The sequence below is a fragment of the Gymnodraco acuticeps genome, unplaced genomic scaffold (genome assembly GCF_902827175.1).
Source record: "Gymnodraco acuticeps unplaced genomic scaffold, fGymAcu1.1, whole genome shotgun sequence".
NCBI classification, from domain to species: Eukaryota; Metazoa; Chordata; class Actinopteri; order Perciformes; family Bathydraconidae; genus Gymnodraco; species Gymnodraco acuticeps.
The window spans coordinates 1,371,722-1,443,810 of record NW_022990693.1 but is presented as its reverse complement, the minus strand read 5'-3'; the positions used below and the strand labels follow the sequence as shown (position 1 = coordinate 1,443,810).

At 42.8% G+C, this 72,089-nt stretch overlaps 1 protein-coding gene across 1 annotated transcript; it reads right to left on the bottom strand.

Moving 5' to 3' along the window:
• Positions 1-12,089: 12,089 nt before the first annotated feature.
• On the bottom strand, positions 12,090-70,472 carry galnt17 (polypeptide N-acetylgalactosaminyltransferase 17). The gene is given in 12 exon segments (XM_034230576.1): positions 12,090-13,039; positions 15,890-16,051; positions 17,019-17,114; positions 17,738-17,875; positions 18,484-18,669; positions 31,083-31,200; positions 31,747-31,772; positions 31,774-31,945; positions 32,604-32,778; positions 61,577-61,743; positions 63,025-63,208; positions 69,464-70,472. Coding segments are annotated over 12 exon segments (1,788 nt in total). The 5' UTR covers positions 69,711-70,472; the 3' UTR covers positions 12,090-12,922.
• Between the last annotated feature and the right edge of the window lie 1,617 nt (positions 70,473-72,089).

The window sequence follows — 72,089 nt, the reverse complement described above, 5'->3', positions numbered from 1 at the left end:
TTCACCAACACGATTTGCCCCTTTTTTTCGTGTTGCACAGCACGATTTTAAAAGCAATGTATTTCTACTGCCTGCAGCACGTATTTTTCTCCGGTCGGGTCGTGGGAGACCGGAAGCTGTGTGGTTCATAAAAACATGTTCTTACTCAATATCAAGCCACAATTATTGCTTTTATTTTAAATCGTATAATTTCGGACTTTTGTTGCCGTCTGTGAGGAAAATAAATGGGGCTCAGAGCCTCAGAATACGGAAATCTGTATTTTTAAATATTTTTTTCCTTCTAATTCGTTATTCTATTCAAAATAACACACTGTTATCTACTCACAAATAACACACAATTATCCTTGCTTTTATTTATTGGTTTAATTCCATAATCTCTGGCTTTTTTGGCGTCCGTCAGGAACTGAATTTCAAAATAAAAATAACCAGAAACAGACGTAGGCCTATAAGGGACATTTCGAGCATCATTGCGATTGTCAACATTTCTGAGTTTAGGATGGCCGAAGACACTACACTACCCATAATCTCCCAGCTATCGTTTATGACTACAGTCCCCGTAAGGTTATGCAGAGCGTCAAACAGCTGTGTGAAATGGAACGAAACCACGCCAGACTATCCAAAACTGGAATCGAACGCCCCCACAGAACTACACATGCTGGCTATTGTGTTTCGCAAAATGTTCTATGGGACGTCTCTACTGAACATTTTCGTTTTTCCCACAATTAGAAGTTGCCAGTATTAAACACATTGGTGTTATCAAATGTAATACATATCATTAATAAATGGGTGAAAATCGCTTGACATGCAGAATGACGTCATTTTGCATGCTAAGTAGCCATGTGCTTTCTGTGGCTTAATCTTTATCAGTAAACTGATTTAACCGGTAAAAGTTCCTTCAAAATAAGAGTCCCGATCTTATTACTATCAAAATAAAAGTGCAAAACGAAAACTTTACCATAGGAAAATATTGGCATACAAATATAATCACTTCTCTAAAAGTGAACTAATTTTAAATATAGTTGGACATATTAAAGGTAATTTACAATATTAATATTAGTAATAAGCTTTATATTTGTATAGCACCTATTACAAGAATTGTAGCCAAACTCGCTTCACAGTAGTTCAATAGACAGATTAGTATAACATGACAGGATAAAAGCAATGTAGAGGAGCAGCTATACATTTCAACACATATATTCACGAAGATTAATACATGAAGACTTGTGACTCGGACTTGACTTGGACTCGAACACAGGTAATGATGACTCGGACTCGACTCGGACACTCCTTGGGTGACTTGGACTCGGACTCGAAGACAGGTAATGATGACTCGGACTCGACTTGGACACTCCTTGGGTGACTCGGACTTGGACTCGGACTCGAACACAGGTAATGATGACTCGGACTCGACTCGGACACTCCTTGGGTGACTTGGACTCGGACTCGAACACAGGTAATGATGACTCGGACTCGACTCGGACACTCCTTGGGTGACTCGGACTTGGACTCGGACTCGAACACAGGTAATGATGACTCGGACTCGACTTGGACACTCCTTGGGTGACTCGGACTTGGACTCGGACTCGAACACAGGTAATGATGACTCGGACTCGACTCGGACACTCCTTGGGTGACTCGGACTTGGACTCGGACTCGAACACAGGTAATGATGACTCGGACTCGACTCGGACACTCCTTGGGTGACTCGGACTTGGACTCGACTATGACTCTCCCTTGGTGACTCGGACTCGAAGAGTGGTGACCCGAGAGTGACTTGGACTCGTGAATTGGTGACTTGACTACAACACTGGTGTGGAGTATGTATGGTGTATATCTATGGCATATAATGTTGTGTGCTACTGTTGGTGTTTTCAGCTAGCTGACTACATAATGTTGTAACTGTCAGCTAGGCTACCTTTCTAATTTCTTTGCAACAGACGTTTTCCACTTTGGTAGGCATCATGACGCAGTTTTCACAAGTGCACCTAAATAACAACAGTTGTAGGTACAGTTTGGTTAGTTAGCGTATAACATTATACGGCTGTACCGACGCCATTGTAAGACTGATGTTCCTCAGAGCCGAAAAAAGCACTGTTAGACATGGGCGGAGCCTCTCTGGGGGTTGACTAATCAGAACAGAGTGGCCGAGCTGACCAATCGGAGCACACTGGGCTCACAGGGAGGGGGGGCAGGAGCTCCAACAAGCCGTTTAGGACAGAGAGTGAATACACATACTTTACAGAGATATGCTGTATGAGAAACCAATGTGAGTTTGGAAAATTGCACAATATAAATCTATTTTAGTATACCTCAACAATGGAATTATGATCAGTAGAAATGGCCATGACATGGGACCTTTAAAGGAGACCTATCATGCTATATTTAAATGATATAGTGTATGACCATACCTATATAAGGTATATTTATACATTTTATTTTTCAAAATACCAAACAGATCATTTTTTAGCCATGCCTCGTTTCGATCATTTTCGCTCTATTCCAAGCCTGTCTTTGAAAATTCTGAGCAGCAGCTGACCACGCCCCCCTGCAGAAGAGCGGGGCATGAGCCGGCGAGAGTCACGTTACCATGCTTGCTGTGATTACGAGTGTGGAATAAACATGTCATCTCAGAGCAATGCATGTGTTCAAGCATATTATCAATTTGATCCAGAAACTGACCCTGAAGCAGCGGAGGTTTTGGTGGAGGTGCAAACATCTTGGTTGCAGCAGGACGTTTCTGAATGGTTAGTTGACAAGCTGTTGTCCCTATTTATTTTACTCTGTTACGATGCGTGCTACTTATTCCGTTCATATTTTGGCTAATTAGCAAGAATGCAATGTGTACAGTTTATAACTTAGAGTTTGTAACGCAAAAACAGCGATACATATATATATTCATTGCCTTTATAAATAGTTTACAGTCAGGGGCGGCGGGTGCTGTAGGCTAGGGAAGGCTAAGCCTTCCCAAATATTTGTGTAACTGCATCCTGGTAAAAATAAAAATATAATGTATAATGTGTGTGTCTTTGACATTAGCGCTGCTATGCAGCCACCAGTAAACTGTACGAAGCCAGTTCAACAGACCCTGGATATGTTTGAGTTATCTTAACTAACCCTAACAAACGAGATTTCGCTAAGTGGTCCACGAAGCTGGTTATCAACTCGGTAAATCAAGCCAGGGTTTCTCTCTCCAGCTGAGAACGCGTTCACGTGAAAGGGGCGGGGTTAGCTACATTTGACCAATCACAAACAGGGACAAGTGTACTGACAGCGCAGCGTCATACTTCATTAATGAAAAGTAAACTAATATTAGACAAATATTAACTTTAAACATCCATGACTTAAACACATAATCCAGGATACGAGCCACATAGTTGCACCTGCAAAGAGAATACAGAACAACTCATTAAAAAATAAACTACAGAGTGTTTGAAAACAGTTTTATGATACTGCCCCATCTAAGACACGAGTGGATCTGACTTTAATTACATTTGAGTTGAGTGTTTCGTCAACTTAATGTGTTGCTTAAAATAATACGTCTGCATACAGTATATGTGACAATGTAGGCCTAAGTGTTGCACGGCCAGATACAGCTCGAGAAGCTGACTCAGATAAGGAAATATTGTGATATTATATGATCGATGATCTGATTGATGATGTGATATCAGTGTGATATGAATGATAAGTGCGACACGTCGGCGTCTTCTCTGCGTATACGGCAGTTTAAACTGTATTTCCTTTTTCCTGTAACATGACTTGATAGATTTAAACTCCGCACACTGAGCTCTGATCGGTCAGCAGGCGGTGCTTTCACTGAGTTGATCTCTTTTCCTTTCACACACACATACAGGTTTTGGGCCGAGGGCGACACCGTACTTCCGGTATCAACCATTTCACACGAGGTGCATACAGAATATCATAGTCGATTGCCTTAATCAATATAGTCAACTCTAAAATACCACATATATGCATTGGCATGATAATATTATTGTGACAAGTGGGGTATTCACCTGGTGTTTCCAGAAGATAGACGTAGATGCAGCCAAAATCGACCGAAGGCCACTTTTGAGGGTCGTAATTCCATACGTTGTACATCCAACAACCCACACAGCTCTAGTTTACGCTGGTAACGACCTAGAGCACACCCCTCAAGTCCAGAGATGTAATCCGAAGACATGCAGCGATTTCTTCGGTCGTTAATTCAGAAAAAAAACCTAGTGCGCTCTGCCTGGCTACATAAGCTAGCTGTTTATATTAGCATTGCCAGGATTTTTGCACCTCCAGAAAAATGCATTGTGGGTAGCTGTGACGTCACTGTGTGTGAAAGATATTAAAAAAAAGGTTATTTAGCCTTCCCAAACCTGAGACTCACGCGCGGCCGATGTTTACAGTCCTTTTCTTCCAACATCGTGCAACAACCGTTGGAAAGTTCAATAACTTAGGGTGATAAAAAGTATAACTCCAACAACACCTCAGTTGTCAGCAATGTGTGTAGTTTCATGTGTTTTTAAAAGCTCAGTTATTGACTTCTTTCTACAGGTGTACATGTGCAAATTGCGCCACGATGCCTTCTGAACGGAGAATGTGCTGCATGGAGATACCACAGGTAACATTTTTGATAGCTTCACTAAGTTGTCTGTTTTGAGAATACATTTTTCACATGTCATTCAATATATGTTTATCACACTAGGTGTCAAGACGGATGCAGGAACTTGAGGACTCTGTAACTTGTATGGTGGACCATCCTGGATTGGAGCCTGTGTGTCTGAATGTGTTCTCCCTGCAGAATGCATTGAATATTTACAGAGCTGAACATGGTGGACTACAGTTGAGGCAAATAGAGCAGTGAGTGGTTTGTTTGTTTTGACTGAAATTGTAAAACGAATGCCAATATTGTTCATGGAAATAAATACTGGTGTATATGGCTTTATGCAATCTTTCATTCTGTCATTGTACATGTACTATTATATATATATATATTATTACACAGCAATGGCATAACACACCCATGTGTACGACAACAAAAGTCCACACACAACCTTTTGAAATCAGAATATTTCTTTACCCATCCAAACATGAATAATCACGACACATTTGATATCAACTCGGAACTTTATTGTCAAAATCAACGGTTCTTTGAACCCATAAAAAAAAACTAAATGTAATTTTATTTTGTATAAATGACACTAAATATATTTTTTAATGATTTCAGGCGTCACAGGTATCTAGCCTACAGAAGCTTTGTGAGCTGGTGCTGGGGCTTCCTTGGACGCAGGATCAGAGTGGTGATTCCGGCCTGCGTTGTCCTCAGGATTCGCAGGGAGTTTCCTCATCCGCGAAATGTCTATGGTGGGTTCAGACAGCAGCCAAATTGAACACAGGTCCTCTGGGATGGGTATCTTCAGAAGCTCCTGTGTGAATGGTGCAGGGTCCACAAAGACTTGATCGAAGATGAGGTCCATCAAGTTGGCCACGTAGCCTGTGCAATGTTAAAAAAAGCACAACAAAAAATGTGGTTTAGATTAGTATATGCATGTAAAAAACTGAAAGTTCTTTCTAATTTGTTTATTTTATATTTGTAAATAGTTGTATAAACAAATAAAGAACATTTAAAAAAAAACGTGCTTCTAACCTATACTCAGGGTTGCCAACTCTCACGCATCTGGCGTGTGACACACGCTTTCACTCTCAATCTCACGCTCTCACGCTGCCCAAACTATTCTCACGCCAAAAACAAGATGAACCGGCGATCGTTTTTGGTTGGTTATTTGTTGAGTTGACAGCTGCTCAAGCTGTCGATCCGCTCCCTCCCCGCCCCCACCACTCTTAACAACGTTAACAGACAGCAGAGCGGTGGGAGCCGGCTGGTCAATCCGACCCGTATTGCGCATGCGCAGATCTAAGATCCAGTAGAAATGATAAAAAGTAAAAGTCTGCTGCTTATTGTTCTACTAGGCCAAAATAGAGTCAAAGAGTATATGAGAGTGAGACAGTCTGTAGATTTGTTTGTGTGTGTGTGTTTCATGTATAGGCCTCTCACGATAATTAATTTAGTTGGATACATTTTCCCGGAAATTATTGCGATAAACGATAATATTGTCGGTACCGTTGTATGACCATTTTAGACCACTTACATAATGATAATATATAATAATAATAATTCAAGTACATCCTTTCAAACTGCTAGTCACATCCTCATGTAAATGGAAATGTATCGAGTTCATTTTTATTTATCGTACGATAAGTCAATGAATTGCTTATCGCGACAGGCACACAATAAAACAGTGGAAACAAACATGTGTTTGACTTTCAATAGTGAATGAAACGTTGTGCCCTTTATAGTCTGTGTCCAATATTGTGTATTTGTATATATTGTATATATCCTATATATATATATGCTAAGGTCCCGCTGCTGACACGATAGCAGTCATTTAGTGCACATATGTGTAATTAAACCCATGATATCAAAATCTCACTCCAGCCAGGTACCCAAAGTTGGCAACCCTGCTGTACTTCGATGTGAACCAAGAATCCTCGAGGATAGCTGTGTACGAACAGTACGGTACTTGGGTGGGTCAGTCTGACATGCAGAATCTATCATCACAGGTAATCTGCTGGTAGCATGTGAGGTGCTGGCCTGTAAAGAAGAAAACATAGTTAGAACAAAATCATCTCAACTTAGTATTCAGGATGAGAAAATACTATTTGGATAAATATAGTCTGAAATCCCAAAAGATGGGGGCTAAAACTCTCTAGCTTTTCCAATCTGAGTTAGTTTTGAACCGTAACGTGCATGCTGTGTTTCTGACTCAATACAGATGATGTGTTGGAGAGGGGCTGAGCTCAGTAGACTGACTGTAATGAGTGCTAGCCACTAATTAGCCTGTTGCTAGAGGTAAGGCCTCGTCAACAACAACAGACCAACGGGGCTTTAGCTCCGTTTGACTCGTGGTGTGTGTCCCCCCTCACATACATACACACAGTGTTGTATCCTAACACACCCCCATTTATATTCATGTGCGCAAACAAGTAAACACACAAAAGCTTTTACATATAACGCTGCAAAAAACGGCATGTCTCATTAGCGTAGCGTAGCTTACAGATCGATGATATCTGATCGTTCTTACAGACTACAATCACAAAAGCTTTTACATATAACGCTGGAAAAAACGGCATGTCTCATTAGCGTAGCGTAGCTTAGCTTACAGATCTGATCGTTCTTACAGACTACAATCACAAAAGCTTTTACATATAACGCTGGAAAAAACGGCACTTACCTACAGAAGATTACGTTTGTTATTATAACTTACTCAATATGATTTTAGAGGATACAAAATACTAATAAATAGGTGAATAAATACTTGTGTTATCGGCTAGGGCGTGGCTTTACAGCCTTCACACAGATCGCCATTATGGCAGTATGTCTGAACATGTTAGCAAATGCCTGATAATTAAAATAAAAGACAAAGCAAAGACTGCGGAGCGTACAAAATAAAATAAAATGTTATTACTATTTGGGTTTGAGGCGACATTGATACGGCGAAGCTACATGCTAGAGATAGCTTTATCAGGAAAAACACCGCTAAATAAAAACGTACAGCTTCAAAATTGGATGTGTCCTCACTGGCTTGATCCCGGGTTTAGCATTAGTTTGGAGGCATATCCGTGTTGGACTTGAGACAAGTTCATAAACATGTCCGTGGTAAAATGTTTGGAACACACAAACAGAACGGACGGGTGGCGCAGTGGTCTGTGCATCCGATCATCAGATCAAGGGGGAGTGCTCGGGAACTCCAGTTCGAAACCCGCTCCTGCCGCCACTGCGTCAGGCCGTTGTGTCCTTGGGCAAGACACTTCACCCGGATTTGCTCCTGTGGGTATTGTCCACAGTACATGTATAATACTAATGTGTACTTGTAAAAGCGCCTCAATGACCTCGAGGCGTGAAGATGGACGGTGTGGCGCAGTGCGCTGTGCAATGATCATCAGATCAAGGGGTGAAACCCGCCGCTGCTGCGTCTGTAAAGCCGGTATGTCCTTGGGCAAGACACTTCACCTGAACTTGCTCCTGTGGGTATTGTCCACAGTATCTGACCATTGCATGTACATTGTATGTGTAATGTGTGTATATGTAAAGCGCTTTGAGTCATTGAAAAAGCGCTATAATAAATGTAAGGAATTATTATTAATTATTAGAAATCTGCCGGGGCACTCTCTTCTGGCACATGTCCCTTGAAAATGAAGTCTAGACACAGATTATTTTCTTTTTCCACTGATGGCATTGCATGCAGTCCCCTGTCCCGAGTGGCCCATGGTAGTGGTGGGGTTATGGTATGGGCAGGCGTATGTTATGGACGATGAACACAGGCCACTCGATTCACAACATTACCCTAACCCTAACCCTACCCCTACCACTCACACCAGATACTGACTGGTTTTCGGACCCCCCCAGACCCCCCCAATAAAGCAAAACTGCACGTTTCAGAGTGGCCTTTTATTGTGGCCAGCCTAAGGCACACCTGTGCAATAATCATGCTGTCTAATCAGCATCTTGATATGCCACACCTGTGAGGTGGGATGGATTATCTCGGCAAAGGAGAAGTGCTCACTATCACAGATCTTTTCAGATTTGTGAACAATATTTGAGAGAAATGGTTATTTTGTGTATATAGAAAATGTTTTAGATCTTTGAGTTCATCTCATGAAAAATGGTGTTGCATTTATATTTTTGTTCAATGTAGCACCATCACTGCGACAATGAAAGTGGTGAATGACATTACGAGTATTTTAGATAATAAGCAGAGTTGTGCAGCTCTATTTATTGACCTTTCCAAAGCGTTTGACACCGTTGATCATCACATTTTGAAGCAGAGGCTACTCAGTATTGGCATATCCAGCCATGCAGTGGGGTGGTTTGTGAACTACTTCTCTGAAAGGTCCCAATGTGTTCATTTTTGATGGGCTGTCTTCTGAGTGATTAAACATTGGTAATGGTGTTCCTCAAGGTTCTGTTTTAGGTCCACTTTTATTCTCCATATATATTACAGTTTAGGTGAAGATGTGAATGAAGCTACTTTACATTTTTATGCGGATGATACCGTTATGTACTGTGCAGGTCCCTCCATTCAGGAGGCTGGTGTTAAATTACAGGCTGTTTTTAACATTATTCAGACTCAGCTCGCTGAACTTAAGCTTCTTTTAAATGTTGATAAAACCAAGGTAATGCTCTTTTCTAAAGCTAAAAAGACTACAGACGCTGTTTTGGATATTGTTACTATGCAAGGACAAGTACTCAAAGTGGTTACCAGTTATAAATACCTTGGTATCTGGCTTGATGATTGTCTTACTTTTAAACTTCAGGTTATTAATCTGCTTAAAAAGCTGAGGGTTAGGCTAGGTTTCTTTTTCAGAAACAAGTCCTGTTTCTCGTTTGAAGCCAGGAAAAGGCTCTGTGACCTTTTTACCTGTGCTGGACTATGGTGATTTGATCTATATGAATGCACCTGCCCATTGCCTGGAAAAGTTAGATGCCGCCTATCACAGTGCCCTGAGATTTGTTACTAACTGTAAAGCACTTACTCATCACTGTACCCTATATGCCAAGGCAGGTCTGCCTTCACTAACTGTACGGAGGCTCAGTCATTGGTACATGTTCATTTACAAAGCCATGTTGGGTAAACTACCTTTTTATATCTGCTCTCTGATCTCTCGACGAATTGAAAGTACTTATTGCCTGAGATCTCATGATGTTGTTTTATTAAATGTGCCAAGTGCTAGGACTGTCTTAGGGAAGAAAGCTTTTAGTTGTGCAGCTCCACTAAATTGGAACAGTCTGCAAACATGTTTAAAACTGAGCACTTTGGTTCCCCTGCATCATTTTAAAACTCAGCTGGGTGACATGCTGTTTGATACTCATGGTACCTGTCTCTGTAAATAGAGTTTGTAAACTGTACCCTGTACATTATGTTGTATGTCATCCTTATTGTTGTTCTGTTGTTTTTATGTTACATGTGTAACTAATGCCCTGCAGGTCACCCTTGAAAATAGATCTTTTGATCTCAAGGGGCTTTCACCTGGTTAAATAAAGGCTACAAACAAACATTGCAAATGAATGGTGAAAAAAACGTAGGGATCTTACAATTTCAGAGGCGTTTTTGAAGAAATACTACGTCCTACGTTGTGGACCAACGTAGTTATTACACGTTTAGATGTGAGACACAAGACTCAATACTTACATATATGTTCACTTGTAGTATTATAATATTTGCAATGCAGGTTCTTCTGGGGGTCTTCTGTCCATGCTCAGCTACCGCAGCTGTACAATCGTCGGAGGACTGGGCTGTCACTCAAAAACTGAGTAGCCAATGGAAAGTCCCGCCCACCTGAGATGTTTGTGTCAGACATAGTTTACATGATTACACAAATGATTTGTTTGCAATTTATAGTTTCATTTTGAAATTAAATTTATTTAGCTTTTCTTCTCTTAAACTCTTAGTTTTGCTTGATTCTGAGAAAGTGTTGCTTTATCTTAATGACACAAAACTAATTCCATATTATTTGGATTTGGTGTCACAGATACTTCTACTCCACTACATTTTGGAGGAAAATATTGTACTTTTCGATGTATAGAACACTAGTAGTAACACACTAGTTTTTACAGACTATGCTTATATGATGCAGTATTACTAATATACAAAGTATTAAAAAAAGCATCTACAATTGGCTCCACTTGGAAAAACTACATGTTCAAAATGCTTTGTATTTATTGGTGATAAAAAAAAAAAATTAGTACTTTATAATGATGTAATACTTTGAAAAGAGCCATTCTGCACATTGATTATATACTTTTGATACTTGAAGTACATTTAACTGATAAAACTTCTGTTCTTCTATTTGAGTTACAAATAGAAGAACATATTTTAAATGATTTCACCTCCAAATGACAGTCTTGTAACCAAATGAAAGTGGCCATATTATGCTCATGTTCAGGTTCATATTTGTACATTACATTACTGTCACTTAGACACTTTTATCCAAAGCAGTTACTTCACACTTCTTTGAGTTGTTTAAATACTGTGAGAAGCCCCCACAGGAGCAATTTGGGGGGTCTTGCCCAGTGACACAACATGATGACTGCAGTGGAGATTGAACCAGTGCTCCTCTGATCCGAAGAACTCACTAGCCCACTGAGCCAAAGCCTCCCTTTGTATTCTGTCCCTCTACTGTGACATGTCTCCATGCAGTGGCGTAACTATCGCCGGTGCAGCCGGTGCAACGCATTGACCGGTTCACGCAGTCTTCACAGTAACCAAGCAACCTAAATTAATTTGTAATTTGCCTGTCCAATGACCTTGCTCCCTTTCATGTCATGTGATACATACCTTGTGTGACGAGCAAACCGTGTAATCCACCTGTACTGTACTGTAGCTAGCAGCAGCAAGTTTGGCAGCATTATACAAAATGTAATAGCTTGCATTTATAATGTACAGCAAACCAAAGCACAAGAGTGGCGCTCAAAAGAGAAAGGACAAGAGAGAGTGTATGTCCGTGCGTATGTGAGCGCATCAGCATGTGCTTATGTTTGGGGCGACGGGGGGGGGGGCCCAAAACAATATTTGCTTTAATGTTCAAAAAGCTCTTTATTTTGCTCATACTGCCTGTGCTGCAGCACCTCTTTTCACCCTCTGTCTGAAACCAGAGCCCAGTCTGCTCTGATTGGTTAACACATACAATGTGTTGGAGGACTAGCCAATAGTAGTGCAAGTGTTAAATAGTGATGTCACTATGTTATGGAAGTAAACAAAGGAGTCCAATCGAGGCGTTTGAGCCAGGGGGGGGGGGGGGAGTGTGTGGGAGAGAAACTCCCTCAGGAGGGAACAGACCATTTACATGCACAAAAACCTATAGAACACACTACAGGAAAGGGAGAACCCCAAAAAGCAGAATAGGTTATCTTAAAGTCACCTCCAAAACAAGGCTTAGAACAGTTTATTTTATTTTAACTGAATAATATTGTATCATTATCAGAAACTCTTTTTTTCTTTTTTATTAAAGCATTCTATTCTGGGGAACAGTAACCATGCAAAAACTGGAATTCAGTAGTTTATTGGAAGATAATTGTCCTGCAGTCCTCCTGTCTGCAGCCTGTTTTCAGCCCTCTTCCCGTGTCCAGTACGTACAATCATGCTACAAGATGTACTGCATTTGGTGCTATCCAATCGAAAAATGACAATAAAAAAAGACATCCACAACATATTAAACCATGATCCAGCCCAGTAGCCCTCGACAATGTGTTTTTTTTATGATTCACAATAACTGCAAAACAACAAGGCTCTGATAGAACAAGTATTATTAATACTTAATGCCTTTTTCTTCAAAGTATAGATATTTACAGGCTCAATACTCCCTTCAGAAGATTATAAAAACCACTATGGGGCATTTATGTTCAAAATGTAATGCAGCGTCCCTCATTTCAAGGTAACTTGAGATTAAAACCACTAACGAAGCCCATTACAAACTACGATGGATTCTGATCATTTCTGAAAATGTAATTTCAGGGGTTTTATTCTTTTACATATCTCCAAGATGTTACATGATACAGAATGGAACAATGCACAAATATTTTGAAGACGCAGAAAACCTTATTTTTCCTCCACATAAGACAAAACGTGGCACAGGAATTATGGCAACGTCACATCAGAAGTCGGTCAGGTGGAGAGATACAGTCCTCATTCTGAACTTGCATTATTTGTAATGTCCGCTTTGTAAAGAAACGTATTTTTTCACAAGCCTTGCATCAATGAGAGGTCTCCTCTGTCACTTCTTGAGATGCCTGCTGTGCCTTGGCAGAGGCAGATCTCAGGGGCCGATCTCAGGGGCCTCTTAACGGCCCCTGGGGTCAGGGGTCCCGGGGGATTGGCCCCTACTGCTTCATGGTGTTCTTGATGAGCCACCTCTGTCCGGAGCAGGGCCCCAGCACCAGGCGGCTGCTGGCCACCTCCAGACAGCGCCCTGACGCTCGGTTTATGATGGTGTCATTCTGTGGTGGAGGAGAAGGAGGACATTCATCAGTGTACCATGTGACTGAGAAAGAAAGTGACCCCATCCATGCCTCATTTTATTTCCTCAGCTAATGTATCAAATTACATTTTTTGAATAGTTTGAAATTAATATTATGTCATGTTTTATACGACATACTATTGTGAGATAAAACATAATATACTATGACTATTTAAATGAAATGTGTATGTGTATACTATGCTATTATTTTTGTGATTACATTTCTTATCTGCATTATATTTTTTATTGCACTAACATTTCTGAATGACATTTACCGAATACGATCACACTTTATCAAAGCATTACATTTTAAAGGCATACCCTACGATACAACTTATATTTATTCCTACCTACCATGTACAGTATACAAACTTTCTAATGAATTAAAGTCATGCTATTGTTTTTTTATATTGTACTGTATTTTATGTTTTATTTTGTATTTGACATTCACTTTGTTCCTTTGGATTGTCTAGGTTGTAATTTTATTCCGTTGTTTTCTTCTTTTTTCCCACACTGTCCTTCATGTTTGTATAAACTGTAAAGGCCAAGACAAATGTACTTCATGATATTAGGCGATTTAAAAAAAGACATTTGATTTATAATATAACATAATAATCTCCTGCCACCAATCTTGATCTAGTCATACGTCTGAGAGGACCGCTCTATATTTATGAACGCTCTAGTATGCTTTTAGGTCGTTCTGTTGTACATTGAGAACAAATGCAGTTTACCCAGACTGACTGTGTAAAAAGCAGTAAGAGACAAAGATCCTTTGAGCAACAGTTCAAAAAGAAAGGAAGAAGACAGCAGTCATTGGTAAAATACTATGCAGGTAAATGTAGCTTAGAATCAAATGTGTAGATTTAAATAAGAACAGCTTCCTGTTTTAGTGTGAGGTGCACACTAATGTCTCTTACAAGCTGAATCAACGGTAACATGTGGCTTTAGCGAATCTATTCACAGTAGAAACAGAAAGGTAGTCTAGGGTTAGCACTTCTGGAATATCAACTAAATATACTAAGGAGAGTTAAAACTTCAAAGAAAAAGCAGCTTCCCTAAATAGCCTAATTTCACAGTTATGGTTCAAAAACTATCGATACATTTTCTTGACAAAAACAGTATTCAATGTAATTCACATATTTCTTAATTTTACAGTTTTTTTTTAAGGAAAACAAATGAACATGAGAGCTGATTTATTACCAACTGTCAACAACATGACCACAATAACATTTCATCTTATTCCATCCATCCATCTTCTCCAGCAGAGAGCCCCAAACTTTCCTTTCCCTGGCCACATCAACCAGCTCTGACTGGGGGATCCCAAGGCGCTCCCAGGCCAGCGAAGAGATATAATCCCTCCACCTGGTCCTAGGTCTACCCCTTGGTCTCTTCCCAGCTGGACGTGCCTGGAACACCTCCCTAGGGAGGCGCCCAGGTGGCATCCTAACTAGGTGCCCGAACCACCTCAACTGGCTCCTTTCGACGCGAAGGAGGAGCGGCTCAACTCCGAGTCCCTCCCGGATGACCGAACTTCTCACCTTATCCCTAAGGGAGACACCAGCCACCCTGCGGAGAAAACCCATCTCGGCCGCTTGTATCCGCGATCTCGTTCTTTCGGTCATGACCCATCCTTCATGACCATAGGTGAGGGTAGGAACGAAAATGGCCCGGTAGACAGAGAGCTTTGCCTTCTGGCTCAGCTCCCTTTTCGTCACAACGGTGCGGTAAAGCGACTGCAGTACCGCTCCCGCTGCTCCGATTCTCCGGCCCATCTCACGCTCCATTGTTCCCTCACTCGAGAACAAGACCCCGAGATACTTGAACTCCTTCACTTGGGGTAAGGACTCATTCCCTACTTAGAGTGGACAGTCCATCGGTTTCCTGCTGAGAACCATGGCCTCAGATTTGGAGGTGCTGATCCTCATCCCAGCCGCTTCACAATCTGTTGCAAACCGATCCAGTGAGTGCTGAAGGTCGCAGACCGATGAAGCCATTAGAACCACATCATCTGCAAAAAGCAGTGGTGCAATCCTTAGTCCACCGAACTGCAGACCCCCTCCCCCATGACTACGCCTTGAAATCCGATCCATTACAAACAGGATTGGTGACAAAGCGCAGCCCTGGCGGAGGCCAACCCTCACCGGAAATGGGTCCGACTTACTGCAGAGGACCCGGACACAGCTCTCGCTTAGGGAGTACAGAGATTGGATGGCCCTGAGTAGAGACCCCCTCACCCCATACTCCCGCAGCACCTCCCACAGTAACTCCCTGGGAACTCGGTCATACGCCTTCTCCAAGTCTACAAAACACATGTAGACCGGATAAGCGTACTCCCTAGGCCCCCTCCAGGATCCTTGCGAGAGTAAAAAGCTGATCCGTCGTTCCACGACCAGGACGGAATCCGCATTGTTCCTCCTCAATCTGAGGTTCGACAATCGGCCTGACCCTCCTTTCGAGTACCTTAGAGTAAACTTTCCCGGGGAGGCTGAGTAGTGTGATGCCTCTGTAATTGGCACACACCCTCTGATCCCCCTTTTTAAAAAGGGGGGACCACCACCCCAGTCTGCCACTCCTTCGGTACTGTTTCCGACTTCCACGCAACGTTGATGAGACGAGTCAACCATGACAGTCCCTCAACACCCAGAGCCTTCAGCATTTCTGGGCGGATCTCATCCACCCCCAGGGCTTTGCCACTGTGGAGTTTCATCTTATTTCATACATCAAAAACAGCTGTGTATTTTCTCTACAGTGCAACTTTTTGAGCACAAATCACTGAAATGTAACTTTTTGGAGAACAATCTGTTGTTTCATTATTTCCTCTCCCCCTCACCTGAGAGAAGTGCCAGGTCTTCTGCCTGACGTTGGTCACCTTGTCACAGTTGAGCAGCTGAGGCAGACTGCTGGTCTGGTCATCCACCACGCAGCGGGTCTCGTCCCCCGTGCTGCCCAGGGGCCCCAGGAACAGCTGGCCCTCCCTGGTGAACCGCCCTATCTGAGGGGACACACAATTATGGTAAAGTAAAAATAAAATATAAAAAATGTAAAAGGACACAACAAGTTAAAGTAAAATGTCCAATAAAAGATACAATTATATTTACAGAATTTATTTTTATGTTAAATTAAAAAAATTCAAGTAAGAATATGCAAAACTAAATAAACATAATTAAAGAAACAAGTTAAAGCAAGATGCACAATAAAAGATTAAGCGCATTGAAATTGAATACAAATATGAAATGTAAAGTAAAAATGTGCTAATAAGGATAAAACAAATAAACATAAATGTATATAGACTAGCATGTTAGAGTAAAACGTCAAAGATGAATCAAATATCATTTAAATATGTATATAAGCGTAAGTACTGTAAAAGTAAAAATGTGCAATCAAATACATTTTTTTAAAATGATATAAACGTATGTTGGAGTTGCACACTTTTAAGGGATTTTGGGTGTTTATCGGCTCTGTTCCTCCCCTCTCTCCCACTGCCGCACATGGGGTCTAATCGCCAAACACCATTACATTTATCTGTGCATTCTTGGTAATACATGTATTTTGGTAAATCAAAACATGTCCCTCCTGATTGAACTGTTACATTTGACATGTAACCTCATTATACTCTAGGGACCACTTTTTTCAGATGGAAAACTTGAAATTGGCTACTTAAGTGCGTCTTCAGGGTGATTGCTCTGCACTCGTTTACCACTGTGAGCTAAAAAGAGATGCCCCGCAGGCTGAAGCACTGACATTGGCTGACTTCAGCACAAAAAGTGCAACATGGGAACATTTTCTTCCTGACGGCAGAACTCTCTCCTAAGAGGATTCCATTGCAGCCTGTGTGACAGACACAGCTGTAAATCATGTCACTGTGTGGAAGACACTAATGAGTGGTGTAGATTTTGAAGAGGAAGCAGAGGAATAGTGAGAGGCACTCTGAGGCAATTAGGTCGAGGGTCCGGTGTTACCTGAGGCCCCGTGCCGTGGCAGGGGTGCAGGGTGGCCGTGTGGTTCTCCTTTATACCCTGATCCATACACAGGTGGCTGGCATTGGAGTTACGAATCTAAAATAAAAAGCATCTTTGAAAATCATGCTCAATAGAGTAATGGGCGAACAAGTCTTAACAACCGATAATGAGTCTGCATTTTACCACTTCCAACATGTGTAATTATCATAAACTAAATAAGTTGGTTTGCTACAGAGCTAATGTTCTGCAATATTCCCAAATCATTGCTTTTTGTTGAGGGTGCCCTTGTGATGCTAACTTCCTGTTTGGAGTACATCAATTTGTCATTACTGCAATTATTTGTTTAAATTCCTAATCAAAGTCAAAAGTCAACTTTATTATCAATCTTGTGTGTGAGGTACAGTATTAAGGTAACGTCAGTCAGAATTGTTTGTAGCCTTTATTTAACCAGGTGAAAGCCCCTTGAGATCAAAAGATCTATTTTTCAAGAGATCATCAGTAAGATAAAAACACCTGAATCCAAATGCAGATTAAACATTTAAAAACATTGTACAATGCTTTATAGTTTTAAAATGGCACAGCTCAGACAGCATGTAGGGACATAATCTATGAGGTGTTCTTTTAAATAGCCCTTAGGATGTATTTGTCTCATCTATCACTGACTCATCTGTTCTCGGTTGTTTCATCCAAGCTTCTCCTTCCTGTTTGTGCTGACTCACCTCTCCGTAGAACACTGTGTTGTTGTACCTCCTCATCTCTGGGTAAACATTGTCCAGGTACCACTCGAAGCTCTTACACTGCAGCCTCTTCCTGAGAGCCACCCTCTGAGAGATGTCTCCGTAATCAATACCGTGGTTCTGCAAGAGCACAGCAGTCATTATGGGATGTCTCTGCTTTACAGAGGACTTTTTCAGTTTACCACATGAACAGTTGTAATAATGATCCAGAACATTTAATAGAAATGTTGCTGTTGTCTACTGATTACTAGCACAATATTTTGATAAATCCGATTTCATTAGATTAGATAACAGATACTTAAATTGATCCCGGATTAAGATTTGTTCTTGTAACAGCAACATAAAAAATACATCATTACAAATGTAAAAGACAGTAAATATATGCTTATTAAGAATATAAAGATATATCTATAGAGCACACAATATAAAGGCACAATGTACAAATATAAACAATAAGTTGATCGTAAATTAACTAAGAAAATATGATATATCCATACATTATAAAGTGTGCGGTAGTTTAATTTATTGAAATGGGGTACATTTTGAGTACTACATCTACAAATTGTTCAGGATGATTAGAGGTTTAAAAAAAGTATTCAACCAATTCCCAGTTTATAACAAGTTGTAGCGAAGTCCTGCTTATGTTAAAATAAAAGATGAGCACAGTTAGCATTATCAGCCACCATGATTAGCTTCATCCACAGGCCCAGCAGCCCAGCAGCCCTCACCTCCATGGGGATGTTCCAGGCCAGGTACACGTTGGACTTGTACTCGTCCAACCAGACCTCGGCCACTCGCAGAGCGTTCCGCCGTGTGTGCAGAGCGATGTTACTGAGGTAGGGTTTCTTCATCCGGGCGATGTGAGCCACCCTGGAGCAAGGCAGCACCTCCATACTGCCTCCACACAGCCACACCTGCAGGGAGGGGGTGTTAGAGAACAGGGAAGTCAACTTAAAGCTAGCAGTTATATATGTTTGGCCACAAGGGGGCATACCATTTCAAAACAGGCTGACCTGATGAACTACTACAGTACATCTACAGTATATTACATGGACAGTGTTTACTTATAGAGGTTGGTAGGGTAGTCAATCTGTAGGGACTTGGCTTGGCAACTGAAGGGTCGCCGGTTCAAGTCCTGATCCGACTAAAATGCAGAGCCTTCTTGCTCTGACACCTCTCCACTAATGCATGTGTAAAGGTCCAGTTTGTTCATTTCCGTAATGCAATGTAAATAAAACCAGCGTAAAACATTACTTTATTTCTTCATATATTAGGACTGCCACTTATACCTGAACATAGCCATGTGGATATATTTATCCAGAATGATCTCCACTCATATCTGTGTGTATATCAATTCAGCTACTTGGTGTTTTACTGTTTCTTTTTTGTTGTTTATATTCTTAGTTTTACTAACATATTTACTTATATGTTCTTGTTATCCCTGCATGAACTCCTATCTGTAATGGCCTATGTTTCACTCTGAATCTGTTACTGCTATGACAATGAAATGTCCCCAAATGGATAAATAAAGACTAATTTTTCTTACACTGTTGGCGGGGCCCAGGATTTAAGATTTTCATTGCCAACAACTACTGTTGTAAATTCCCCTTGTTTTCCTTGATCTGCGTTATATCGTTCGTGTTTTAGTCAGGCACATTTAGGGACAGCTAAAGTAACGCAGCTACGGGTCCTCGAGCTGTTTACACCATAGATATATATATATATTTATATATATCTATGGTTAAACTTTACACCATAGGGTTTACACTTTACACATGTGCGTTCATCATGACAGGACATTATTGCGGTCGCATCATTACATGCATAATTACCATCGTCAAAGAGAGAATGCGTTCGTGAAGAATGTGAGCATATATGCAGATCTTTAGTGTTGGTAATGTTATAAGATTGTATGCATAGTGTCCTGCTGAGTCAGTTTGTTAATGAGTCTATTGATGTCCCGTTTTTAGCTGCTATGTTATTCATAAATGGAGCTAATGCTAGCTAGTTAGCTAAATTAAGCTATTCAGTGATAGTGTGTGGATGAGATACTAGCTTAGCCTTTATTAGCCATATGTGTGTGTTTGCAACGTGTCTAATGTGTTTAGCAACAATTAGTATCACTGTTGCTTATTATTAATAACCAGAGTCTGGTTAGTTATTGTAATGTGAACCTTATTTCTATTTCTGTGTATTTTGCAGAAACCATTTATTCATCAATCTCTACTCTACATTAATTCATCAATCTCTACTCTACATTCATTCATCTCTACTCTACATTCATTAATCTCTACTCTACATTCATTCATCTCTACTCTACATTCATTCATCTCTACTCTACATTCATTCATCTCTACTCTACATTCATCAATCTCTACTCTACATTCATTCATCAATCTCTACTCTCCATTCATTCATTCACTACTGCTACCAGGGCCGTATCCACTATTGAGGTCACCGAGGTCCGGACCTCGGTAATTTTTTCCGAGCTGTGTCTATAACAAAACTTGTGAAATAACGGCACTAAACGGGGTTCTTTGTAGTACTTCCATTTACTGCCGATGGGCGCGCTGCATAACTACGTAGCCTCGATTAAAGCAAACAGAAGAAGAAGACATGTATCAACAAACCTCCACAGCCCGGACTTGTACCGGAGCAGCGGAGGAGTGATGAAGTATCTAGAGATCTGAGTCCAGCGGCTGCTTGTGTTTCTGTTCATCAGGACATCATATGACCAGCAGATCCTGTGTGAATGCTCTACGTTAGTCAGTGGACGTCCGACAACATGCACACTAACTTATATTGCAGCTATAGGCTATACTTTGGTTTACATTGCGTGAATAAACTAGCTAGAGAGCTACAGTTAATACATTTATCCAATGTCAGAAGGATTACCTTTTAACAAACGTTGTAATGCTTTTCTTTCATTTCAATTTGAGTAAAACATTGAAGATACAACATTGTATTCTTTTTACACTGACTCAGATATAATGAAAAGACTACGTCAGTCGAAGCTCAGCGTTGGTAAGGAAGAGACAGGACAGGCAGAGAGAGAGAGAGAGAGAGAGAGAGAGAGAGATAAAGTGATGGAAGTCAGGGAGGAACTGCAGGTACAGTCACACAAAATAATGTAGGCTTAATAATAACCCCATCTATCCATCTATCTATTTATCTATGACAATAGTCTTCATTTACAATAGGCATTCTTTTAAAACAACATATATCTATTGCAGTTATGATGTCGTAATAACACACAATTGTATAAAACACAATTTGCTTACATCTTTGTTCTCTTTAGAGAATCAAACAAAACAGATTTAAATTTAAAAAATAATGCAAACAAACAAGTGAAATGAACTAAATGGCTGAATTGCTTTTAATTCACTGGCAGGAGCGACAAGTGAGGAGGAGCAAAAAGTGAACAACGAGGGAGAGATTGAACAAAGAGAAAGAGTAGAAGAGAGAGAGAGTAAAGAACAGGAAGAAGACAGAGAGACTAAAGGAGATGGAAGAGAGGCTGCAGGTTATGGAAAGGAGAGAGACATGGAAAATGAATGTTGACAATGTGTTGTGATCATTTTAGCCTCTTCTGCATGTCCAGATCATTAATAGTAACAATCAACTGATTCTTATGTATTACATTTTCAAAAATAATGTATGCTGCAGCCCACTGACATGGTTTGAAATCAATATATTATCCGATTTGTGACCCCCCTCAGGACTTAAAAAGCACCTAACTAGATCATGAAAATCACAAAATCTCAGGGGGGGTATACCCCCGAACCCCCCTAGCATGTTTGGACCTCAGTATTTAGGAAATCCTGGATACGGCCCTGACTGCTACAGCTGTTGTAAGAACCAAGCTAATATAAAGTCCAACGACTGTACTTCCTGTCTCCGTGTCAACTCTCTAACCGGAGTGCTGTTTTGGATGAAGCGGCTCCAGCACAAACATCACAACACATACGATTCCCCAATAACTACTGTTGAGATCTTCATATGAAGTGAATACTTAAAACGAAAGTTAATTGAGATCATGGTATGAAGTGAATACTTAAAAAACGAAAGTTAATTATAAATCATACATGATCAATCATATTCTTGTATAAACCCATAATGAGAATGCTTCTTGACGGTTTTTGAATATGTATCTATGCTTACAATTTTTTCTGTTGCTATTTGAGAACTTTGCGTTTTGAAAAGAGGGTGTTGTGAGTTTTCATAGTATGTTTAATACTTAAAAACGAAAGTTAGTTATAATCAAATATAATCAATTATATTCTTGTATAACCCACAATGAAAATGCTTCATATTTTAGGTTTTTCTATAGTTACAGTATAAACAAAACAAAGTGGGTTGTTTGGGTTGAGTTTTCTTCCTCTCCTCTGGCAGCAGTCCACATGGGAAGGGGGGGGGGGCTTCACACTAAGGAGACACATTAAGAGGCCAAAGAGAGTTCATGTCCTTTTTACCTCATATGAAAGGGTGTCTTATCCCATAACAGCTGTGGAACATGTTGGGACATGTTCAGCCTTGTACATTATGCGCATGCGCGGTTTTCAACTGAATTGGGTGTAAGAGGAGGAGTTTGTTTTTTTGGGTTTAGGATCCAGTTTTTTTAGCATAAAGAGACTGGTTTTTTGAGAGAGCGCGAGAGAGGGGGGGTGACCCCTGGTAGACTCTCTCCGGGTAGGCTGTGTGCTTCAGAGCTGGGTTAATAGCTCTCGGTAAGGTCTTTCTAGACGGGGTAAATATCTCTCGAATTTATTGGTTGTTGGCTGAGTGGAATGATTTGATGAGAGAAAGTGTGTGAACCTTTATAAATACCGCGACCTGTGGGGAAAAATCTGGTCCCCCGAATTTTGCGGACAGGAATGGGTTTTTGAGTGTTAATCCGCCGTCTGTGTCGGAAAAAGTGTATGAACCTTTATAAATCCCGCGACCTGTGGGGAAAATCTGGCCCCCCGAATTTTGCGGACAGGAATGGGTTTTTGAGTGTTAATCCGCCGTCTGTGTCGGAAAAAGTGTATGAAACTGATGTGAATAAATGGGTGAATGAAAAGTTGAATGCGCTTTTTATTGTCACCGGTCTTTTTACGAGGAAATACCTCTAAATTCTATCGGGAGAATTTTAAAATGTCACAACTGAAATGGGCAGTTGAAATTAAAACATTTTGGTAATAAATGTAAGACTGTGAATTAAAGTTTCATTTGAACATGATCACAGCACGGTTTTTTTTTGTTAGTATGATTATAATGTTGTGAGAGAAGGTAAAAACCCTGTATTAGTTTGGACCTATTTTTCTTCAAATAAACTGAATCCCACCTGTTGGATTGGGATCCTTTAAAAGACACAGTCTGTGCTCTCCTCTCCTGCGTCAAAGGTAAGATTGCACCCTGCCACACACACTTAGGTAGGAGCACACTCCATTTACTGATATCAAAATCCTTCGGGATCGCTTAAACAGATTAAAAAAGAGTTGTCTGAATTGAAACAGCAGTTAATTGAACCTGGTTCTTCGGGGGGTTAGGAAGAGGTGAGATCTTGCTGACTTAGGAGGTCAGAATAATTTACCGGAATAAATTATCAGGACCTCTCATACTCTAAACACTACACTGTAGCTTTTGTGTGAATCTTTAAATCCAAAACCTTATGTGTGTAACACTAACAGCATGCATGGAGCAGAGGTTGCGCTAGACTTTTTCGATGCCCGTCATTTTGACGGACAGGATCGTAAAACTTCCGTCAAATCCAGAATTACCCGTCGGCCTTTACACAACTCTGACGAGGGGGGGGGGGGGGGGGGAGAAGCATGCTCGTGAACTGTCAACGGGGGGGGGGGGGGGGGGGGGAGGGACAGTTCACATGCGCCGTGTTATGCATGGCTGCTGCACCTCGCGGGAGCGTGCACAGCGTAAAGCCAAAACTCACAGACATTTCAATGATTTGTACGGCACAGTTAGGTTTGGAAACGGTATATTTTCCTTTTTGGAGGGCATGCATAACACGGCATAACACCGGAGCCTCGCTGCAGGGAAACTTTGGCGCTGTTCCGAGTTTGTTCTAATCTGTCAAAATGACGGACTGCTTTCAGATTTGTCCGTCATTGTTAAAAAAAAATCCGTCATAGACGGAAAATATTCGGTTAACGCGACCTCTGGCATGGAGCAACATTATCCCCAGATAAAAAAATCGGTGTCACCGTGGCCACCTTCCAGGATGATAGAACTTCCCTCATGATGATAGATTGATTTACTAACATAGTAATTGGTTGTATGAGACCGTCAATATTTGTCTTTATAAAGTTGGTGTCTAATTCATCTGCATCCCTAGCCTTAGAACCTCTTAACCCTAAGATCATATTTTTTACCTCCGCCTCTGTGATTTCCTCCAGGTCAAAAACGGGGTGTATCCACAATCGGGCTAGGTGAGACCTCAGATGGTGGGAAGAGCTTTGTGATGTCCAGAGCACTATTTATGAAATACTCATTGAGAGAGTTGGCCAACACTGCAGGGTCTTTTATCAGGGCATCATTGATTTTTAATTCTAGTACATTATTTTCCTGTTTGGTTTGTTTACCTAATAGTTTATTTAGGATTTGCCACCCTTTCCTTGAGAAGGAAGACATTGCATCGTTAATTTTAGATATAAACAGATGACTGTTTTCACCAATGTCTTCAGAGGAGAGAGTGACCCCCGATCAATCATTTTCACTGCCTCCATAAAACGTTGTGGAGGCAGCGTCGACTTCAAAATATCGTCGACGACATATTTCCGCGTCCACGCGTCGCTACACACACGTGGGTCACCCAAAGCAACAAGCAGTTCGCAATCGCACTTCAAACACAATGGAGACTGAAACGGCTACCACCTCCTCCTCACAGGATTGCGCACGAAGCCCCCAAACGAAAACATCTCGCCCTAGGTCTTCAAAAGCATGGGAATATTTTAAAGTTAGTCCAAAACGCAAAGATATTTATATATTTATATCTCACTGAGACTGCTGCATAGCCTAGCAGAAGCAGCAGCTAGCTGTGCTACCATTAGCCATTAGCAGCTAGCATTTGCTCTCCGATTTTTACATAAAATGGAATTATGGATTATAAATTCAATCATTTTTTTATACATAGACGTTAAAAACCTATGGATTAACCGATTCAGCCGCATTTTTTCTCATTGTATTGCCATTGAACACGTCTTTTGATCAGATTACGGTGGTGAGACGATCTCCCGAGAAGCTCTGTGAAGGTACGTGTTGTGATGACTGTATTTGCTTCCCCTGTCGCGAGTCCGGATCACTCAGTGATGATACTATATACCTACATAATCTGTGGAGTCTCAGCTTTAATCGGATATATTGTATGTGCAGCTACGATAAGTAATAAGGGTACTTTTATCTTGAGTTCTGTGCCAATGTCCGTTAGCATTTTTCGCTCAGGGGTCATTTAGATGCTTCTTATGAGACTTGTGTTTTGTTTTGGTAAACATGGTTTGTATCGTCAGGTAGCTGAGATTATTTCCGTTAATCTGGTATAACACATTAATAGGTTCTTAAATATTAAGATCCCCTGAGACACAGTATCGTGAAAAAATTATTTTTTTACATTACGTTTTTTATGAATTGAACAACAGAAAAATAATCGTTAGATTAGTCGACTAATCGATCAAATAATCGCCCGATTAATCGTTTTCAAAATAATCGTTTTCCCCCAGCACTAGTGGTCATGAACCTTTTTTTTGTGAGTTACAGAATATCATATAATGATCACTTAAACCACATGCTATAACCCCTTTACTGGAGATCCTGGACTTGTCAGAGGTCAGAATGAGATCAATGGTAGTTTGTGTTGTTTCACATACCCGGGTGGGTTGGGTGATTAGCTGGCTGAAGCCGTGCAGATCATAAATCCTACTGAAGGACTTGAAGACGGACGTGTCTTTACGTTGCATATCCGTGTTCCAGTCTCCAATAATAATTGTCTCTACATCCCCCACATCAGCCAAACACCCATCTAATGTATCATAAAAGTCACTCTGTTCCGGTGGTCTATAGATTGTCCCGACTATTACAGATTTAGCATTGTCAAAAAGAATTTCAACCCACACAGATTCAATATTTTCATGATGCAGGTCAGTACGGTTTTTGAAATTTTCCATGATGCAGGTCAGTACGGTTTTTGAAATTCGTTCGCTCCGTTGTAGCTTTAGCCGTTGATATGCTAGTAGGGTGGCTAACAACATGGCGGATATTTGTTCCCTCGGATCTCGGTTCTCTTCCTCTCGTCACTGCCTCATGCGTGTCTGTCTGCCGAGGCGTCCCCGGGAGAATGTCGAAGTCTCCGTTAATTCCTCGGTCTCCGCTGTCTCCACGGTCTCTGTTGTCGTCGTGTAGTTGTTGCTGCAGCGGAAGAGATGCTAGTTGTGATGCTAGTTGTGATGCTAGCTCCTCGAGCCTGCAGGACTGGCTTCTTGTCTGCACCGGGCCCGGATTCAGATGGATGTCTCCCGCTAACAATAAGACCAAGACGATCAGACTTCTTCGGTCTAGTTTGCCTGACGGGGGTATGTACTTTCGCGTCGGGTTTGCAGTTAATAATGCATGAATGCTTGCACTTCCAAAAGCGAGGTGTTTCCTTTCCCAGCCGTTGAGAAGGTAAAAGTCATTGTGGTTCATTTTATCCCCGCTTTCATTACTCTCCTTCTCTAAGTGATGTTGCCTCATTGATGAGTTGAGGTAGGAGTCCATAATCCATATTGTCAGGAGGATGAAATATGTAAAAAATCGTGAGCTCTCGAAAATGCGACCACTCATAGCGAAACCGGATGTCGACCAGTAGTGTAGACTAGAGTGCTGACGGAGAGCACCGGAACGCCGCTCCAGCTCTTCAAATATTGCAGTACCCATAAGGAGCCGTACACACCGTAGTGTTTGCGTGGCTGTGTCTTTAGTTGTAAGCACAGCGGCGATCTGTTGTTATTAGCATCTGGTTAGCTAGCTATGCTAACGAATTTAAAGAGCTTTTCTACAACCAGGTGGAAGAGAGCTCTCTCCTGAGAGGCTCAAATAACCTCAGCTCAGTGAGGTTAAGGCACACATTAATATGATCATTATAGTTATTAATGAGACATTAGAGACTAAATGAAAAACAGGTGTAAAATACTATATGACAGTAACAAAAAAGTTGTTAAAAATAACAAGAATAGAGTTTAAATGTGATTTGTAAAATATCCAAAAAGAAGAATCTGGTTACAGTTCTGTTTCATATGGGTGTTGAGAGATGTATCCATAGATCTCTTAATTTTGCTCTCTAAGTGCACCAGATTGATGCATTTAACTTCAATATTTAAAAAAAAAAATCTTCCCGGGGGAGCATGCCCTCGGACCCCCCTAGAGGAGGTTAGCCCCCCCCCCACTTAAATCATGTTCACATGGATAGGATACTAAATACATTTGCACACATCTTGTGTCCATATATTTCTGTCACAACCGAGTCATGGTGAGATATCTGGATTAAGAGGTTGCTTTTTATTTGCACAGCATGAAAGAAAGGTGAAATTAATGGGCTGTGATTTTAGTTTTTTTAAGCAGAGGTTGAGTTCAATCATTTGTACGACCCTCGGAGGATGTTGTAAAAATTGAAAGGAAAAAGGTTCCCCACCCCTGCTGTAAATAATAATAAAAACCCTTGATTTATAACTTAACATTTCTGTCTCCTATTGATCTGAGTATATTATAAAGAATAGCCAGTTAATTGAAGCATTATAGCACAGGCTTTTGTCAGATGGTATATTACGCTGTTTTTTTTCTGCTTCGAATAATTCTCTCTTTTTTCACCATACGTGTGTTTGCATCACTGTTCCTAAACACATCCTGACATAGATACAAGAGTGGATGGTGACGACTGTTTTAGCCAAGATTCCGATATTCCCAAACAGTCAATATTGGACTCAAGGCGGCGATGTTCTAGCTGTTCATGTTTATTGCAGATGCTGCGGAAATGTAAATGTCCACTGAATAGTCCCTTCGGCTTGCACCATCGGCGCGGTCCCGCAGTCCTCCGATGGTGTGGATGTTGGTCCAGATGCTAGGCCAGCAGCCGCCGGCGCGAGCCCACAGAGATCCTTCGGCCAAGCTAGCTGTTTTGCTAGCCGGCCTTGTGTGCAGCCAGCCGGTGATGCATGGTTCTCCGCTGCTGTGCTTTTAGCCCTCGGTGCGGGCCCCCAGTCCTCCGATGGTGTGGATATTGGTCCTGCTGCTAGGCCAGCAGCCGTCAGCGCAAGACCACAGATACCTCATTCACACCAACGCAACTCCGGTTCAAGCTCCGTGCTAGAGCTTTTCAGGTTCAGAACGGTTCTTCGGTTTAGCTCCGGCTCTTTTCACACTGCCCAGAGTCCGACTGGTGCTGCGTCATTGCGTCATCGTTTGCGTCATGACGTAACCGTTTGCATGCCTGCTTCATGAAGCCAAACCGCGCGGAAACCCCTCACAGCTGACACCGACAACAACAACAATGGCCGATTGTGTTCCAGCTTCCTCTGTACCTCTTCGGAAGACCAGATTCCCAGTAGGTAGCTGGTCTCTTCAGTGGACCACTGCTGCTTGTTACGTTTCTCCATCGTTGTGTACAAACTGGATAAAACGCCGGCTTTTTGTTGTTGTTCAGGAGTTGATCCCGCCCCTGCCCCCGCCTCGACGTAAGCGTGACGTATGTGGTGCTTTTGCTCTGGCCGGATAATTTTTTGGTGCTCGAAATGAACCGGATTCCGGAGCTAAGAGGCTGCTCCGCTGCGGTGTGAACAGGAAAACCCGGTGCTTTTCAAGCTCCAGCTCCGAACCGGCCCTGAAACACCGTTGGTGTGTATGAGGTATGAGACCCGCCGGCAGAGCTAGCTGTTCAGCTAGCCGGCCTCTTCTGAAGCCAGTCCGGTGGTGTCCGGTGATGCGAGAATCTCCGCTGCTAGGCCGCTAGCCCTCGGCGTGGACCCGTAGTCCTCCCACGGTGTGGGTGGAGGTCCTGCTGCTAGGTCGGCAGCTGTCAGGTCGATGGAAACGACGCCGGGACCCGGACACGGGTGGATATCTCCCGAGAGCAAGAGACACAGCAGAGCCAATAGCCCAATATTCTCCTCTTTTCGTTTTAGACCCTTTTTTTTGTTTGAGAGAGCCTGCCAGGAGTGCCAGATGAATGAACTGTAGATAATATGCCGACCATGGCCGAAGTGCTTGATATTCAACGATGTTGCTGGTGCAGATAATGATGTATCCTCAACATGTTGATTTTCCATGGGGGCAAGATGAGTGCTGTAGCTACACAGAGGTTTGAGATTTAGGACAATCATACAGAGATAGATTGCTGCCACTGCACCAGAACTGCCTGCCGCCATCTTGGGAAAATGATGACATGCTACCACTGGCTCAGATAATGAAAAGCAACAAAACAAGTTACCAAAGCTTCGCAGATGACACACAAATGTACATAACCATTTCACCAGGAGACTATGCTCCAATTCAAGCACTCAAATCAATGACTGGATGTGTCAGAACTTTCTCCGATCAAACAAAGATAAAACTGAGGTAATTGTTGTTGGAGCCAAGGAGGAACGAATAAAAGTTAGCGCTGAGCTTCAGAAGGCAATGTTCAAAAAAACAGATAAAGCCAGAAATCTAGGTGTAGTCATGGACTCTGACCTGAGTTTCAGCAGTCGCATTAAAACAGTTACTAAATCAGCCTACTATCACCTAAAGAACATATCTAGGTTTAAAAGAATAATGTCACAGCAGGATTGGAAAAACTTGTCCATGCTTTTATCTTCAGTAGACTGGACTACTGTAGTGGTGTCTTTAAAGGTCTCACTAAAACACTAAAAAATATATTAGAAAGCTGGTTACCACTTTACAATAAGGCTACCTATATAAAGGGTTTATGAATAGTTTGTAATTCATTTATTAATTAGGTTGTGAACACTTCATTAATAAATCATTAATAAGCTTTTATAAGACATGAGATAAACAGGGCAACTGTGACCGGTTGCTTGCCAAATAGTGAGCCCACATATATCTGTACTGCTGAGCCTTATATTGGCTATTTAGCTTACTTCGTCTTCTTCATCAGCCAGCATCCTTGGTATCTGTTGCTCACTGAGTTGATTCTCGCTAAGTAGCCAATATAAGGCTTAGTCATCTTGCCAAATAGTGAGCCTGTGTTGATGTATGAAAACTATGTTAGAACTGGTTTATAAATGGTTCTTAATGATTAATAAAGTGTTTACCACCTAATTAATAACCTAATTATAAACCCTTTATGAATCCATTATAAGGGTGGTCGTATTGTAAAGTGGTACCGAAAGCTGCAGCTGATTCAGATCACCGCTGCTCGAGTCCTCACTAACACTAAGAAAGTGGATCACATCACTCCAGTTCTGAGGTCTTTACACTGGCTTCCTGTCTGGAACAAACTACCAGAAACATGCAGGTCCGGTGCAACTCTTACTACTTTTGAATCCAGGCTGAAGGCTTTTCTTTTTGTCGCTGCTTTTAATTGAACTATTCACATCTTACACATCACTGTAACTTTTATTCATGTATTTTTTATTTTCTTTGCTTGATAATGACCGTTTTTAAATGCCATTTTACAATGTGTTTCCGCTGCACTATTTCTTAATGCTCTTAATGTCTTTCATTTTTGTAAAGCACTTTAAATTGCCTTGTGTTGAAAGGTGCTATAAACTAGCCTTGCCTTTGTTGTTCATGTTCTGAACTGTGGTGCTGCCTATCTTGGCCAGGACTCTCATGCAAAAGAGTATTCTCAAATCTAAATGAGACTTCTCCTGGTTAAATAAAAATAAAGAAATTATGAAATTGTTGGATGAACCCCCCGATGTGTACATGTATTTTGATGGTTTTAAATATTGGAGGGATTATCATGCATGTCTTTGCACTGCCTATCTCTAAAAATGTACAACAACTGTCCAACCTTCCCTCTATGTCAGTGGTTCTCAAATGGGGGTACGCGGACCCCTAGGGGTACGTTGGAGTACTGCAGGGGGTACGTGAGATTTATTTTATGTTAATGAAAAAAGCGCTGTACTGTACCTCTTTATGGGCTTTCAAAGGGGGTACATTATTGAAAAAAGTTTGAGAACCACTGCTCTATGTGACCCATTTATCTGCATTGCCCTACTGGGGGGTGCACACGGGCCGGGTCCTCCAGGACTCCTAATGGACCTCATTCATCAGCGGGGCCACGCGACAGGCCGCTGCTCCACTCTAAGCCACAGGGTACAGAGAGCTGGAACAAGAGGAAACTGGGCAACACACTCACCCTGATGCCCAGCTCGATGTTCTCTCCTCCGTAGACGTCCATGCCGGAGTCGAGTAGGCCCAGCTCGCCAAAGTAGTTGCGATTGGCCACGAAGGAGCAGCCAATCATGGCAGGAGTCCTGCCATGAGGAAAACAAGTGAACATTAACACCTCATTTATGAGATGTGGTTTTGTGAATGTAATTCTGAACCTTTGATAGGAAAAAAGAAAAAACATAAAATAACATTTGAGGCTGGCAACAAACAAAGATCTATTAACAGTTAAAGTTATTCTGAATCCAACACTGAACAAATACCTGGGTAAAATATGACATTATAAAAATACTATTCACAGCTTATTTTCTTCACTTATCCCAAGGGAATGATAGGATGATAATGTCCGGACACATGAACTGCATCAAATCATCAGATTCTTCCAAACACTATGGATTTTTTTTATGATAATCATAATGAATTAGTTTTTGGTTATAATTCTGGGAAAAAAACATGGATCACTGCATAGACGGAACTGCACAAACTAATGTAAACTCTGTCTAACTCAAATTAAAGAATTTAAGAAAAAAAAGAAAATCATAAAAAGAGTAAATAAAAAGATTTCTCTCCGGTTTGTTGTTGTTTGTGAAGGCTTTATCCACTTTATGTTTACATGAATGTGTTCTGCCTACCTGATGGGAGCCGATGTGTCCCCCTCAGTCCCACCACTGTTTGGGGGGGTTGATGTACATGCACCACAGCTCCCAATTGTAGCCGTGGCCCGAGTTCTCATAGCGCTCCAACTCGAACGTGTCGTGCTTGATGTTGTCGATGGACGGCAGGATAATCCTCGTGTGGTCCTCTTTGATTCTGGCCAGAACCGGCTCGGCCCTGAGGACGGAGTACACACATCATACAAACACACTAAAAGACAGACAGCGCTGAGCCTCTCCTCAGATCTCCCCTCTCTCACCCACTTCAGTTAGAAGCTCCCTCAAGTTTACTTTATTAGTAATTCCATTTGATTCGGCTCAGTGCAGCTCCGGAGGGCATGTGTCGGTTTATGCCCAGTGAACTGGGTTGTGTATATACTTGAAAGTGCACACTGAGTTGTAAAACAAGGAGGCCTAGAAACAACTATCAGCGCGAGGTTGCAAAAATGTTGTCTAGCCTTCACGTCTGTTTAATTTGTTTAAATGATTCCTTATAATGTACTTTTATGATAAGGCTTCTGGGCAATTTCCTCTTTTATCGCTAGCATTATGTTTTTTATTTGATGGGATATAAGTCCTACGGTCTCTTTTAAACCTGATGCCCTCCCTTCTCTGCTTATCTTAAAACCTCTCAGGTGTGAAATTGCTTTTTGTGTGTTGGCTTCATGCTGCTCCTGCTAAACCTTGTCGTCTCCTTCACGATTCTGTTAAACCCGTTGTCTGTTTTATATGTTTAGTGTATGACTGTTATCCTGATTTGTAATGCAATAGGTTGTACACTATTGGGTTAGCTTCATTTTCCCTGAAAAGGAAGAAGGGGATGCCAGATTACTCACCAGGACGGGGTGAACTCCACATGTGCGTCGAAGAACCCGGTCACCTCTCCGGTGGCCACCTTCCAGCCCTCCAGCCGGGCCCGGATCAGCCCCTCCCTCTTCTGGTTCCTGACAATCTTCACCAGGCCGGGGTAGCGCTTGTTGACGTATTCCTCCAGCGGAGCCTTCAGCTGCTCTGCAGTCCAGAGAGAACATCAGGACACCAGGTGAGGGTGAGACAACCGTCCTTAGGGGGACACTCTCAGGGGAAACATGTTCATGCTCTGGAGATTTTGAGTTATTTAGCTTCCAAATGTCCTCTTTTAGACAAGTCAAAGAACTCAAATAAATAAATATTTACTTTTTTTGTATTGCTTTTTTTTTTTTATGTGCAACATATTTTTATTTCACCATCGGCTGTTAGTGTCTTACAAACTGTTTAGAATGGTACAGTACAAAAATATGTTTCTTTTTATCTTCATAGATCTTCACTTACACCAGTGCTTCTCAAAGTGTGGTCCGCGGACCACTGGTGGTCCGTGAGCGCCCCCTAGTGGTCCGCGAGTATATTGGTAACATTTCACATTTGAAATAAATAAATACATTTAAGTTTTCCGCACTCTCGCGGGAATATCTCCGCAATGGAGCGAGGTTAAGTTTCACTTTCGATTGCATGATATAGCCCAGCGCAACACCTTCATCACACATGTTGCCACTTGTTTGTACCATTTTCAGGCGATTTGTAATCTGTTCTAGAAAAACGATGTGTTTTTTGATATTTGTGGAGTTAGGTGGTCCGCGAGTGTTTTTTTATTGGTTAAGTGGTCCTTGGAATGAAAAAGTTTAAGAAACACTGACTTACACCAACCTCACCAGTATTATTTATTTTTACTTATGGGATGATTGATTTAAATCACAAAGACCTGGCTTTATCTACTGTTCAGATATTTGGTTTGAAAATAATTGCCTTAATGTCACTGAGGGAATTACATGGTAAGATCTATTAGTCAATAACAAGGGATGTCTCCCCTTAGGTCTTACTGTTTATCAGATTTGTCATGAACAGCAGAATGAAGCTCTTATACTTCCAGTTCTGCACCACAGTGCAGTATTTCATCATCCTAACCTCTGACCTTTATGACAATGTAGCAAATTCTAAATTACAGCTCATACCATATGAATATAACAACTTGCTCAAGTGGGCAATGTCATTTGTCCCCCCCCTGGAAATCATTTGACATAGTAATTGTTTATTCCAACAGTCAGTAGCATGTCATTACAGCTCCCTCTCAACCCTTGTCCTAAAAACAACTACAGCCATGTAGGATGATAAATAATATGCAGATGTAGTCTGATATCATTGCAAAACGTGTACGTCGGAGCCACCGCCACAGATGCCATAACACCTTGATCACAATTATTAAAAAAGGCCACATTGTAGAAGGACACAGGCAGAAAAATCTACAGTGGCTGACAGGGCCCAAACACTTCCAATAGGAGAAACGCACTGCAGCTCCAGAAATGTTTCATATATAAAAGCACAAATGGGCCAAAACATATGCCAAAGACGAAACATCTTCACCATCTCAACACATGGGCAGCGTTTAAAAACATTCACCAACCTGACGAAAAATATGCAGCGTCTTCTAACAGTGCTGCAAAGTTTTAGTGAGAGAACAAACCGCTGCCAACACAAAACACTGCAAATAATAAATGCTGCAAGAAGCTCAAACAACGGTAACCAGGGGACATCAAAAGGTGACGCACACAGCTGGGACAGGCGCACTTGCTGATGATAAAGTTCATAATCTGTCACTGTCGGTTTCATAACAGTAAGTGTTTTGTCAGTATATTTGAAATGACTAGGTTGGCCACCTTAGCTAGCCTACAGCTGATCTGCAATTATACCGTAAGGAGTCATGCGATCACATTGTTAAAATAATATAACACTATTTTTAGTTAACACTGCGCATGTTTGGTCAAGTTGGTGAATGTTTTCTAAATGTTGCATGTGTTGTCAAGTTGGTGAATGTTTTCTAAATGTTGCATGTGTTGTCAAGTTGGTGAATGTTTTCTAAATGTTGCATGTGTTGTCAAGTTGGTGAATGTTTTCTAAATGTTGCATGTGTTGTCAAGTTGGTGAAGATGAATCTTGTCTTTTGGCACACACACTGTTTTTAAATTTGCATTGTTTTTGAAGCTGCAGCGCATTTCTCCTAATGGAAGTGTTTTAGGCCGCTGTCCCGCTAACCCCTGGGCCACCTATGCAAATCACTACAAAATTACTTGAATCCAGCAATCCGGAAAAACAAAACAGCTTCAGTCTCCTGAGACCCTACTCTTGTGACAAAAAGACAGTGCAGGCATAGGGGTTCTTCCAATTGAAAAACATTATTTTGAAAATAGTTATTCTTGCCTAAAAAAAACTGAACATCTGTACATCCACACCAATCAAAACACCATTTCAGGAACTTCTGTGAGACTGGGTTGCATCCTGAAGCTCAACACAGACATACAACCCAACTCAAAAGGTCCACTACAAACACTCAGTGATGACATGAATCTGCTCTGCTCCCTGTTTGAGCTTCAACAGACTCCAAATCAATCCAAACAGAGTCTGTGGCTTCCTGCGAGCTGAAGCCTGCTCTACCTTTGATCTCTCCATCAACACACTGCTTCTTCCTCTGCTCCACCGACACACACTTAAAAATTCCTTTACACAAAAACACATTTCTCATTCTCTTTGTGGTTCCCATCTCTTTCTGTCTGCCTCTTTTTATTTCTTTCACACTAATTTCCCATGCTGTGTATTCTTTCTCACACACACAGAAAAACCCATTATTCATCCACTCTCTGGTGGGTGTGTAGAATGCACAAGAGCGGGTGACTTGCTGACAGTGAAAGTGTGTTGTCAGGTTTGGGGAAAATAGGACCCAAGTGCAGTTAAAAATACAAAAAAAGGTTTGGTAACAAAAAGCGAGCTTTATTAAACAAAAAATCCGAAGACAGGGGAAAACAAGAAACTACTTAACAAAAACAAAAGCGGGGAGCACGACAAGAACAAACGTAGAGACGGGAACAGGCAGGTGACATGGACAAGCATAGACGAGCATTGACGAGGCAGGTATCATAGACATTACGAGACGACGAACAGACATGGAGAAGAGGGGAAGACAAGACTAAGGCCCAATCCCAAACCGCCCCCTACACCCTACCCCTACGTGTTCGCGAGGAGGGTCCGCCACATTAAGTGCTGTTCCAAACCAACGAGTGTGGAGCGGTGTGGAGGGGGAGTGGGCTATCAAGCCCTCAAACAGCGAGTCTGCAGCGGTGCTGACTTGAGACCGGTCTCTACCTGACCGGAGTCACGCTGTGTGTGTCCGTCGGGAAACACGCTGTTTACAAGTAGTTCCAGCAAACATCCACTGATAAACTGCGGTGTTAACAACCTCATGATAACCTCATATGTTTTTAACTTAGGATCATACCTGTGTTTAGTCTAGAAAAAGGTAAATGTGTGCATTTTATTATAAAGTTGTGTATATTTACAGACTGTTGCAAAAACTAAGAAGCTTATAAACATCAGGTTTAAAACTAAAAGAGATTTGAAACACAATGAAAGTTCTATTTCATCCCTACTGACCGCCAGAGGCGGTGCTTTCAGCACTGGATATGTCCATCGCGCGCATGCGCAGCTCGAGTACCAATACCAACAAAGTCACCTGTGACCTGTGTGGAAATGGGGGACCCTGATGTAAACAAGACGAAAGTCTTTCTCTGGTCTGCATCCCCTTAACAATTGTATGTTTTGAGCTGTACTGTACTGTACCCAATATACAAGCTGTTAATAAACTTTTCAATCAATTCAATCAATCAATCAATGACACCGGCTATATCAGCCGGTGTCGTCAGAGGATCTGTTCCTTTCATCTTCTCGCTGCGCGAGGGTACCTACCATGGCTACATTTTTGTAGCCTACAGCGTTCAGGTTTGAACGTTTTGATCTGAGGGATTTCTCTGCAAGCAGCTGGCCGCGTGCAGCTTCGTGACTGACAGTCGGAGCTACGGGTCGTTAACGCGTCCTCCAGGAGCTGTGGCCGGCTGTGCAGAGCCTCGACAGACAGGTTGGTGTCAGCTTGTTGCTGGTGATGGCTGTGTCCCCGCACCCTCTCCCAGCCAAGTTGTCCTGATTGCTGTCTTATTTTTTGTTTGGCTTAGACTTTCTGGTGACGACAGTGTTCCCGCTTCCTCTCCCATAAAGTTGCCCTTATGCTCTTTTGAAAGTTCTGCTTGTGGCGTTGTGCCCGAGCTATCATTAGCATTTGAGTCCCAGCTTTGGCTGTGTCCCTCATTCAATTTAACCCGTTTTTAGTTTAGATGCAGAGAGTAAGGTAAGTACTTTCTATTTCTTAGAAGCTATTATCTGGTCTTAACATTTGTGTTCTGACTTGGTCGCTTGATTGTTAGCAGCAGCCGCTTGGCTAACACCTTGCTGTTAAGCTTAACTATTAACTCAGCCGGTGAGGGCAGTGCTCCCGCTTCCGGTAACATAGGGTTTGATTGCAGTAGCGCTAGATCGTTGTATTACTGCTCCTAGTACTAGACTCCTAGCACTAGGATGATATGCAGAGAACATCGTCACTGCGGGTGCTGTGTGCTCCGCATGTGCGGTTACTACTGTAACCATGGCCTACGGTTCTATGCGGGCTGTTCTCTTTCTTAGAAGCTAATTATCTGGTCTTAACATTGTGTTCTGACTTGGTTGCTTGATTGTTAGCAGCAGCCGCTTGGCTAACACCTTGCATGTACTGTTAAGCTTCATTATTTAATTCAGCGGTAAACGCATGGTATGGTTGCAGTAGCGCTATATCGTTGTATTTACTGCTCCTAGTACTAGACTCCTAGTACTAGACTCCTATTACTAGGACGATATGCAGAGAACAATCTTCACTGTGTGATGTGTGCTCTGCATGTGTGGCCATTAAGGAGGATTTCATCCTCCCAATATTATATTATCTAGTGGGCAGCCGTTTGGCTGACACTTTTAGGCACCGGCCACAGTTACTACTGTAACTAAGGTTCCAAGCCGTAAGTACTGGCCATAATTACTACTGTAACTACGGTTACAAGCCGTGTAAGTACTGGCGATAGTCAATACCGTAACTACGGCTCTATGCTGTGTAAGTACTGGCCATAGTTACTACTGTAACTACGGTTTTAAGCCGTAAGTACTAGCCATAGTTACTACTGTAACTACGGTTCCAAGCCGTGCAAGTACTGGCCATAGTCAATACCGTAAACGGCTCTATGCTGTGTAAGTACTGGTCATAGTTACTACTGTAACTACGGTTCCAAGCCATGTAAGTACTGGCCATAGTTACTACTGTAACTACGGTTTTAAGCCGTAAGTACTAGCCATAGTTACTACTGTAACTACGGTTCCAAGCCGTGCAAGTACTGGCCATAGTCAATACCGTAAACGGCTCTATGCTGTGTAATTACTGGTCATAGTTACTACTGTAACTACGGTTCCAAGCCATGTAAGTACTGGCCATAGTTACTACTGTAACTACGGTTTTAAGCCGTAAGTACTAGCCATAGTTACTACTGTAACTACGGTTCCAAGCCGTGCAAGTACTGGCCATTGTCAATACCGTAAACGGCTCTATGCTGTGTAAGTACTGGCCATGGTTACTACTGTAACTACGGTTCCAAGCCGTGCAAGTACTGGCCAGAGTTACTACTGTAACTACGGCTCTATGCTGTGTAAGTTCTGGCCATAGTTACGACTGTAACTACGGTTCTAAGCCGTGTAAGTACTGGCCATAGTTACTACTGTAACTACGGTTATATGCCGTGTGAGCACTGGCCATGGTTACTGCTGTAACTACGGCTCTGTGCTGTTCTCTTCTTTCGAAGCTAGTTATCTGGTCTTAAACATGTGTGTTATTTGACTTGATATCGCTTGATCGTTAGCAGCAGCTGCTCGGCTAACGTCTTGCGTGTACTGTTAAGCTTCTTTATTTTACCCAGCTAGGTGAAGGCAGTGCTCTCGCTCCCGCTCCCTCTACCGGTAATGCGGATGTAGCTACATCCCTTTTTCTGTTCGGTGAGTAGTAGCACCGCTCTACTCTTCCCGTTCAGCAGGTAGCTGGTGAAGGCTGTGTTCCCGCACCCGCTCCCGGTTACGCTGCATCTGGCAGTCGTCTCTAACTCAACCAGTGAAGGCAGTGTTCTCGCCCCCGCTCCTGGTAGACGCTGAACTGCCTCGCTTTTCCGTTAAGCAGGTAGTCGGTGAAGGCTGGGTTCCCGCACCCGCTCCCGGTTACACTGCATCTGGCATTCGTCTCTAACTCAACCAGTGAAGGCAGTGTTCTCGCCCCCGCTCCTGGTAGACGCTGAACTGCCCTCGTTTTTCCGTTAAGCAGGTAGCTGGTGAAGGCTGTGTTTCCCGCAAACCGCTCCCGGTTACGCTGCATCTGGCATTCGTCTCTAACTCAACCAGTGAAGGCAGTGTTCTCGCCCCCCGCTCCTAGTAGACGCCAAACTGCCTCGTTTTTTCCGTTAAGCAGGTAGTCGGTGAAGGCTGTGTTCCCGCACCCGCTCCCGGTTACGCTGCGTCTGGCAGTCGTCTCTAACTCAACCAGTGAAGGCAGTTCCCGCCCCCGCTCCTGGTAGACGCCAAACTGCCTCGTTTTTCCGTTAAGCAGGTAGCCGGTGAAGGCAGTGTTCCCGCACCCGCTCCCGGTTACGCTGCATCTGGCATTCGTCTCTAACTCAACCAGTGAAGGCAGTGTTCTCGCCCCCGCTCCTGGTAGACGCAGAACTGCCTTGTTTCTCCGTTAAGCAGGTAGCTGGTGAAGGTTGTGTTCCCGCACCCGCTCCCGGTTACGCTGCATCTGGCATTCGTCTCTAACTCAGCCAGTGAAGGCAGTGTTCTCGCCCCCACTCCTGGTAGGCGCTGAACTGCCTTGTCTTTCCGTTAAGCAGGTAGCTGGTGAAGGCTGTGTTCCCGCACCCGCTCCCGGTTACGCTGCATCTGGCATTCGTCTCTAACTCAACCAGTGAAGGTTCAGTTAAGCAGGTAGCTGGTGAAGGTTGTTTTCCCGCCCCCGCTCCTGGTAGACGCTGAACTGCCGTGTTTATTAATCCAGCCAGGTGAAGGCAGTGCTCTCGCTCCCGCTCCCTCTGCCGGTAACGTGGGTGTAATTACATCCCTCTTTCTGTTCGGCGAGTAGCAGCAACGCTCTACTCTTTCCATTAAGCAGGTAGCTGGTGAAGGCTGTGTACCCGCTCCCGGCTACGCTGCATCTGGCTACCTATGGAATGGCTCATTCATGTAGCGCCTGTATGGCTTCTTTTGAGCCCGAGGACGGCCACGACCGCTGCCCCTCCTGCCTCGGCCGCCTCTGGCGGTCAGTGGGGACGAAATGTGAGCATCTGAGGGAGGTTCTCACGGTAAACGCCTGCACGAGCTGTAGCTGCATGCCTCGGGCGCTCAGAGTGGCTAGAATCACTGAGGCGGAACGTCTGGCAGCAGCCAACAGACACCTCTCCTTGTCACATCCTTCTCCAGATCAATTCGGCCGTTCCCGGCGACTTGAGGGAGCGATGGCTATGTGTGCTCCCCCCAATAGAAGGACTAGAAACAAGCTGTCCTCTAAAGTGGATCGGCTAGCTGCCGATAGGGGCATGATGAAGTCGCCTCTTGGCCCTTCAGCCTGGGCCCGGTGTAGGGGCTGCTAGCGGGCCTGTCCCCCCCCCCCTTCGGTTGACGCCCCTCCTTCGGCTGACGCACCTCCTTCGGTTGATGCACCTCTGTATGAGGAGGCCTTGTCGCTGGTACAGACTCGTCGCCAGGTTTCGCTGGCCCAGTCACCACTAACGGAGGCATGTAGGAGAGTCATCCGTAGTGTACCAGTCGAGCCAGGAGAGCTGGTTAGGTCAGCTGCCCTGGAGGCACTGGAGCGTGCCGCCCAAGCTAGGCAGACCAGGCAGCAGCTCTCGGGTCTTCGCAGGGGGCCGCTCTAGCAGCCGCACTCAGCCGCCGGATTACAGGGGTGGTCTGCAGAGGTCTTAGCGGCGCGACCCAATGACTTTTGTGCCCCAGGTCGCCCGCCTTCCAGACGGCCTCGTGCCCCAGTGCCCCCCCGGTCATCGGCTGCTTTCCCAGCAGCAGCTCAGTTACTGGGCGGTCTGTACTTCCGTCCCTTGGGTGGTTTTCACCTTAACCCAGGGGTACGGACCGCAGCTCCGGCCCCTAGCCTTCGGCTGGGTCTAATTGACAGTTGTCAGCGATCCGGCAGGGGCCCTAGCTCTGGCCCAAGATTTGTCCGTCCTTCTGTCCAAGGACGCAATCAAGCCAGTAAGACCCTCTGCTTAGCCCAGGGGGTTCTACTCGGCGTACTTTCTCGTGAGCAAGAAAGTCGGTGGATTTCGCCCGATCTTGGACCTCAGAGGAATCAACAGATTCCCGAAGGTGCTGCCATTCTATATGCTGACCACTGCATATGCACAGGTGGAGTGGTTCTCAACCGTGGACTTGAGGGATGCCTACTTCCACGTGGGCCGGGCAAGATGGTGCCTTATATTCAGTTCCTCCGGCCCTTGGGCAGACTGGCAGCTGCCTCGGCCGCTGGGCCCTTAGGCCCGCTGTCGTTGCGCCCCATGCAGATGTGGCTGAACAGCCTCCATTTGGACGCCAAGTGGCACAGGCACAGGGAAGTCAGGGTGTCGCAGCATTGCCTCCACTCTCTGTCACGCTGGAGGGGCAGGGCCTATCTCCTAGTGGGCGTGCCCATGGGCGCCATCCCATCCCGCCAGGAGACCATCACCATAGGTGCATGTCTCTCAGGGTGGGGTGCAGTGCGGCAGGGCAGGACCGTTCAGGGTCAGCGGTCTGCCCAGGAGAGTGCGCGCCAGGTCAACGTGCTAGAGCTTCGGACTGTGCAGCTTGCACTCACGCACTTCCTACCCCAACTGGGGGGCAAGAATGTGCGTGTTCCTTGGGGACAGCATGTACGTTGTTGCTTAGACAACAGTCCCTTCTAGATAGTGGACGTTCTCACTCCACTCTGAATTTATGTGGCTGCGATTTCTGCCCTACATGTTCGGGTCGACGGCGCCACGGCGGGGTGCCACAGGTCGGTGTCCCTCTTTATGAGAGGGGCTTTACGGCAGCGTCCCCCTAGCACCCCGAGGGCTCCGGCTTGGGACCTGCCTCTGCTGCCGGATGCCCTATCATCTCCTCCCTTCGAGCCCCTGGCCCAGGTGGGGCTTAGGTGGCTGCCCACGAAGGCAGCATTTCTGCTTGCCATAGCCTCAGGGAAGCGAGTCGGGGAGTTGCATGTCCTCTCCATAAACAGTACATGCCCGAGGTGGGACTCTCAGGCGTTGCCCTTTGGGCAAATGTGGCATTCCGGCCCGGGGTCCTTCCACAAACCCACTTCAATCAGCCTGCCCAGCTGGCACGCTTTGACATTCAAGAGTACGGCACGTCGAAGTTGCTGTGCCCTGGGGGTGCCCAAAGGGCGTATATCAAGGCTACTGCCTGTATACGGTAGTAGGAGCAACTCTTGATTTTGCCCTGGCGGCACTGAAGGAGGTTATGCCCTCTAACCAGTGGCTGCCCCACTGGGTTGTCGATACCATCTCACAGGCTTACGGGGCCAGTGGCCGCCCCCTGCCATCAGGCTGAGATGCCACTCTACAAGGAGCGTCTCAACATCTTGGGCTGCCCTGAGGGTGTTGCCCCTGGAGACCATCTACGCCGCGGCGTCGTGGGTGTCTTCTGGCACATTCTCCAGTTGTCATCAGGTCAATGTCGCCACTCCCCATTCTTTGGGCGTGGTCCTTTTGCCGAGCTCCGCTGTTTCCAGTGGTGAGCAAGGGCTTGGATTCTTCATGACATTGTTGGTATAAGTCATCCAGTGCTGAAAGCACCGCCTCTGGCGGTCAGTAGGGACGAAATAGAACGATAGTTACGGCTGTAACTACGGTTCTATGAGTCCCGGATGACCGCCAGAGTTCCCTGTCACTCAGAATTCTTGTGTGCTCGCGAGAAGATTCTGGGAACAGATCCTCTGACGACACCGGCTGATATAGCCGGTGTCACGTGGGTCACAGGTGACTTTGTTGGTATTGGTTCTCGAGCTGCGCATGCGCGCGATGGACATATCCAGTGCTGAAAGCACCGCCTCTGGCGGTCATCCGGGACTCATAGAACCGTAGTTACAGCCGTAACTATCAATGTTTGGAGTTTTATTTGAGTTATTCATTTAAACTTTTTGTCTAAGAGATGCTGATTTGAAACCGTTGTTACATACAGTTACGGCATTTCCTGTTTCTGCCGGAGAGAGGGGAGGCCGTCCCAAAGCTTGCTGCTGTATTTACTCCCTCCATCTGACAGGAGGGAGCCTCATGTGTCACTCCACGGAGTTCACTCCGTCACGGAGGAGGAGTGTGTAGGGGTAGGGTGTAGGGCGTGGTTTGGGATTGGGCCTAAATACACAGAAGGGTAATCACAGGACAAGACACAGCTGGGCAGGGGAGGCAGAAACACAAGGGCAACAGGTGAACACAATCAGACACACCAGGGAAACTAAAGACAGGAAGGCAAACACAGGAAGTAGGATCAGACAAGACACAAGGAGGAACACATTTCAAAAATAAAAGGTGGAAAATGAAAACATAAATCCAAAACCATGACATGTGTGTGTCTCTCCCCTCTGACGGAGCGCTGGCTCTCAGCCAGGCAGCATTTCAAGTGAAGGAGAAGAGTGGTGGTGTGGGGTTCAACATCAAACACACTGTTTTTATTATTCTGGACAGACCCCATCGTAAGAACTAAACCAACAATAAATCGATGCTACAAGTAGCCTGTGTTCTTATTCCTTTGAGTCACACACCTCCATTGTTGACCCAAACCTATTCAAACCAATCAATGAGCCCCATGGATATATAAAGATAACTGGAATCAACATTGGCCAGATGTATTCCTATCAGCGACGTGCAGTCAAGGGAGGCAGAGCCTCACCTGTCATACTCCAATGTAATGGAAAAACAACTAAAGAAAAACTAAATAGTAATAATAATAAAATGTCTCCACTGATCTGTTTTGTAAATGTGATTTACAATACATACATACATGGATAAAAGTTACAGTGCAGTTTAAGATATGAATAGTTCAATTAAAAGCAGCGGCAAAAAGAAAAGTCTTCAGCCTGGATTTAAAAGTAGTCAGAGTTGCAGCGGACCTGCAGGTTTCTGGGAGTTTGTTCCAGATATTTGGAGCATAATAACTGAATGCTGCTTTACCGTGTTTAGTTCTGACTCTGGGGACAGAAAGCTGACCAGTCCCTGAAGACCTGAGAGATCTGGATGGTTCATAATTTAGCAGGAGGTCAGTAATGTATTTTGGGCCTAAACCATTCAGTGCTTTATAAACCAGTAGCAATATTTTTAAATCTATTCTTTGACACACAGGAAGCCAGTGTAAAGACTTCAGAACAGGAGTGATGTGATCCACTTTCTTAGTGTTAGTGAGGACTCGAGCAGCGGCGTTCTGAATCAGCTGCAGCTTTCTAATAGATTTTTTAGTGAGACCTGTGAAGACACCATTGCAGTAGTCGAGTCTACTGAAGATAAAGGCATGGACAAGTTTTTCCAAATCCTGCTGTGACATTAGTCTTTTAATCCTAGATATATTCTTTAGGTGATAGTAGGCTGATTTAGTAACTGTTTTAATGTGACTGTTGATACTCAGGTCAGAGTCCATGACTACACCTAGATTTCTGGCTTTATCTGTTGTTTTGAACATTGCAGACTGAAGCTCAGCGCTAACTTTTATACGTTCTGCCTTGGCTCCAAAAACCATTACCTCAGTTTTATCTTTGTTTAATTGGAGAAAGTTCTGACACATCCAGTCATTGATTTGTTCAATGCACTTACTCAGTGTTTGAATTGGAGCATAGTATCCTGGTGAAATTGTTGTGTAAATTTGTGTGTCATCTGCATAGCTATGGTAACTTATTTTGTTGTTTTTCATTATCTGAGCCAGTGGTAGCATGTAGATGTTAAAGAGAAGAGGCCCCAAGATGGAGCCTTGAGGAACCCCACATGTCATATTTGTCAACTCAGATGTGTATTTACCTATAGAAACAAAGTTGTTTCTGTCCTTTAAGTAGGATTCAAACCAATTTAGAACTATTTCCGAAAGTCCCACCCAGTTTTCCAGTCGGTCTAGTAATATGCTGTGGTCAACAGTGTCAAACGCAGCACTGAGATCTAATAATACTAACACTGAAGTTCTGCCACTGTCTGTGTTTAAGTGGATGTCATTAAAGACCTTTACAAGAGCAGTCTCAATGCTGTGGTTTGGACGAAAGCCTGACTCGAACACATCGAAACAGTTATTTAAATGCAAGAAATTACTCAACTGTTGAAAAAGAACTTTTTCAATGATTTTACCTGGAAATGGGAGGTTTGATATGGGCCTGTAATTGTTCATTACTGAAGCAACATCAGCAAATTTGCCGAGCTCCGCTACAACTACGGGTAGCGATGAGAAGTGAGGCAGGGACGAGCTCTTCCTCTCGTAAGCCCACAGTAACTGGCTGGAGCGCGGGCACTAATTTAGCGCGGGCACTTATTTTGTGAGCGCGCTCAAGCCAGTTACTGTGGGGTGAGGTGAGGCACAGATGAACTCTGCCTCACCTCAGAATGCGTCACCCCACAGAAACTGGCTGGAAAGCGGGCACTAAGCGCATGCCTGCACCATCTCACTGTATGTCACCAATGTAATGTTTGTAGATCCCTTTATTACATTTATCCTCGCCATCCATAGTCTCTAAATAACTTATTTCACGTATATATGATATTTAGGCTCGCTGGTCTCATCATACAACGGCAATGAAAAAAGCACCAGGGGAGGCAGCCATAACCTCTGCCGCACTGAAGGGGGCGCAAGCGAGCCCACAGGTTCTTGTTGCTACTGTTATTCTACGCAGAGACGGTAGACGCGAACAACAAACTAGACTTTTGAAACTAGAGGAAGATAAGGAGGACTTTTACAAAAAAGTAATAGAGATTGTTGTCCAGAAGGATAGCATGGACTTCATCTTCAAGTCAAGGTAAGACCACTTTTGTAATGCAAATGGAATCTTACTAAGAAAGAACAATCCAATATTTAAATTGTGGGTATCCTTTTGTTGAACGGTCTGTTTAAAATGAATTGAAGCATAAGACTAAAAAAGCTTTTGAAAATAATCGAATATTTCGATTAAGGTCAAAATATAATATTTGTAAATCTGACTCTGAAAGAGTCAGTGCCTCACCAGCCATGAACCTCACCGCACGTCACTGATTCCTATAAACGTTTTTCAGTGGTGCATGAAGGCCTGACTCAAGTTGATAATACCTGGATCATCTGGGGACTTTGAAATTAAAATTTCGAAAGCCCTGTCTTTTATCCCTTTGAACATTGTGCAATTCAATGTTATACATTCTGAAAAACCACTATATTGTAATAGACATGTTACATATTAGCATAACGTGCATATTTGTACTTTTAATATTATATTTATTCTAACATTTATTGGACATTTTGATTTGACTTCTGATGTTTATATAAATATCTTTGTTGTCAATTTCCAATGGGAAAAAGTATTTCTGGGCCCAATGACTAACAGGAAACTGTAGAACTACAAAATGTTCTTCAACCCCCTGCTCACGGCTTGGCCCCACCGCAATGACTGTCATAATCACAACGGTACTGTATGGTATCACTGAGACATCCCACATACTGTGTACCATCCAGATCCTACTGAAAATGGTTATTTAAGCACCAAATGTTTAAAGAAAAATGTGTTTAATTACAACATGTTTTTAGGCTGCTCTTACTATAGTAACCGTTAAAACAAACGTTTGGGCACAACACTGGTTGACAAAAGCATAATGTTTATACTGTAACAGTCATCATGGAAAGCTTTCATGCTTTACAGATTGATTACAAAATAACTAATCAACCAACCCTCTGTATTTAGGTTTCTGGATTTAACTCATGCTAAAAAAGGGACTAAAGCGCAACATTACATAAACTACTAGACAGCTTTCTGACGACGTTAGCTAACTAAACGTGGTTTGAGACCAACTTAAATGAATACACAATGAATCATTTTCCACCCGCTCAACCAACGCAGGAACCCCCCCAATCTTGGAATTTTTATGTTGGTGTTAGAAGCATCCATCCATCCATCTTCTCCCGCTTATCCGTGGTCGGGTCGCGGGGGTAGCAGTTCCAGCAGAGAGCCCCAAACTTTCTTTTCCCTGGCGACATCAACCAGCTCTGACTGGGGGATCCCAAGGCGCTCCCAGGCCAGCGAAGAGATATAATCCCTCCACCTGGTCCTAGGTCTACCCCTTGGTCTCTTCCCAGCTGGACGTGCCTGGAACACCTCCCTAGGGAGGCGCCCAGGTGGCATCCTAACTAGGTGCCCGAACCACCTCAACTGGCTCCTTTCGACGCGAAGGAGGAGCGGCTCAACTCCGAGTCCCTCCCTGATGACCGAACTTCTCACCTTATCCCTAAGGGAGACACCAGCCACCCTGCGGAGAAAACCCATCTCGGCCGCTTGTATCCGCGATCTCGTTCTTTCGGTCATGACCCATCCTTCATGACCATAGGTGAGGGTAGGAACGAAAACGGCCCGGAAGACAGAGAGCTTTGCCTTCTGGCTCAGCTCCCTTTTCGTCACAACGATGCGGTAAAGCGACTGCAGTACCGCTCCCGCTGCTCCGATTCTCCGGCCCATCTCACGCTCCATTGTTCCCTCACTCGAGAACAAGACCCCGAGATACTTGAACTCCTTCACTTGGGGTAAGGACTCATTCCCTACTTGGAGTGGACAGTCCATCGGTTTCCTGCTGAGAACCATGGCCTCAGATTTGGAGGTGCTGATCCTCATCCCAGCCGCTTCACACTCAGTTGCGAACCGATCCAGTGAGTGCTGAAGGTCACAGACCGATGAAGCCATTAGAACCACATCATCTGCAAAAAGCAGTCTGTTCTTAATCTACGTTGCTAGATCACCAGTATCCCAAGTTGAAATACCTGACTCACAGCTGAGACTAGTCCCCAATTTCCCCAAAACAACAGTTCACATTTCTTTCAGGTAATGGTTTATCCTTTTTAAATACAAAATAAAACCATATACAAAAACTAAAGGGCTTGGGTGTGAGTGGAGGAGGCAGCATATGGAAAATAGTCCTGAGTGACAGATTAAGTTAGACATTGTTGGTTTTCTGGAGAGATTTGTTGACAAAAAGAGGAATATAATAAAGTCTAATCCTTTGAAGCTTCCCCAATCTTATCTCTCTTCACATTCCCTTGTTATTTGTATCGTTCCGTCTGATCCCCTTCCTGATATCCCACCTCCTTACTCTCCCTCCCCTCCTTTCTGTCCGTCCTCATTCATCTTAAAGCCTCTCTGTCTCTGAACCTTTTCATGTATTTGTCTCTTCCACTCTCCCTCTCAATAGCCTGCTTTGCTCTTTCAGCCTCTCCTCCCATTCTCTGATGCCTCTTCATCTCATGTTCTCTCTTCTTCCTTTTCCCTCCTTTTCACTTTGCCCATATTCACACTTTCACTCCTTGACCTTTTCCATCTTTTAGTTTCATCCGTATTTCCCAAATGTTTCTTTGCTCTTCGTTTCTGTACCCCCCCTCTCCTTCTCGCTTTGCCTGGCTCTCCTTCCCTTCCCATCGTCTCTCCCCACCTCATCTCACAAAGCCAGGTTTGGCAGGCCCAGCCCAATAAATAAGACAGGGACATCTCGCCTGTGACATCCAATTGTGGTGCTCCGCCACTATCTGTCTGTCTGCCCCGCAGAAATTCGACACGATCAGTCACCTCGACAAATGCCGCTCCTCAAAAACATGACCAGGACTTTTTCCAAGGAGATGCTCATCGCCTTGCAATGACAATTAAGTCATATTATAATTGTAATGCCTTTGTCTCATACAGCAACACAACAGGGAGAAACGAATCAGCATGCTAATGATTAGCAACAATAATGCTACTTTGTTATGAACCACAGGAGCCGTGAGAGCAACCCATCCAGTTTTTACCTCTACGACATGGCCACGCCCCTTATTGGGTGAAAATATCTGCTTTCATGTGAATCGCGGTAAATACAAATTGTACTGTCTTCGCGAGTCAGATAAAAAAAAAGAAGCATTTTCTTTATCTATAAGGAGTCCACACATGATGTCAAGCAGACTACAGCGTCAATATCAGATGAATTAAGACCAATAGGGATCGATGTCCCATCAGGTAGCAGGCTATCACTTAAACTGGGATTTCCTTGGTTTGCCAGCATTATATATTTCAATGTAGCACCCAGTGGCGGCCAGCCCATAGGGGCGCTAGGGGCGCCGCCCCCCCTCTTCCCACATTAAAAAATATATATATATATTTCAAAAATATAGTTTTTATTTGATTTTTAATAAACAAGGTAAATATTATATAATTGGTATCAGTAAAATGTATAATCTATAATAAAATCTCGTTTAAAATTGTGTTACGATGTCTAAAGTTCAGTGATGCAAACAAATGTATGGTGAAAAAAGAGAGAACTATTCGAAGCAGAAAAAAAAAACAGCGTAATATACCATCTGACAAAGGCCTGTGCTATAATGCTTCAATTAACTGGCTATTCTTTATAATATACTCAGATCAATAGGAGACAGAGATGTTAAGTTATAAATCAAGGGTTTTTATTATTATTTACAGCAGGGGTGGGGAACCTTTTTCCTTTCAATTTTTACAACATCCTCCGAGGGCCGTACAAATGATTGAACTCAACCTCTGCTTAAAAAAAATAAAATCACAGCCCATTAATTTCGCCTTTCTTTCATTCTGTGCAAATAAAAAGCAACCTCTTAATCCAGATATCTCACCATGACTCGCACATGCATGCACATGCACGGTTGTGACAGAAATATATGGACACAAGATGTGTGCAAATGTATTTAGTATCCTATCCATGTGAACATGATTTAAGTGGGGGGGACCTAACCCCGGGAAGATTTTTTTTTTTAAATATTGAAGTTAAAAGCATCAATCTGGTGCACTTTGAGAGCAACATGAAGAGATCTATGGATACATCTCTCAACACCCATATGAAACAGAACTGTAAGCAGATTCTTCTTTTTGGATATTTTACAAATCACTCACCTTTTAAACTCTATTCTTGTTATTTTTAACAACTTTTTTGTTACTGTCATATAGTATTTAATACCTGTTTTTCATTTAGTCTCTAATATCTCATTAATAACTATAATGATAATATCAAGGTGTGCCTTAACCTCACTGAGCTGAGGTTATTTTGGCCTCTCAGGAGAGAGCTCTCTTCCACCTGGTTGTAGAAAAGCTCTTTAAATTAGTTAGCATAGCTAGCTAACCAGATGCTAATAACAACAGATCGCCACTGTGCTTACAACTAAAGACACAGCCACGCAAACACTGCGGTGTGTACGGCTCCTTATGGGTACTGCAATATTTGAAGAGCTGGAGCGGCGTTCCGGTGCTCTCCGTCAGCACTCTAGTCTACACTATGAGGTGTGATTTGTGCCAAAGAACGAACTAACTGAGCAGACAATCGTGTCGATCGCCGCCTACCCTGACGTGAACTATGCCGCGAGAGAAGTAATGTGACACTCTCGTCGCCACCCCTCTCGTCTGAGAAGCTGAAGTTACTTTACTTTAGTAGTTATCACCAAATAACCCAGTAATGTGACAGCTACATTGCTGTTCAAGCAAGACTATATTTCAATATAGTTTTGGTATTAAAATAATGTTACATCCCTTGTATGCCCTGAACGCAAAAACATCCACAAACAACAATATATATGTTTAATTATCAAAATGATAACAAAGGCTGAAAAAACAGGAGAAGCCTGTCTTCCCTTGGTCTCCAGGAGAAAACGCCACTCTATATCACCAAGTTTTCATAGTTTTGTGTGTAAAATAGATCGCTGCAGTGAACACGACTTTATGTATTTGTTTATGGTTTATTTGATATGGAGGGATGCAGTATATAGAAGTTCAGAGAAGAAGCAACCCCTATATATTGTTTATTTTATTTCATTTCATTTCGGCCCCATGGCAGAGGCACATATAGAGTTAATGTGCGGAGATTATAATGTCCCATTTACTAAAATATGTATTGTTTTATGTTTAGTTGACAAAATAGTCACTGAGCTACATTTTCCTGCACTCAAGCATACATCTGAAGACAAGAGTGGTGTCCCCCTTTGGCCACAAGGGGGAGTATATTGTATATATATTTTGTAAAGATGTTGCAACTATACAGAGCTTTGGCAATACTATATGTAACTGAGGTCATGCTAATAAAGCTATTGAATTGAATTGAGTATACCTTTAAGTGAGCTGTCACTTACATATTACTCTACTGCTGAGAAAGGCTGTACAAAGACGTGAAACGATGTGCTGCAATGTCTGTGTATTTTTGAAGAATGCCAAGTAAAGGAAGAAAGTAATAACTCGCACTGAGTCTTAAAACATTACTTTATTTCATTATTTTCCCCTTTCATTTGAGAAACACTATCCAATGATGTATAATGTTTGTGTTACACACACACCATTGCCGTCAGTTTCAGTCGGTCCAGTCCACACGAATGTAAACAGCAGCGCGCTGGTCTCGTGAGAAACGGAGAGTGGAACAACCAATCACATCTTCATTATTCTCCTGAAATTCAAAGGTGCCCATTCGCTAGTCTGACAGGTGCGTGGTTCTCACTGCGCCTCATACCGGTGTCGGTACCATATCTGCTCGGGGTACCATATCTGCTCGGGTGTATTTCTGTCGCATCCGTCATCCGTTATATCCGTCATATTGTACGGCAAAAGAGGGCCATCATACATGGTCAAATTCCGAACATTTAAACATAGTCTACACTTCATTCTTTACTTTGTCCGTTATTATATGTAGAAGATTATACTTTTTCTCCGTCATGTTGTTTTCATAGCAACAACTTCAAACAGGCATAGCCTACACTTCATTCTTTACTTTGTCCGTTATTATATGTAGAATATATTACTTTTTTCTCCGTCATGTTGTTTCCATAGCAACAACTTCAAACAGGAAGTTAACCTAAATTACATTTAAGACACTGCAACGAAAGTAACAAAAACAATGTAAAATCCGTTTCCGTTTCACAGAACACAAATTGGGTTATTTACATAATTATGTTTACACTGTCGATTGTTATTTTTTAACATTCAAACATAAAAAATAACAACTAACCGCTAGCCGCAAAGCTAGCATCACAGCCACTGCTCCGGTTTCGGAGACTTTGCACACGTTTTTCACACGCTAGGAGTATGGGAGTACTTCCATTCGCTTCGTCTTGATCGGTAGATGTGATTTGATGTGTCGTGTGTCCCCCAACTCGTCTCCAAAGTTCAGTTCCTGAATTTTCATGCCCAAAACCAAGCACTAGGCCCTGGGTAAATTAAGAGGCTGATCTCGGGCACTTTTGTCCACTTTCCCTGGTGATAGAAACTCAAGCCAGGCATCCCTGGAATCGTCTCAGAGAGTAGATGATCAGTGGGGCCTTGTTTTTACTGAATGATGTGTTTTTTATGGGGAATTCAAATATGAGCTTATTTTTGGGATTTTCTGAGACTTTGCACACAAACATTTTCACACGCTAGGAGTATGGGAGTACTTCCATTCACTTCGTCTTGATCTGTAGATGTGATTTGATGTGTCGTGTGTCTCCCAACTCCTCTACAAAGTTCAGATACTATATACAAATACTAAAAGGTAAATAAAATATTAAACATAATGACAAAATACCAACCTGAAAGATATGTATTCGATCTACACATTTCGTAATTATCTAGTGGCCTTATAAAAGTGTTGGCTAAAGTAAAGCAGAATATATATATTTTTTAATTGGAAACATTATTTATGTGAACAAGTACATAAATGTAAAAAAGGTCCAAATGCGGGAATAAGTATAAACAGTGAATGTGTAAATAAATACATGCAAAAATATGAAAAAATAAATAAATAGGGAAAGTAAATGAGATATAGCCTACTGACAAACAAATAGCTACAGATCAAGAAATACAAATTAGTACATAAATGTGTCATACTTAAATTAGTATTAATCTCTATTGTATTTCACTGTTCCTATTATTATTATTATTATTATTTATTTCTTTTAAATCTATTTCCCGTGTCAGTTTTGGGACCCCACCATAGGACCCCACACATAACAAGCTGTCCCGAGGTCCTCCGACTGCAGTTCCGCAGACGGCCGGTGTGTGGCAGCAGAGCGCTGGGAGCAGAGGGAGGTGAGTTGCGGTGAGTTGCCGTACAATATGACGGATATGACGGATGACGGATGCGACGGAAATACACCCGAGCAGATATGGTACCCCGAGCAGATATGGTACCCCGAGCAGATATGGTACCGACACCGGTGCAAAAGAAGTATAAAAAAAAGATGGACTTTTATTAATCCCTCGTGGGGAAATTGTTTCTCTGCATTTGACCCATCCTAGTGTTAGGAGCAGTGTGCTGCCATTTTCAACGGCGCCCGGGCAGCAGTGTGGGGAACGGTGCCTTGCTCAGGGACACCTCGGTGACCTTCCAGTTGCCAAGCCAAGTCCCTATCGACTTCGCCACCACCGCCCAACTTTGAACAACTTCAATATATTGAAGTTGCATTAATAGATTTGGCCTGCAGTCACCGCATCTGGGCTGAATTAAACACGTATTATTTTAGTCCTGTGTGTTTATTAGAGGCCATGTCAGACATGAGACACACAGACACAGACCATAGACTGTATAAAGACACAGACACACCCACACACACCTTGAGGGAGGGAGGGACAGCTCTGACAGCTTTGATCGCAGTGCAGCGATCAGCTGTTCCCGAGCGAGAGAGAGAGAGAGAGAGCTGCTAGACACAACTCTTATTAATCCCCGTACCAGATAGATACTATGCAATGCTAACGGAGACGAGACGTACGTTATCCACACGTACGTTATTCACGCGCATATCCACACGTACGTTATCAACACGCATATCTAAGATAGCGCTTTCTAAGCTACGCCGCCGCCACGTGAGCGCGTACTTTGAGCGCACCTATGATTGGTCGCCGTGATGTCGCCTGTATTCTATGTCAACCCATTCAAAATTGATGGAGGCGTTGGCGCACGTTGACACGTTAGTTCTCCGCTCAGTCAGCTTAGTTATCTGTTCTTTCGCACAAGTCACACCTCGTACTACACTCCTTTCAGACGAGACATATACCACGTGAAGACACGTTACGCTCGTGTTGTGTTCAAGGAACCTGTCCTTGGCCAGGAAAAACAGGCACTCGCTTGTTCAATTATTTTGCGGTCTAGATTTATTCTTCTCTTTTGAAGTGAGAAGTTGTCCGTCAGTCAGACTGACGGTCGGTCGGACTGACTGACCCCCCCCCCCCCCCCCAAACGAAAACTCTTCGGTTCTCCACGAATTACACAAGTCACCCAAATCAGCGTTAAAAAAGCGGGAGGCGCCGAAAAGCGACTAATTTGCATCACTGAAAGTTACTGATAAGTCACATGTTTCCTGCATGGCCTGATGAGAGTGCAGCAGAAGCCAACTGTTGCTATCTTTAAACTATGGCGCCGAAACATAATTTCAGCCAATCAGCGTCATCAAATCTGATGGTCACAGGGCGCCTACGTCAGCGCCCGGTCTGTGAGTTGTTTGGACTCGTATCCAAGGAGACAAAACAGGAAGCTGTCATACACTCTGGAAGCTATCATTAGCAGCTAATGTGAAAACTCAGTTTTTGACATAAAAATGGAATTATGGATTATCAATAATTTTTTTAAAGTGACAGACACATTGGATTAATCTATGGATTAACCTTCAGCCGATATTTTCTCATTTTTGATCAGATTACCAGCAAAAGGTGAGCATATCTCCGTGTTTTGCTACCTAAAGCTACGTTGTGTGATGTCTGTATTTGCTTCCCCTGTCGCGAGTTCTGATCGCTCAGTGATGATACTTATATTTCTAGAATCTGTGGAATCTCAGCTTGTTAGCTAAGCTTGTTTGTGCATATCCGATAAGTATATTGATTGATTTATACCTAGAGTGCGTTAGCATTTTTCCGCTCAGGGCTTATTTAGACGCTTCTTGTGAGACTTGTGTTTTGTTTCGGTAAACATGGTTCATATCATCAGTTAGCTGAGTTTCTTCCCGTTAAAAGAGTAGGACACATGAATAGTTTATTACATTTTAAGAAGCCCTGAGACACAGTTTCGTGAGAAAAAAAACGGGGGGAAAAAGCCCCTTAACAGGTTAAATGGGAATTAAATCATTTTAAGTAATTTTGAGTGTTCCCAAAGCCCCGGTGTTCTGCAGTTTGTGTGGGCCTACTGTACTGTTGCACAGTTTATACTGTAGAAACTATGTCCAGGACAAGGTGTTTGGAAGTTTTGGAAGATTCATAGCTAACCACACTGAAGATTATGGAGGTATTGATCAGTCTTCTCATATATTTAAGCCTCAATTTGTCCTCCCCCCCCCCCCTCTAACATCACCAGAAGTCATCATTTAAGGGGTCTTTTCTCAATATGTTTTACGGGGGAGCATCCCCCCGGACTCCCCTAGTATTGTTTGGTCACCATTTCCACAGCCCCACCTAAAATATTTTCCACAAGCCGCCACTGGTAGCACCTACATATACTACTTTGACTTGTAACATTCCAACAATATACCTCAACGATTGACGTTAGCCTCATTAGCACCATGATTTAGAAGTGTATCCCACAGACACACATGTATTGTCTGGCCGGGTCCCATTTTATATGTTTTTTATCGTCTCTGTGACAGCCTGAAGCAGCAGATCTCTTCTTTCTTTTTTTGCACGTTGACCGTAAAGACGGAATCGAGAGTGGAATCGATCTTATTTAACTCTTGGCAAGAAAAATAAGTATTTCTCCCAAAATGGCAATCTACTCCTTTTAAGCCACCGATTAGATTGTGTTGACGTCTTTGCGCGTTCATTTCCAAAAAAGGCTGAGTGGTTGTGTCTGTTGTGGTAAGGGAAATGGCCTCTTGGAAGAGACCACATGCTGTTAAAGCTGCTTATCTTTCTTACAGTGCAGACACTTTTCTACTTGCTCCTGCCTCTGCTTACTTTTTATGCTGATTTTCCTATTCTTATTCTCTGAAAACTTCGAGCAGCGGCTCCTGGACATTAACTTATCACTGGGACAGTTCATCTTCGTAAATAGACGGAGGGTTTCAGCCATATTTCAACATTTTTACGACGACGTCAGTCTTACAATAGCGTGGCCTAGCAACAGCTAAAGCCTGGTAGTCTACTGCATGCTATTTAGCTAGTTGGTAGCAAAATGCCTCCGTTCTCTACAGATGACTTCCAGAAACTTATACAGAAGATGGCTGTGTTGGAAATGAAAATGCAACGGTTGGAAGTTAACGTGGAAGTGAATGGACTATGTCGTGGGAATGACACGACTTTACCAGTGTTACAAAATAATGGAGAAGGGTATGCTAACTCACAGCTAGTTAACAGCTACAAGGATTCCAAGGAACAGGAGGGCTGTGTACCGGGTAATAAATCTACAAGTGGTAGTCCTCCCTGGAATTCTCTGGGTGCAAAGCCTAAGAGTAAATCATTTCCATGGGATTTGGGAGGACGGATAACAGGCAGAGCCCAGAGCTCCGAAATCTGTGATGCGACCGGCTGGCCTGCATTGTTATCACCCAGGAAGAGCGCCTCTTCAACCCCTATTCATACTAGGAAACAGCAGTGGACAGCTGCTAAAGGGAGAATTACAAACAATCCTCCTAAACCACCAAGTGTGCCAATCCAGAACAGATACGCTCCGCTGACCGAGAACCGGAGATCTGATGACCTGGATAACCTGTCCTCTTCACACAGCAGGGTAAGGACCAATAGCTACTCTAAAAGTAAAAGGCTAGAGGGAAAGCTAACAACTGGGCCTGAAACTCTGATTGTGGGTGACTCTGCTGTAAGAGATGTAAAAGGTCTGTGTAATAAGAACAACACCAAAGTACTCTGTTTTCCCAAGGATGTGGTCTCTGACTTGGCTGAGAAGATCCTGCATATTGGGGCTGAACATCCGACTGTGAAGAATGTGATACTGCACATTGGAACAAATGATGTTGTGAAACAACAGTCAGAAGTGTTGAAAGAAGACTTTAAATGTTTGTTGGAAACTGCCAGCTCTCTAAATGCAGATGTGTTCATCAGTGGCCCTCTACCGCCAGTCAAAAGAGGAGTGGAGAGATTCAGCAGATTGTTTGCACTGAACACCTGGCTTTCAACGGCCTGTACTGACCATTCTGTTCATTTTATTGACAATTTTAACTTTTTATGGGATCGCAGACATCTTTTCAAGGCAAATAGAGTTTGCCTGAACAAGTCAGGAGTGAAATTGTTTATCTCTAACATATTCAACTGCCTGCGTCATCAATCTGTTCCCTCTGCCAAGGACAAGCGGCAAGAGGAATCAAAACAGGAGAAAGACACAACACATCACGCAGAAAACCCTGAAGAATTATCACTGCACCCGCCTGAGGAATGTTCTGATTATGGGAGACCTATGAGACACATGGAGGAGTCCCCACTGCCCGTCCCCCCCCCCCCCCCCCTGTCAACGCCTTTGAGGATACTCCGTTCACCCTTTCACCCTCGCCCACCCTCCTGGAGATCGTTGAACACACAAAGGAGATACAGAGGGTTGGCACCGATTCCTTCCTGGAGTTCAAAGACCAAACGAAGGCGATACGCAGGGCTGGCACCATGTCCTTTAACCCCGCTCCTCAACGACGCCCACCAAAATCACTGCAGAGACGCGCACCATCTCCCCCGTCCTCATAACCGCGCCTACGTCAACCACCTCCCCCCCTGGCAGCATGTCCTCTACCCCCGCACCATCTCGCCCGTCTCCATCACCGTGCCTACGTCGACCACCTCCCCTCCCTTCGAGGGGGCATCTGCAGTCTCCGAAGCCTGATAAGGATGTGTGTGTACAAAACACAACAAACTTTTACTGATATGTGATGGGTCCAGGCTCAAGGGCGTATGGCACTCTCAACTCTTTCCAGGACATGTCGGGGCCCTGCCTGCCAGTAGCTTTGCCGATATCTGTGTTGATAGGTAATAGATTAAGAGCGGTGAATCATAGAAACAGGAAGCGCTCAAACGTTTGTGTGAGTTTATCTAATTTAGCAGTGATTCCATGTCAGCCACAGCTTGTTACAAAAAACATGACTGATAGTGTGTTTAACAAACTTAAACTAGCTTTATTAAATGTCAGGTCTTTGGCAGGAAAAACATTTTTAATCAATGATTTTATCACTGAGCACAATCTCGATTTTATGTTTTTAACAGAAACTTGGATTGAACAAAATAACAGTGCAGCTGTTCTTATCGAATCAACCCCTCCCAACTTTAGTTTTATGAGTCAGGAAAGAATGCATAAGAAAGGGGGTGGAGTTGCTATTCTGTTCAATGATTCCCTTCAATGCAGGAAGACATCGTATGGAAACTTTGATTCTTTTGAATATGTGGCCCTTCAGCTGAAATGCTCCTCTCGAGCTCTGTTCCTAAATATCTATAGACCACCCAAATACTGTGCAAGCTTTTTTGATGACTTTACTGAACTGCTGTCTATAGTGTGTATTGACTTTGACCGTCTAGTCATTGTTGGTGATTTTAACATCCATGTTGACAACCCCCAGGACAGAGGGGCTAAAGAACTGTTTTGTGTTCTTGATAGCTATGGACTGACTCAGCATGTGACAGAGCCCACGCACAATAAGGGGCACACTCTGGACTTAATTATCTCAAAAGGTCTGAATATCTCTAAGGTTGTGGTGACTGATGTTGCACTCTCTGACCATTCCTGTGTTTTCTTTGAGAGCTCTATTTCTGTTCACAAAAATGTTCAAAAAGAGGTAACCACAAAGCGATATTTAACTGAAAATACTAGGGAAATGTTTACTCAGAATTTCTCTTCCACACTTGCCCCTGCCAACATCTCAGTAAATGAGCTAGTAGATCATTTTAATTCAAAAATTAAAAATGTTATAGATGCCATTGCTCCAACTAAGGTAAAGGAAGTGTCTGGCAAGAAAATATCTCCATGGAGAAAGGCCATGACCGTGAAAACAGAAAAAAGAGAATGTCGAAAAGCTGAACGCAGGTGGCGAAAAACAAATCTCCAGGTTCACTTTGAAATCTATAAAGAGAGACTTGGCCTTTATCATTTGGAATTGAAAAACGCACGACAATCGTTCTTCTCTGACATCATTACCAAAAACAAAAACAACGCACGTGTCTTGTTTGCTACCGTCGACAGACTAACTAACCCCCTAGTGTCAGTAGCCTCTGAATTTATATCCACCAGGGCGTGCAATGATTTTGCCTCCTTTTTCACTGACAAAATTCAGAAAATCAGACAAGCAGTCAGTGCCTCTGCATCAGGAACAGCAAATGTGTTGTCCCTATCTCCACTTAACATCAATTCAGACATCATGACACAATTCCATCAGATTAATGATAAAAACGTAGAGGACATTATTCAACTTCTGAAATCCTCCTCTTGCTGCCTTGATATTATTCCAACAGGATTTTTCAAAGATGTTTTGCCTTGCATGGCCTCAGATCTACTTCATATAGTAAACAAATCTCTTCACTCAGGTAATTTTCCACAGGCCCTGAAAACTGCAGTCATTAAACCGCTCTTAAAAAAGAATAATCTAGATGCTTCAGTAATGAACAATTACAGGCCCATATCAAACCTCCCATTTCTAGGTAAAATCATTGAAAAAGTTGTTTTAAACAGTTGAGTAATTTCTTGCATTTAAATAACTGTTTCGATGTGTTCCAGTCAGGCTTTCGTCCAAACCACAGCACTGAGACTGCTCTTGTAAAGGTCTTTAATGACATCCACTTAAACACAGACAGTGGCAGAACTTCAGTGTTAGTATTATTAGATCTCAGTGCTGCGTTTGACACTGTTGACCACAACATATTACTAGACCGACTGGAGAACTGGGTGGTACTTTTGGAAACAGTTCTAAATTGGTTTGAATCCTACTTAAAGGACAGAAACAACTTTGTTTCTATAGGTAAATACACATCTGAGTTGACAAATATGACATGTGGGGTTCCTCAAGGCTCCATCTTGGGGCCTCTTCTCTTTAACATCTACATGCTACCACTGGCTCAGATAATGAAAAACAACAAAATAAGTTACCATAGCTATGCAGATGACACACAAATGTACGTAACAATTTCACCAGGAGACTATGCTCCAATTCAAACACTGAGTAAGTGCATTGAACAAATCAATGACTGGATGTGTCAGAACTTTCTCCAATTAAACAAAGATAAAACTGAGGTAATGGTTTTTGGAGCCAAGTCAGAACGTATAAAAGTTAGCGCTTAGCTTCAGTCTGCAATGTTCAAAACAACAGATAAAGCCAGAAATCTAGGTGTAGTCATGGACTCTGACCTGAGTTTCAACAGTCACATTAAAACTGTTACTAAATCAGCCTACTATCACCTAAAGAATATATCTAGGATTAAAAGACTAATGTCACAGCAGGATTTGGAAAAACTTGTCCATGCTTTTATCTTCAGTAGACTCGACTACTGCAATGGTGTCTTCACAGGTCTCACTAAAAAATCTATTAGAAAGCTGCAGCTAATTCAGAACGCTGCTGCTCTAGTCCTCACTAACACTAAGAAAGTGGATCACATCACTCCTGTTCTGAAGTCTTTACACTGGCTTCCTGTGTGTCAAAGAATAGATTTCAAAATACTGCTGCTGGTTTATAAAGCACTGAATGGTTTAGGCCCAAAATACATTTCTGACCTCCTGCTAAATTATGAACCATCCAGATCTCTCAGGTCTTCAGGGACTGGTCAGCTTTCTGTCCCCAGAGTCAGAACTAAACATGGTAAAGCAGCGTTCAGTTATTATGCTCCAAATATCTGGAACAAACTCCCAGAAACCTGCAGGTCCGCTGCAACTCTGACTACTTTTAAATCCAGGCTGAAGACTTTTCTTTTTGTCGCTGCTTTTAATTGAACTATTCATATCTTAGACTGCACTGTAACTTTGATCCATGTACTTTTTTCTTTTAATGTTTAATTTACTGCACTGTAACTTTTTTCCATGTATTTTTTCTTTTAATGTTTATTTTATTAGCTTTTCTTTTTAATGACTGATTTTAAATGCCATTTTCTTAATCTCTTTCATTTTTTGTAAAGCACTTTGAATTGCCTTGTGTTGAAAAGTGCTATATAAATAAACTTGCCTTGCCTTGCCTTGTTAGCAGGGAGGCTGTGAACAGCATGGGATTATATGCGCACTACAATTTAATAGATCTCAATATTTAAATGTAAAGCTCATTCCCTGAAGATCTGAATCTGTTGCTAAATCTGTGGCTAGACGTCAGATATAAAGGAAAAGCAATGCTAACAAAACTTGGAAACATTTGGGGGGAGCGGGGGATGGGTTTGATTTTACTTCTAATGTTTATTAAAATATCTTTGTTTCATTTGATCTTGTATATTCTAAATGAACTGACTTTATATAAATAGTTCTATTACATTTGTATTTATTTTTTATTTTATCTCTATCTGAAATTAAGCAGCCGTCACAAACCCCAATTTCCCCAAGGATAAATAAAGCATTCTGATTCTGACTGGTGCTGGCCATGTTTGAAACCAAAAGGCATGCTGGGAGCTTTATTTCCCACTCCTGTTGTGTTGAAATCTCCCCGTCTGCCTCTTCTAGCACATACTGTATTTTCCTTACAGATTAAACTAACAGATATAATCAGAACGATTAAAAGCCACACTGCTGGCTCTTGGGATAGAAACATTTCCACTGACCGTCATCGCTGTTGTCATCCACCAGGATGATTTCTTTGAGCAGGTGAGCCGGCGTGTGATTGACAGCTGAGTGCACTGAGCGCAGGATCACCGACAGAGCCTCGTTGATGAAGATGAAAATGAGGGAGATCTGGGGGAGATCTCTTGGGAAGTTGGCCTTTCTGCATCTGCACAAAGACACGCAAACACAGATCACCATCTGTTCAGAAAAACCTTTCCATGCCAGTGAAGCTCGGCACACTCCACTCAGCCTCCAGGGTGAGGAGGGTTGAGCTGCAAGAGTTGGAGAAGAAACAACCTACTTCCATTGGTTTATATTTATCTGTGTAATATATATTATCTTATTTCCAGTGGTGGAATCTGTAAGTAAGGAGATCAACTCAAGTACATTTCTTAAGTACCATTTTCAGATACTTGTACCTTCATTGCAAATTTCAATTTTATGCTGCATATACCTCGACTTCGCTACATTTAGAAAGCAAATATAACTCATAGCTAATTTTTTACATAGACATCAAATGATATGCTGATTTGATGTGGATCAGTATTGTACCCAGTATTTAAGTAACCAATACTTGATTAATATTGACAAATGCACATAGATGTATTTGTTGTTGATAAAGCAAAATAAAAAGAGCACGGTCGTGAACTGTCAACGGGGGTGGGGGAGGGGGGGAGAGCATAACACCGGAGCCTCGCTGCGGGGAAACTTTGGCGCTGTTCCGAGTTTGTTCTAATCTGTCAAAATGACGGACTGCTTTCAGATTTTTCCGTCATTGTTAAAAAAAATCCGTCATAGACGGAAAATATTCAGTTAACGCGACCTCTGATCCCATATCTCAGTAAACATTTAATTCATTGGCGGTCTGGATTTAAAAGCTAATGTTTCCATTTTAGATCTCATCCTACGAAACCTTTCAAGGATTCAAAATAATCTTCACAGAACTCCTGGTGAGGGACACTGGTATCTGACTCAAACCTCAGAACAGTCATGGGTAACCAAACATGCTGAAAGACCGTAGTGCAAGGTGCCACGATGACGATGTGCAGTTGAGCTTAATATGAAGGTTGAGTTTGAACATTGGTGTACTCTAAGCAAGGAGTTGGAAGGGTCTATAAGTCTTATCACTCCACGCCACTGGCCCATTTGGCATCAGAAAACGTTCTAAATGTGTAGTAATGATCACAATCAAGGCAATGTTCGAAGATGAGTATGGCCCAAGCAAGGGCCCCAGAAGTAGAGGAAAGGAAGTGTGGAATGGGCCATCAGCAGCCACACTTGACTTTGCTCTGACACTGCTCTGTAAAAAATGTATGTGTTTATTTATGCATGTGTGTATTTCAGACCTAAAACTGAAATATGTCCTTGACTTCCTCTAATTTATGTTATTGTTGTGAAACAACCTTAAAAGTGTAATTTAACGTGCATCTACTTGACATCTACTCACTTGGCAGGCCGGAAATCCGGTATGTTCCGGTCCAGGGAGATCCTTTCACTCAGGTATGCGTTATAGCCATACTTCTCCCAAAGGTATTTGGCGTCGCTCTCCTCAGCGGGGGCCAGCGTCGCGGGGAGGCCGCCCTTACCTCGACCCCCGAAGCCCTCTATCAGGCCCAGAGACTTGGACAGACCTGGGGGAAGCAAACGAGAGGAGATTACATGTCAGGATCCTTTAGTCGGGCTGAGTCACTCTGTTAGTAATGCTCTCTGTGGCTCACAGCTGATCGCTTCCTCATCACAGCTCAGCCTCACATGAACATACAGGATGTCGACAGTGGCTGTCCAAACACGTGAACATTTGAGCTGAATTCACATTATGACAAGTAGTGGCCCAGATTCACATAGAAAACCTTCCATGTACAGGTACACTGATAAAAACGATTTATTTTGTATCTTCATTTTGATAAGTACATTTAAATCATGGCACCAAGTAAATGTTAACTAAAATAATGTGTTGACCTACAACCTGTGAAAAGCTAGTAAAATGTACCTGGGCAATGTGAGTAAAGGTGGGCGACGCTCACTGACACCAACTCCTCTGACGTCATGTCAGAGGAGTTTGCGCACAGTAAAGACATTTGAAAAAAAGCAGACGGTTCCAGCATGGACCCTCGTCTAATATGAATATGTTTGTACTTTATTAACTCTGTATATCCCCGTTAGCTTGTCAGCTTAATGTGGATATCAAACAAACATTAGCTAACGTCAGTGTTTCAGCTTAGCAATTTAGCAAGTTAGCGTGCTAGCTAATTTAGCCTGCTGTCATGGACGAAGCACACACAACATGTAATACTTTGTGGTTTAGTAGTTGCTTCAAATTAGTTAACAGCTGGCGAAATTCACAGTTTTGAATAAAACATGTGGCACCGAGGCACCGCACTAGTAGTTCAGAAGAGTTTTTTTGTTGGTGGTGTTCGCGTTACATTTTCAAATGCTGCTCGGTAGTAAAGCAGTGTGTCGCCAAACTGAGTTTTCCTTTACTGTGGAAGTCAAGTCAGTTCACTCACATGCATCCGACTGTGTGTGATGCACATGTGTGCTTTTATTTCCTGTGTACACTGAGACAGATAGCGACACCAGATTCCTAAAAAAAGGGTATGCCACGTTCACTGCCATGGACAAAGAAGGGGAGGGGCGATCCAGGAAGACTACTGGGAAGTTGAACTGTTGGTGCCTCCTTCTGTAGCGGGTTAAATTGAAGTTAAAGTGGACCTATCATGCTATATTTTAAACATATATTGTAGGGCCATACCTATACAAGACATGTCTGTGAAGGTTTTTTTTCAAAATACCAAACAGTTCACCCATTGTAGCCATCCCTCATACTCAGTGGAGTTTTTATATATACAAAAGTGGTGGGGCACAACAAACTTAGATGTCTATATATAAGCTTCTGCAGTGAGGTTCATGGCTGGTGAGGCACTGGCACTGACTCTTCAGGTTTACAAATATTATATTTTGACCTAAATCAAAATACAATATTATTTTCAAAAGCTTTTTTAGTCTGATGCTTCGATTAATTTGAAACAGACAGTTCAACAAAAGGATACCCAAAAAATGTAATTTTATCATGTAAATATTGAATTGTTCTCTCAGTAAGATCCCATTTTCAATAAAACTGCGGTCTTACCTTGACTTGAAGATGAAGTCCATTTGCCTATCCTTCTGGACAAAAATCTCTATTACTTTTTTGTAAAAGTCCTCCTTATCTTCTTGTAGTTTAAAAAGTCGAATCATAAATCTAATCGATAGATTTATGATTTGAAAATGATAAAAGTAGGGTAGACATGTGGATATTATCCGGCTGAACAAAACGTGCATTTATCTAACAGGTTTGTTTCCCACAGATCTTATTTTGAGCTATTTTCTAAAATCCTATGGAGAAATCTCATTGCTTTTTTGTGGAGGGAACCCGTGCGCAGCTTACTTCCGGGTTTTAGGATGCGTCACTGCAGCTCTCTCGTCTCCTCTTCACACACCACACTTTTCGCGGCACACGTACTTACTGCCAATCAGCTCTGAATTATGTGAGATGTATGGTGGGGCTGGCAGCTCAGTGCCCCTATGGTCATTAAAAAAAATTGCCACACACATTAAATAGGAAAATACTCTGAGCATGCGCAGTGTAGTTTTTACAGTCACCGTTCACTTAGACAGTGAGAGGGAGGGGCATGATCGGGTTTTGTCCCACATGGCTCTGAACAGCTCAATAGGCACACACTGTAGACACTAATTAGAAGAACATAGACTAAAACAGCAATGTACAGACAAATCAGATGATTAAACATGATCTTAAAATATATTTTATATTTTTTATTATTTCTTTTTTGCATTTTCTTGTAATCATTATTTTTAATACTTTCTGCTGACACTAGGTGGGGCTGTGCCCCTAATGACAAGTCGCCACTGCTCATACCTCATTCACACCAATGGTGTTTCAGGGCCGGTTCGGAGCTGGAGCTTGAAAAGTACTGGGTTTTCCTGTTCACACCGCAGCGGAGCAGCCTCTTAGCTCCGGAAACCAGTTCGTTTCAAGCACCAAAACATTGTCCGGCTAGAGCAAAAGCACCGCATACGCCACGCTTACGTCGAGGCGGGGGCAGGGGGAATCGGAATCGTCGTTGAAGTTGATGATTACGATTGTAAAGCAGTTTTGAATGTAGCATGTAACTGTGACTGTAAAGTTGGTAGTTGGTAAAGTTTCTTCAACACAATCGGCCATTGTTGTTGTTGTCGGTGTGAGCTGTGAGGGGTTTCCGCGCGGTTTGGCTTTATGAAGCAGGCACGCAAACAGTTACGTCATGACGCAAACGATGACGCAATGACGCAGCACCAGTCGGACTCTGGGCGGTGTGAAAAGAGCTGGAGCTAAACCGAAGAAACGGTTCTGAACCTGAAAAGCTCTAGCACGGAGCTTGAACCGGAGTTGCGTTGGTGTGAATGAGGTATCATACTGCTCAAACCCCTCTTTTGAAGCCCTGTTAGAGAAACGCGGATCTTGGGGGCTTAGCTTGAAAAAAAGAAACGAAGAGGAGGCGGAGCTAATGCCTGATCAGAATTCTACCGGAGATAAAGTTAAATTTGGTTGTGATAAAACGCCATCCTGTTTAAACCACGTCAAGGATTATTTCTGAAACAGTATGGAGCTCAAATGCTTTTTCTCTTGCAGGTTTATCACAAGGTGAGTTCCTTTTTTTATTTCCTGCTTTTTAAACACATGTGCTCTCCAGTACAGGTTAGCTCTGAGTGTTAGCGAGGCTTGCTAATGTAGACAAAGACGAGATTACGTCCAAAACACGTCAGGCATTTTTCCTGATAGCAACTTTCTGTGGGTCCGCTGCCGATTTGACGTCAGTTCGGATGGAATCTGTATCCGCTCGTTGTTCACCCGTTTTTAAAAGATGTGGGTACGGAGGAAAAGAGAGAGGGTTTTATTTTCTGACGCTGCGTGAGTTCCCCGACGCACCGGGGACACGTATTTATGTATAAAATACATCACAAAGTGCATTTTGCATGATAGGTCCCCTTTAAGGCATAATCTTTGTTTCCAATTTCTTTCTGTACTTACAGTTATGTGTGTTCGCTACAATAATTGACATGTCTGTTAAACAGCACCACGTTGAAGTTAGACGGAAGCCGTCCTCCCGCCTGATGGAGCTTCTGGAAGAGTCTGCAGCGTAGCTGATTAAAGAGAACCGTAAATGTTCTGCTTGATTTGTGTTAAAATGTTTCTGCTGTTCTGTTTGTACATGAATATCTCTGTTCTCTAAAGGTAAGTACATATTGCCAGTATGTGAAAAACCTCTTCAGTCTCCAGTTTTTAACATTTAGATAAAGTACATTGGAATCAAATTGTACTGTATAATATTTATATATATTTTCAAACTTACTCAATTTCAATGTTTAATATTCTGATTCAAAATGTGTTTTTCAGGAGAATTTATAGTTTGAGCCTGTAGAACCCAATTATTTAATCAGGTTTACTTCCTGTTGGGAACAAAGCAAACATTTAATAAACTGAGCTTCCTTACTTTCATACTTTGACCGTAACAAATAAGAGTTCATATCAATTCCCATATCCACACTGTAGCTACTGTGCAATGTGTAAAATAGGCATATTGCTATTTTTAACTTTTACTAAGGTCAGTAGTTCCCATATTCAGTGTTGAAAACTCATTTTCTTTAAAGATTAAAGAGAAAAACATTTCCATTTCTAGGCTGAATTCTGCTAGCTTCAAACGTGCTACCGTTTCAAATAAGGGATTAATATGATTCTTCCTAGTGTGACTAAGTGTATTTGTGGGTGGAAGTGATTAAAGTGACTATCGTTCAACGTGATAAGTTGTGATCATGCCTGTTGGCAAACATCCTGCTGAAGGCACGGCATCCCGAAAAGCTGCTCTGCTTTCGACCTTGATCTCCCCGCTAAAGGAAGGATGCTCTTCAGGAAAACATTAGCTACAATACTTAAGGATAATAAAAAAAGAGGTTTTGAAAGTTATATGCATATAGGGGATTTTACTTTAGTCAATTGAAAACAAACATCTCTTGGGAAAAAAGGCAAAATATTATCCTTTTCAGAAATGTTATACACCCTCTAATTTTTTTCAATGCAAAAAAGGAAGATAAATCCATTTGCCTCATCCACATTAAACCAAGGTTGACTATTTTAGCAGACAATTTCATCACACATGCTAAAAGAGTCAAAGCAGATATCTGCTTTGTACTGTGAGAAGTTGGACAAATATCATTACTTCTGCAGTATGACATTTTCGGCCCAATTCCAGACCGCCCCCTTCACACTACCCCTCTATTTGCGCATTCGCACGGCAGGTTCGCCACATTAAGTGCTGTTCCAAACCAATGAGTGTGGAAGGGGAGTGGGTTATCAAGCCCTCCAACAGAGAATCTGCATCACCTGACTTCACCTGCTTCACTACCTGACCGACCAACGCTGTGTGTGTCCGTCATGGAACACGCTGTGTACAAACAGTTCCGTGGAAACATTCATTGATAAACTGCACAACAAGAGCCATTTAATACCTTCATACAGAGTTACCTCGTATTTGTTTAAACTTAGGATCATTTACTCATGTCTAGAAAATGATAAAAGTTGTGTATATTTAAACTGACTTTTGCAAAAACTAAGCAGCTTATAAACATCAGATTTTAAAACTAAAATATGTTTACAAAAAATATATGCCATAAAAGATTTGTGGGTTTTATTTGGATATTTTTAATCCAAGAGATGCTGTTTTTACACCCTCCACCTGAAAGAAGGGAGCCTAATTTAGCTGAGAGTGGGTAGGGTGTGGTTTGGAATTGGGCCTTCATGTCAGGGCCCGAGGGGGAGAACTCTTGTAGACCCCTTGAGGAAAAACCAGGTTGACATGTTATTTCAGTGTAACCTTTGTGTTGTCTTCCCGTCAGCTGTGCTGCTTTTGTCCTGGTTTGACTGTTCATATATCACCAAAATGGGTTACCTTCAAAGCCAACCTAATTCCAACTCATTATCCCATGTGTTAATGATCATTTGGGCATTTAGGTTCAATAGACTTTATGTACACAAAATTAAACTTAAAGGTTTGGGTAGGTAATTTTGGAGAAACCAGCTTGAGTGCGCTAGCATTTGAAAATACATAGCCGGAAAAAATCTGCCACTTCCTTACAGAGCCCCTCCTCCAACACACACAAACCAATTGTTTGTGCACAGATGGAAGGCTGACAGGCAGGTAGGCCATCCAGTTATTTTAGCCGGACCGGCTCAGATGATTGGTCGTGCTTTTTACAGTACTACGGCTTCCACAGATGACATTTTTTAATGGATTTTTTGTCAAAGCACTTCAGATATTCATTGCTATCGGGATGTTAAGAGCATTCCATGGAATATAACAAAAAGTGTATCTCGAGCCGGTTTCTCAAACTTACCTACCCCACCTTTGAATTTTCAGTCAAAAAAGTCAAACATGTAGAATGACTTTAGTTAAGAGAGGAATATATGTATTTTCTGTTTTGAAATAATTTCAGATGTTTAATGGAAGCACGTAATGACACCAGAAGCTCAAGTTTAAATAAAACACCCAGCATTTAGTTAAACTAGTGAATATACATTTTTCTTGTGAATAATTCAACAAGAAAACAAAACAAAATTGAAATTAATTAATTGACTTTAAGTGTATCATGCTAACATATTTGAGTGATTGTTTTAGGTTAGTTCAAAGCGAGAATATTACGTTAATCTAATTGATGAACTATAGGCTATACTTGACAATGAGAATGTGTTGTGTAGTGTGAAACTATCCATGTTGTTTTGGTGGTTAACCTCTTATCGCGACATGGAAACATTTAGAAATGTGAGCCAAGGACAACATTAATATTAAGGTTACCGTTTAATTGCCGGTACACCACATCCTCCAGAGAGCTGAGCCTTTTCAGCAGCACCTCATGGCTGATGCCGGGCCCCAGCGAGGTCCCGTTCCCCGGGGCCCTCCTCCCGTCCGCAGCAGCCTCCGGGCCGGCGGCGGTCGGGACGCTGCTGCGGGTGTTGCACTTGGCCCAGAAAGTGATGAACCCGGCCACGGTGAGCACGTTCAGCACCAGTAACACCCTCCATCTCCGGAACACATAAGCCATCAAAAAGTCCGGGGGACAGGTGGAGGGGGGGTTCCGGAGATCCGTGTCACAGATTCAGGGCTCCCTCGGTTTGCGATGCGCTAAAAGCTGCAGGGATAATTCGGCATAAAATAGTGAAAACAAATGTAAATAATATATGCACCATAAATGAATGTGCGCGCTTAACATTTGGCACCGGGGTTATTTTAGGGTGCATCCCCCTGCTGAGGAAATGCGGGACGCCTGGCCATCAGTCCGTATCAACGCCACTTCAATCCCGGGTTTAAGATCATGTACAGGAGGGTGTAAAACAAAGACACAGCTGATGTTCAGGAACAGATTCTGGTAAATAATTAAGCAGTGGAGAGATGCTCCAGTGTTTCCCCCTGCTTTGCGGCTAACAGGAGTCAGTGGTGATGCGTACTGGAGGAGGCAGAGAAATCCTTGCTCAGGGAAAACCTTCCTGTCCGCGCATCATGCTGCACCTGTCACCCGCTGCAGGATGCACCGGGAGAGGCAGCCGAGGGGACTGCACAGATTAAAGCAGCGGACGGAGGAGCAGCATCCTCCGTTAGAGCTGCGGATGCTCCAGAAACGCAGCAATAGTGCAGAAAATGAACAGGCTCCGTCCTAATTCCTCGCTTTCCTTCACATGTTCTCCTCATTCCTCAGCACATACCAGCGCTTTCCTGTTAATCTACACGCCCTTCGTGTTTGTTGTGCCTGTTATTTCCTCTGATTCTACAGTTCCGCGTTTAATGAGGACGCAGGGAAAAAACAGAAAACGTGGAGTGGATCCGGGGACGTTCTATAACAGCAGGTCAGGGGTGCTCACTGCCAGGGCTACTATAAGGTGGTATTTAAATATTTCACTTTGGTTCTGTGACCAAGACGTCGTCACTGTTTGCATAAGGAACATGGTAAAAGGCACACTTTTTGCTGGGCATTTGTAAAATAATAAATCATTATTTTATTCAAGACAGTTTTATTTTTAAATCATAACATGCTTTCCAGTGTGCCACAGTAACCTGCTTACCCTCTTGTTCACAGTTCCGGAGTTCCAAAAGAACAACAGATAACTGCTGCATTAAAGTGGACCTATCATGCTATATTTGAACAATATATTGTAGGGCCATACCTATAACAGATCCTGCATTTTAGCCATGCCTCATTTCGCTCTATTTGCTCTTTCCAGCCCTGTTTTTGCAGGGGGCTGATTCTGTGACGTGAGCTTTAATGGAAAATGAGCTGCAGTTGACCACGCCCCCCTGCAGGAGAGGGGGCTGCTGGGCTGTCAGAAGAGGGGGAGAAAAAGAGATCTCCGTCCTCCGTGTTTTATTCTTATAGAAGAAGAGAAGTAATGGGGCAGAAACCCTCCTTTTTACGCAGCAGTCCAGACATAGACATCAAGCGGTGACACATATTCAGTTACCAGTTACTTTTGCATTAGGGCAGGGATATCTAGATACTGATTTTATCTCCGTCCTCTGTGTTTTATTATTATTTGATTATAGAGTCATTATTCATTTGTTTTAAAACTCAATAAATAACAAAGAAGCCGGCACTTTTCTAATTTTGTCCGGAAGATTGAAACTTTAACGGACATGTTGACCGGCGAAAAAAAATCTAACTGAAACTCTGCCGCACGGTCCCCTCGTCCATTGGAAGAGGCGGAGAGGTGGGTGTTTGTCATCTGCTGGCGGACTAACCGGAGAGAATTACAGCGAGGGAGGGATTGCATTGAATTACAGCAGCGGGAGCAAACGCTTGCCTCGTGGAGGGAGAAAAAGAGCCACAGCGGAGAATAAACAGAAGGGCAACCATGGAAACCATGCAAGGGAAGTCTTCTTCGCTGCTTTTGTGGCAGACTACAGCGCCACTTACAGGCCTGGCATATATACTACAGCGTCTCCAGCGCTTTCGAGTGGCAATGGCCGGCAGTGGCCCAACCTCTCATTCCCTTGATAGGTGGAGAGTTGGCCATATAGGCGGAGCTCCTCGTTCCTGATGTCAGAGATTTTTCAAATCTGTATCAGTCTATCAGATCCGTTGCAGCCCCGTTTTTAGAGATTTGGGTATGGAGGAAAAGAGAGAGGGTTGTGTTTTCTGACACTTGGTGAGTTCCCTGACACACCGGGGACACATATTCATGTACAAAAGTGCCTTTTGCATGATAGGTCCCCTTTAAGTAGAGGCTCAATCAGTTAACACTGTACTCAATTGGACCGTACCAAGTGTGCGGGCATGGATGACAATATGTTCTAAGGTTTAAAAATGTAATTGTTTAGGGCTTCAGCGGTCAGAAATAGTAGTATATCTCGACTTATTTGATTTATTGTCTTTAATTATTTTGGGATACATTTGAATACATTTATATTTATTTATAATTACAATAATTAA